Here is a 72,089-nt window from a genome sequence, read left to right as displayed (position 1 = left end):
TAGAGTTCCCACTTCTCCACATCCTCGCCAGCATCTGTTGTTGTTTGTGTTTTGAATGATGGCCATTCTAGTTGGAGTTAGGTGAAATCTCAGGTAGTTTTGGTTTGCATCTCTTTGATTGTCAATGATGTTAAACATTTTTTAATACATTTATTGGCCATTTGAATTTCTTCTTTCATGAAGTGTCTATTTAATTCACTTGCCCATTTTTTGATTGGGTTATATGTTTTCTTAGTGCTGAGTTTCTTGAGTTCTCTGTAAATTCTAGATATGAGTCCTCTATTAGAGGAATAGGTGGCAAAAAGCTTCTCCCATTCTGTTGGCTCTCGATCGAGGTTCTTGACAGTTTCCTTTGCTGAACAGAAGTTTTCTTAAAGTCAGACATTAAGAAAAATAGGAACCTTCTGGAAGTATTTTGAAAAAGTAGAACAAGCAAAGTGAATAGAGGCAAAAATGTGCTTCACACAATAAAGACAGGGGAAGAGAAGACTACAAGGAGGTCCACACCACTGGCAACCAGGACTTCCTGGTGGGGAAGAGAAGACTACAAGGAGGTCCACACCACTGGCAACCAGGACTTCCTGGTGGGGAAGAGAAGACTACAAGGGAGGTCCACACCACTGGCAACCAGGACTTCCTGGTGGGGAAGAGAAGACTACAAGGAGGTCCACACCACTGGCAACCAGGACTTGGGGAAGAGAAGACTACAAGGGAGGTCCACACCACTGGCAACCAGGACTTCCTGGTGGGGAAGAGAAGACTACAAGGGAGGTCCACACCACTGGCAACCAGGACTTCCTGGTGTGGTGCGCACCTCAGAGTCCCCGGCTTGCCTGGTGGCTGGTGCCCAAGGCCCCAAGTGCCCGTCGTGTGAGGGCTATCTGTGGAAAGTTGCCCTGCTCACACTCACTCACACCCCCCCACGAAAGTCCTGAACAGACCGAAGTAGCGCTGCGGCAGAGGAGAGATGCAGTGAGAATCCATGTGTGAGCTGTCAAATTTTGGTCAACATACAAAATTAACTTCTGGCTAAGTACTTATACAATGAGGGCAACGATATCAGCTATATGCTGGGAATTTTAGCATATGCAGGAAATGAAGAGTCCAGCGCGGTGGGGAGCTGGCACCCAGGAAGGATGATCTCAAGGCTCATAGAGCACCGGTGGCCACTGTCGGGGGCAGCAGGGAGAAAGGCCAGCCACCAGAGCTGAGCTGCATAGCCAGTCCTGTGCTCCAGGGATGGCTTCAGCTGGGCTCCTTGAGTCTCCTTAACATCTCAAGTGCTCCGCTAAGAATTCTAGTCCTTCGATATGCGGCAGACATCCAGGAGTTGGAAATCACTGAGGAAGAAAGGCACTGCAGCCTGGCAGATGTGGGTTTTTCACAAGGTTTCTTCTGTCTATTGTGTAAACGTGAGCGTTCTGGGCACTTTATTTGATCTTTCCTTATCTGCAACATCCAGATAATAATACCTGCTTCCAGAGCTGTTATGAGATCTAAATGAAATATCAAATGCAGGAATAAATATTGACTTGATTGTAAATACCTGATAAGCAAGAGGCACTGCTGGACGAGTGAGGTCACCACGCGGCACCCGGAGAGATGCATAAAAATCCTCAATTTTGTATTCCTGCCCAGGGGACTCTGAGTAAGGAAAGGGTAAAGCTCTAGCAAGTATCTATTTACTTATTTATTGTGGAAGTGGGGATTAAACCCAGGGACTTTCTACCTCTGAACTACATCTCCAGCCCTGTTTTATTTTTTGTTTCGTAACAAGGTCTGGCTAATTGCTAAGGCCTCAAGCCTGTGATCCTCTGGTGTGACCCTCCCAAGTATTGGGATTACAGGTGTGCGCCACCACACCCAGCTAACACTAACTTACTACAATTTCCCAAGTTATTCCCATGCTCACTCATAGTTAGAAACCACCAAGATAGAGACAGCGTTCTAAATTTAAAACTAAATTTTTAGGTCATGTTTTATATTATTTAATTTTTTGTGGTACTAGGGGTGGAACCCAAGGGCTTTTCTACCTCCAGGCTATACTCCCAGACCAATTTTATATTTTATTTGGAAATAGGGTCTCACTAAGTTGCTGAGAGCCTCACTAAGTAGCTGAGGCTGGCTTCGAACCTATACAATCCTCCTGTCTCAGTTTTCCAAGTGTTGGGATTACAAGCATGCGCCACCATGCCTGGCTCTCGTGTTTTATTTTTTTTAAAATATCCTTAAGTAAGCTGGGCTTGGTGGTGCACGTTAAAGTCCCAGCATTCTGGAAGCTGAGACAGGAGGATCACAGTTCGTGGACAGCTTCAGCTACTTAGTGAGGGCCTTTGCAACTCAGTGAGACCCTGTTTCAAAATAAAGAATAAAAAACAGGGCTGAAGGTGTAGCTTGGAGGTAGAATGCCCCTGGTTCCATCCCCAGTACTGAAAAAAATTCCATAAGTAGAGCTTTTTATTAAAACCATATCTTAATTTTTATTTACTGATTTCCACACCTTTATTGGTGCACTGTTGTGTCACATCATAATGGAGGTCACGGTGCCGGGGACACGCACTTGTGTATATAACATATTATAATTCCGTGAAGTTTATATTAGCATTCTTACATCAGAGGTTTAAACGGAGAGAGCGGTTGCTAAACTTCTCACAGGTGAAAATATCAGAAGCAGAACTCTTCCGAACCTAGTCCCTTGCTTCTTCTACCCACAATGCCTCACACGCTTCCTTTTGGGTATGTGTGCACTCCCTGTTGAGATACCGATACCTGGGCTTTGTTGTCTTTAAGGGAAGGCACATAGTAAGCCTGTCAATAATCTATAAATGATATATTTTGTACTAAAAACATCCGTGTATGTGCATATACATGCATGTGTGTAGGCAGGTGTGTAAACTGGTTACTTAGGATGTAATGTGAAAATCAGCTTCTGGTTAATAGCTGTTAGAATTCACCCCAGAACTCTGAGAGATGTGATCTTAGAAGCCTTCCCTCCTCGACGCTGCAAAAGTCTCTATGCCTCTCATTCAGAGACTTTTCACCTTGTCTTTTCTTAATTAATGACAATAATCACATTACTACTAGAGTAGGCTCTCTGGTTTTAATTAACTAGAGAAATATTGGCAATGGATTTAATGAAAGGGCTCATAAGATTTAAGCAAAGTTAATTAAGATGTGATTATAATGTCACAGTTCATTTTCATGAAATTAAGTGTATCAGCAAAGGCTGTATAAGCCAGCAGCTTATGTCTTCACCCTTTGTAAGGCAGACCTGGAGTCAGGCCTCAGAGACGCGGAAGTAGGGATCTGGGGCAGGTTCAGACCCTACAACTGCTTCCATAACTAGGGATCCCCCAGGCTTGGCAGAAGTCTGTGCCTCCAAAGAAACGTACCAAGACGTGTCGCCGAGAACAAGGCAGCCCCAGGCCTTCCCACATCTTTGGCTCCTCAGCAGCATCTGTGTTCATGGGGACCTTCAGGCTTTGGACTGATGAGCTGACTCCAAGTGGAGGCCCACCCGCCCAACCCAGCCACGCTCCGCCAGTCCCCAATCCCACAGCTGGCTTCAGTGCTTTCAGCTTTCAACTTGTTAATACCGACTGCATTTCTGGGGCTTTATTAGGGGCACATTTGGATACACAGTTCCCCAAATAAGTAAACTAGGTATTTTTAGTTTGTTTTGAGATCCTTCATTTTGGAGGATCTTCCCTTAAACCTTGCTAGGGTTTAGGCAGGCTCGCCCAGGCCCGCTGCGTAGTCAAGCCCCAACCCACGGCTCCAGGTTCACTGTTACTCTCCTGGGAATCAACTGTGCAGTGCGTGGTCAGCCAAACAGCACGTGATGTAGGAAAGCAGGAGCGGGTGACAGATGGACAGGAGAGGTGACAGATGGACAGGAGAGGTGGTGAGGCAGTGCTGGAAGGGCCTCTGCCCTCACGCTGCCCCGAGCTTCCAGTCTCGTGGACAGGACCACAGCCTCCTCCTCCAGCCACGCTTATACGTCCTCCTCCCTGCTGGGTTTCAATGCATCCTCTCTCCCCAAACACCACAGCATCTCCCACCCCCCACCCCACCTGAGCTGACTCCACAAGGAGATATGGTCCATCCCCCTGCTCAAAACCTCTTTATTAGCTGGTCGTGGTGGCGCACGCTTGTAATCCCCGCGCTTGGGAGGCAGAGACAGGAGGATCGCGCAGGTTCGAAGCCAGCCTTGCTGGCTTAAGAGACCCTGTTTCCAAATTTAAAAGTATAAAATGGGTCTGGGAGTGTAGCCCGGAGGTAGAAGGGCTTCCAGTAACCCCAGTACCACACACACAAAAAAAATAATATAAAATAAAAAACAAAACCTCTTTATTGTTTAGGGAACCACACCCAAACTCTTCCTTTTCCTTCTTGCCTTCTTTCTTTCTTTCTTTCTTTCTTTCTTTCTTTCTTTCTTTCTTTCTTTTCCTTCTTTCTTTCTTTCTTTTTCTTCCTTTCTTTCTTCCTTTCTTTCCTTCTTTCTTTCTTTCTTTTTCTTCCTTTCTTTCTTCCTTTCTTTCCTTCTTTCTTTCTCCTTTTTTTTTGGTACTGGGATGAAACCCAGGGTCATTCTATCTCAGATAATTTTTTAAAATTTTAAATGTAAATTCTCTAATTTAAGTTTTTTAATTTGAAATAGGATCTCACTAATTTACAAGGCTGGCTTCAAACCTGATCCTCCTGTCTCAGTCTCCCAAGTCCTGGGATTACAGGAGCATCTCACCACACCCTGCTATGTTCAAACGCCTTCAGATTTTGCACACAAAGTTTTTGGAAGTTGAAAATGAAATTAATTTTACTACCTTAATGTTAAGTGGTCTTTCTAGAAAGGTGGTGCCAGGACTTGAACTTGGTTCGGAGACACATTAGACAGCCCCGTGTTAGTTCTTGGAAAGCTCCCTGGACCAGCCCTCTCCTTCCCACTGCTCACAGAGTGGACAGAGAGGGAGCCCGTCCATTTTGTCTTATTGTCTTCACAGTGTGAGCCTCTCACTGGCACATGATCCTCTCCAGCCACGGTCCTTCCATTCCAACACACCCCAGAGTGCCCCAGGGAGCCAGTGAGCACAGATGGCTGTGCTTCACCACAGCGAAGGGACACGGCAGGTCCAGCAAGATCCCAGATGTGCATGTCTAACGTTCCAAAGAGATGCAGCCCACACTGCTGTGACCGGCGCCCACACTTTGAGAACCACCACTGTGCCACTGTTTTGGCCCTGTGGCCACAGACAACAGCGCCTTCATCTGACCTGTCCATGGGAGGTGAATTCAGCCAGGGAGGTTGAATTCCTCTCTCCCACTTGGGAGCAATTGTGTAAGCAAAAAGACAATAGATGCCAGGCCCTCCTGTTCCCCTGGAAGAGCCAGGGCAACACCCTCTTTAGACCAGGCAAAAACCTAGAGAGGAATTTTTCTGCAATCACTGCCAGTTCTGTCTGAGGCTAGCCTGGCCCACCTGCCAATGAATGGCCCCAACCCCCCCCCCCGACCAGCATCTGTGTCCACTGTACACACCACGGAGCCCACACAAGTGGAAACTCATGATAAATACTTAGGCCTGAGCAACTGAGCCCCAGCGCTAGCAGGGTTCAGCACAAACAGAGGGCACGTTCCAGGTGAGTTCCTCGCCATAGGCCTGTCAGGGATCTGATGGCGTCTGCTTCACAGAAACAACGACAGCATGTATATTATATAGATTTTTGCACCAGATAATTCTTTGTATGAAGTCCTCCAGAGATCAGAAAGGCTTAGTTCCCTTTCATCTCAAGAAGTAGGACAGATGTGTTGAGTTCTCTGCCCTCGGGCTCCACTGAGTCACCGGGTGTGGAGAGAGTCCTAGAGCCCTCGAGACTTGCGTCTTGTGCCTGAAACATGTTTTCCAACCAGGATGCTTTTGTGTAGCTTAAAAAAAATTACTAAAAGGAACGAAGAGCTTGAAAATGAACTTTCTGATACATGACTGGAATTGTTCTCTGTGAAAACAGAAAAGTCAAGTGCTTCTCCCAGCTCTGAGTGCAATACTGAACATAAAAGTCAAAGTCATTGTGGAGCAAAGTAAGTTACATCGCGATAATGGTTTTACAAAATAGTTGCTGGTCCCCCGCATCTAAAATCGCCAATTATTTCATTTCATTGTATTTTATTATTATTATTGGTGGTGGTACTGGGAATGAAACCCAGAGGCATTCTATCTCCAAGCTACATGCCCAGCACTATTTATTTATTTATTTATTTATTTATTTATTTACTTATTTATTTATTTACTTACTTACTTACTGTACTAGGGGATGAATTCAGGGTCATCATACCTCAGAGCTACACCTTCCATCCTATTTATTTTTAATTTTGAAATAGGATATCACTAAATTGCTGAGACTGTCCTCAAATCTATGATCCTCCTGTGTCAGAGTCCCAAATACTTGGATTACAGGCATGTGCCAGCATGCCAAAATATTTTATTTTATTAATTTTGAAGCAGGATCTCACTAAGTTGCCGAGAGCCTTGCCAAGTTGCAGAAGATGTTCTTAAACCTGTGACCCTCCTGTCTGTCTTCCAAGTAGTGTGATTACAGTCATCGCCACTACACTTAGCTCTAGATGACAGAGGAGACGAGAATTCAACTAGTGCTAAATTCTCCATCTTAATCTACTCTCTAGAATACCATGCCCTTATGACTTCACTATGTCAATTCTAACACCATCAGGAATGGGGATATTTCTGATTTGACTCCTATTCTATTTTTTTCCCTTCTGGAGATTGTACCAAGGGACACTTTATCTCCAAGCTACAAACTCATTCCTTTTTATTTTTAAAACCGGGTCTCACCATGTTGCTAAGGATCTTACTATGTGGCTGAGGCTGGCCTCAAACCTGTGACCCTGCTGTTTCTGCCTCCTGAGTACTGGGATTGCAGGTGTATGGCACCACACCTGGCCTGATTCCACTTTTTCAAAGCGTGGGGTGTTTCACCACCTGAGCAGTACTGTATTTTCAGTCATTCTCTTCTGAAAGGAGCTTTAGAAGTTTGCCATCCTTAGCAACTAAGGAGCCTTTCCTATGTGTGGCCACAATCTGTAGTCATTTGGCAATTCAATGGTCATGATCAGTTTTAGACAATTACAGTCTATTTTAGCCAAAGTAGATGGCTCCTTTGTCGGCACCACTCTCTTAGAGACTTAGTTTCTGATTTATTTGGCTACCATCTCTCACAGGTATCAGCAAATATAGCTGCCCTAAATCCCCCATCTTTCCTTGCTGTTTTACACCGTCCTCCTCTCCAACACACACGTGTGCACACACATGCACACCAGTGCTCCCACCTCTTCTGTTCCTCTCGTCTCTCTTGCCTGGGCTGGCCCAGAGTTCACGCAGGTTCTTTGACTCTCGCAGATGTCACGGGAAAACAATACCATGACTTTGGGGCTCAACAGAAAAGAGTTCCCATGCACCAGAATCTTGCCTGGCTCTTGCTACCCTAGGCCACTGAGTATTTAACAATTTAATTCTCTTAATCCTTTCCCACCAATAAATTTTAATCAAACTTTGTCATTCAAACTTTTTCCCAGCTTTATATTTTGCTTATATAATTAACAAGTTGCTGCCTCTTCCAATCCCACAAGCCCTAAACTATTTGTACTTTCTCTACTTGCCCTCACCAACTGCCAACTCTTTAGTCTGTATCTACTTCTTTCTTGCAGTACTGACCAACTAGCTGCAACAAGCAGGCACTCCTGACACTGCTACCATTGGCACTACCTAGGGTCGAGAGCAAGAGTCAGCAAACTTTTTTTTTTTTTTTTTCAGTACTAGGGATGGAACCCAGAGGCATTCTAGCCTGATTTTTTATTCTTTATTTTGAAACAGGGTCTCACTGAGTTACAGAGGGCCTCACTAAACTAAGTAGCTGAGGCTGGCCACAAACCCATGATCCTTCTATTTCAGCCTCCCAAATTCTGGGATTACAAGCGTGCGCCACCACGTCCAGCTAGGAGTCAGCAAACTTCTGAAGCTCAGGTCTAGACTGTAAATAGAGTAACTTCATCCACTTTAGGGCTCTGCCAGTGCAGCATGAACGCAGTCACAGACTATTTAAAAAGTAAAAACCCAATAAAAATTCAAAAAAATGTTATTGGGTTTTTACTTATTTGGTTCCAGTAACACTTTCTTTATGAGCATTGAAGTTTGAATTTTATATAATTTGTTTATGTCATGAACTGGTATTTTAAATTTTTTATTAACTATTTAAAAGTGTGAAAACTATTCTCTACTTGTAGGCTATTGGAACACAGACAGGAGGCAGATTTAGCCTTTGGCCACTGTCTGCTGAACCTACTCTAGAGTAAAAACTGGCTAACTCATTTGCCATCCAAGTTATCACAGTGACAGTTCTATCAAAAGGCCCAGCTCTGCACAACCTGGGTAATCACATTTCACTGGGTTTTGGCCATGATAATTGTCCACTTCAAGTACCGGTGTTTCTATCATTCAGGACAGAGTAGGTTTTGCTGCAGTTACAGATATCCCTAAAATCTCATTGTCTTTAGAGCAGTTATGCTTCTACACATGGCAGTCATCAGTCAATGAGGGACACAGGCCTTTGGAAGTGCCATCTCTGCCCATGCTTCCAAGGTTACCGAGTGTTACGGTTGGATACAGAGAGTTCCTGGAAGCTCATGTGTCAGTGTCGATGTGATCAGTCTGGAGGGTGGTGATCTCATGGTGGATGGATTCGCTGGGCAGGAGCCTAAGCAGGCGGGGTGTGGCTGCACAGGGTGGGCTCCTGGGGCTGCGGCCACAGGGGCAGTGCTCTCGTCTTTGTATCCCCTCGCTTGTTTGTGCTCTCTTGCTTCCAGGTAAAATATTTACCTGGCATCTTAAAATAAGCGATCACTGACCCCTAGGTCAGACAATAAAGGATAGTAAGATATACAATAAAAACAAGACTAGGCACCCCAGACCCCTGGAGAAGTCGAGCACAGTACCCTGGGTCCCGGGTGGGGGTCACGCGGGGCACGCAAGCCGGGGCCTGGGTCGTGGGACTCTGGGCCCCGGGCTGGAACGTGCGTAGCACCCCAGACCCCTGGAGAAGCTGGCCACAGTAAGACGCTTGGTCCCAGGCGGGGGTTGCATGGGACACGCCAGACGGGGCCCGGGTCGCGGGACTCTGGGCCCCAGGCCAAACTGTGTGTAGCACGCCAGACCCCTGGAGAAACCGGGCCCAGTACCCTGGGTCCCGGGAGGGGGGGGGGTCGTGCGGGGCACGCAAGCCGGGGCCCAGGTCGTGGGACTCTGGGCCCCAGGCTGAAACGCACATAGCACCCCAGATCCCTGGAGAAGCCGGGCACAGTACCCAGGGTCCCGGGTGGGGGTTGTGCGGGGCATGCAAGCTGGGGCCCGGGTCACGGGACTCTGGGACCCGGGCCGGAACGTGCGTAGCACCCCAGACCCCTGGAGAAGCCGGGCACAGTAAGACGCTGAGTCCCGGGTGGGGGTCGCGCAGGGCATGCAAGCTGGGGCCTGGGTCGCGGGACTCTGGACCCTGGGCCAAACCGCGTGTAGCACGCCAGACCCCTGGAGAAACCGGGCCCAGGACCCTGAGTCCCAGGCGGGAGTCGCGCAGGGCACACCAGCCGGGGCCTGGGTCACGGGACTCTGGGCCCCAGGCAGAGTAGTACGGAGCACTCTGGACCCATGGGGAAACCGACCGGGTCACAGTGCTACTGAGTGCCTGATCCCACTACCTGCTCGAACCACATACACTGTCTTCTCTTATTAAAAAAAAAAAAGGAAAAGAAAAAGAAAAAGAAAAATATCAGAGAGGAGTTAAGAAAGCCATGGCGGATGCCAGGACACTGGAGATGCAGACAAACTTATCTAAATGCAATGGAACTTATGGAAAAATTCCCCGTGAAGGAGGACTGCTGTTTCTCTGTATTGTTAAGAACCTTGGACATCACTGGTAAGGAGAGAGTTTAGCAGAGACCAAGGAGAAAGGCTGTGTTGAAAGCGGCCTCCGCGACGGCGGTAGAGACATGTATTCAGGAGAAGCAGAAACCAGATCCTACCAACCTTATTTTTTTGGAGAAATTACACCAAATGTCGAATGCTACTGTCACACATGATTAGGAACACTGGACAACATTCAGAGTGGAAAAAGAGCCTGGGAAGGATTTGAAATGGCGGAGGCAGTGGTAATGGCAGTGGCCAGTACTGAGGGGAGGCAGAGATCTGATACATTACACCTAGAACCTTTGAAATAACCCCAGAGACAGTGATCGGAGCCTGCTGAGGGGTTAGGCCGGTGCTGGGGCCAATGGCCGACATTGGAGCCTGCCGTGAGGCAAGGCCACTACTGGGGCCTCCGAGGCCGAGATCGGAGTCTGCCAAGGGGTTAGGCCAATGCTAGGGCCAGTGAGGCCAGGATCGGAGCCTGCCATGAGGCAAGGCCAGTGCTGGGGCCTTCAAGGCTGGGATCAGAGCCTGCTGAGGGGTTAGGCCGGTGCCAGGGCCAGCAAGGCCAGGATCGGAGCTCACCATGAGGAAAGGCCAGTGCTGGGGCCTCCGAGGCATGGATTGGAGACTGCTGAGGAGTTAGGTCATTACCAGGACCAGCGGCCAGCATCGGAGCCTTCCGTGAGGCAAGGCCGCTACTGAGGCCTCCGAGGCCAGGATCGGAGCCTGCTGAGGGGTTAGGCTGGTGCTGGGGCCAGTTAATCCGGCATCAGAGTTTTCCATGAGGCAAGGCCGGTGCTGGGGCCTCTGAGGCCAGGATAAGAGCCTGCTGAGGGGTTAGGCCGGTGCCGGGGCCAATGGCCGGCATCGGAGCCTGCTGTGAGGCAATGCCGCTACTGGGGCCTCCAAGGCTGGGATCAGAGTCTGCCAAGGTGTTAGGCTGATGCCGGGGCCAGCGGTCAGCAGCGGAGCCCACCATGAGGCAAGGCCGGTTCTGGGGCCTCCAAGGCCAGGATAAGAGCCTGCCAAGGAGTTAGGCCGGTACCAGGGCCAATGGCCGGCATCAGAGCCTTCTGTGAGGCAAGGCCACTACTGAGGCCTCCGAGGCCAGGAATGGAGCCTACTGAAGGGTTAGACCAGTGCTGGGGCCAGCGAGGCCGGCATCGGAGCCTGCCATGAGGCAAGGTCGGTGCTGGGGCCTCTGAGGCCAGGATCGGAACCTGCCGAAGGATTAGGCCGATGCTGGGGCCAACGGCCAGCATCGGAGCTTGACAGGAGGCAAGGCCACTACTGGGGCCTCCAAGGCCAGGATAAGAGCCTGCTGAGGGGTAAAGCCGGTGCCCGGGCCAGCGGCCAGCATCGGAGCATTCCGTGAGGCAAGGCCGCTACTGAGGCCTCCGAGGCCGGGATTGGAACCTGCTGAGGGGTCAGGCCGGTGCTGAGGCCAGCGAGGCCGGCATTGGAGCCTGCCTTGAGGCAAGGCCAGTGCTGGGGCCTCCGAGGCTGGGATCAGAGCCTGCTGAGGGGTTAGGCCAGTGCCAGGGCCAATGGCCGGTATCGGAGCCTGCTGTGAGGCAAGGCCGCTACTGGGGCCTCCGAGCCTGGGATCTGAGCCTGCCAAGGTGTTAGGCCGATGCCGGGGCCAGTGGCCAGCATCGGAGCCTGCTGTGAGGCAAGGCCAGTGCTGAGGCCTCTGAGGCTGGATCAGAGCCTGCTGAGGGGTTAGCCCAGGGCTGGGGCCAGCGAGGCCGTCATCGGAGCCTGCTGTGAGGCAAGGCCGGGGCTGGGGCCTCCGAGGCCGGGATCGGAGACTGTCGAGGGGTTAGGCTGGTGCAGGTGCCAGCAAGGCCAGCATTGGAGCGTGCCATGAGGCAAGGCCAATGCTGGGGGCCTCCAAGGCCAGGATAAGAGCCCGCCGAGGGGTTATGCTGGTGCCGGGGCCAGCGGCCAGCATCGGAGCCTGCCATGAGGCAAGACCGGTTCTGGGGCCTCCGAGGCCAAGATAAGACCCAGCTGAGGGGTTAAGCTGGTGCCAGGGCCAATGGCTGGCATCGGAGCCTGCCATGAGGCAAGGCCGGTGCTGGGGCCTCCAAGGCAAGGATCGGAGACCGCCGAGGGGTTAGGCCTGTACTGGGGCCAGCAAGGCCGGGATCGGAGCTCACCGTGAGGCAAGGCAGGTGCTGGGGCCTCTGAGGCTAGGATCGGAGCTTGCCAAGGGTTTAGGCCAATGCTGGGGCCAACGGCTGGCATCGGAGCCTGACAGGAGGCAAGGCCGCTACTGGGGCCTCCGAGGCTGGGATCGGAGCCTTCCGAGGGGTTAGGCTGGTGCTGGGGCCAGAGAGGCCGGGATTGGAGCCTGCTGTGAGGCTAGGCCGGTTCTGGGGCCTCCAAGGCTGAGATCGGAGCCTGCCGAGGGGTTAGGCTGGTGCCAGGGCCAATGGCTGGCATTGGAGCCTGCCTTGAGGCTAGGCCAGTGCTGGGGTCACCGAGGCTGGGATCGGAGCCAGATGAGGGGTTAGGCTGGTATCGGGGCCAGCAAGACCAGAATGGGGCCTCCCATAAGGCAAGGCCGCTGCTTGAGCCAGCGAGGTCTGGATCAGTCCACCGGGTAGCCAGGCCACTACTGGGGCCATCAAGAGTGGGATCGGTACTTGCAACACGGCATGCACAGAGAAATATCGCAGAAAATATAAATCAGGTGCTTCCCCTAATCAACAGGAAGAGGTTGAGCTATAGAAAGGGCCCTATAGTGAAGCAACTAATGTGACCAATCAGAGGGTATGGAATAGTGGAGGATGGAGCCTCTTTAAAATGCAGGAGGTACATAAACAAATGTATCAAAGTTAATCACCAAACAAGCATGGGATTGAGGGAGGGGGAGGGAATGGGATGGAGGCTGGATGAGGGCTAATTGGATGATGTGTGCTTGTATATCCTCTCAAGTCTTGTACTCCAATGTGATTGATATATGACTACAATGCACCAATTAAAAAATAAAAATAAATAAAATAAATAAAAAACAAGACTAAACCAATGGCAGTATTATTATTAATAAACAGGATAAAATGTTAACCTTCATTAAGTGCTTAGAAAATGCAGAGCGCTAAGAAGAGGAATATGATCTTAGAACAACTCACCACTCTCAATTTCATTTGAAGCTCCACTATAAAATCTTATTTGATTTCCCAAACCTAATTATTTCTTTACAATCAATAAAGGTTAAATATTATTCTTTCAGCCGGGTATGGTGGTGCATGCTTGTAACCCTAGTACTTGGAAGGCTGAGACAGAAGGATTTCAGATGCAAGGCCAGCCTTGGCAATTTAGCAAGGCTCTCAGAAATGTAGTGAAAACTTGTTTCAACAGAAAAGTAAATAAATAAAAAGGTCTGGAGGTGTATCTCAGAGGTTTAATCCATAGCACCAAAAAATAAAAGTAAATTAGTCTTTCTAGCCAAACCAGTTTTTCAATTTATAATTTACCATTTTGCGGGGAGCAGTGTTTGCATGAACCCAACACAATTGAGGGCACAATGTTTACCACGAGGAGATGACTTTCAAACATGTGAAAACTTTAGGAGGTTACGTGTAGCATAGACACAAACGTAGAATTAGCTGGGAACTCCCAACTGCCCACTAAACCAATAGGCTTTCAATTCAGTATGTTTTTACGTTTATTTTATTTATTTTGATATAAAAATATGAAAGTTTAAGTCAAGGAAACATAGAAGAAAAAACAGTCCCCCCTGAAATGGGAGAGGAGTCCCCAAAATAGAGTAACCCAAAATGTGTTTTAAATTAGGTACATGCATTGTGCCTTTCCTAGATGTACCTTGATTCTCACTTGGGTTAAGCTTTTTAAGCTGTCTTTGGTATATCGCAGCTCGCCTCTTTGCAGCTTGTGCTCTCTCTGCCTGGTCTAAAGGTTCTCCCCTCTCTGAAGTCCTCCACCCTAGCTGAGTGAGGGTGGGGGTACATGCAGAAGCCAGGCGGCTCCTGCTCTAGAAGAAACCCACTCCTTCCACACTTCTGAGTCACCAAAATAAACACCTCACACACAGAAACTCAAAGAACTGGCTCACGCGATTATGAGGCTGGCAAGCCTGTATCTGCAGGGCAGAGAGGTCGGCAGGCACGGACCCAGGGGAGGAGCTTTGCCATCTCAGTTCTGAAAACCTTCCGAGCAGAAGTTCCATTCTCCTTAGCTATGTGCAACTGTTTCTCCTTGGCCTCTGACTGATAGAATGAGGCTCACTCACAAGATGGAGTGATAACTATTTTTATTCAAAAGCTTCTGGCGAAAATGTTAATTACGTTTTTAAAAATAGCTGTGCAGTGACATCTAGACTAGTGCTTGGCCATGGACGCTATCGCCTAATCAAGTTCACAGAGAAAATGGACCTGCCTTGTGTCTGGCACACACAGGACTCAGTGGGGAGCAAAGTGGACAGAATCCGGATCTTCATCCCCACACAGAGCACAGTGACTTCACACCTACTACACAGGCAGAGAGAGCAAGGACCGCGCCGACAGTGAGCGTGCAGAGCGCACGGGGACGGGGCAGGCTGAGTACGACAAGCCGGCCGTGGTCACTGATGGAGACTGGCACAGGGTCCCCAGGCTCACTGTGCCACTTCCTCCGGTGACTGTATCACTGCAAGTCTCTGTGGCATCCCTCTGGGCCACCTGCATACCATGGAGTGCTCACTGGGGTGCAAAGGGCTGCCCCCGCCAGCACACAGCGGATTGCACAGACTCGGAGGCACTCACGTTAGCTGTTGTGTTCTCTCTGCTTCTCCTCAACCTCCTTTGCTTTGCTTCTATTCCTATGGTTCTGCAGAACTGGCCGGGAACACAGGCCAAAAATATACCCCAAAGTGTCATTCAACTAAGCTGCCAAGACTTGGCCAGTACTTCCTGGGGACAGGGCAGCTGAGCTCCAACCCTGACCCCACGTCATTACCTTTGTTTCCCTGGAGTCAAATGTGAGCCTGTGTTGCTTCCTGTCCTTGGTGAAGCGCATCAGTCTGGAATGACTGCAAGGTGTTCTAAGGACGTAATCTCCTGAGCCCTTCCCGGCTGCACCGCAGCACCTCCAGGATCCAGAAGAAACGCAGTGTTAGCTGCTTTTGGACACTCAGGTGGCCACTGAGGGATTACTCAAGAATCAAGAGTGACTCGCTGCTGGGAGCTTTCAGAGGGACGCTGTCTGAGCAGCCTGGCCCTGTCAAAACCTTCTGAGGTCCACTGCGGCCGAGGGCTGGTAAACGTGGCAACACCACTCAACTGTGGTAAATCTTTAGCACTCTCTCCCATCTAAGGATGCTTTCTGCCCGCCACTGTTTCTCCCATGGCCGCCTATCCCCTCCTCCTGATGTTGGGCATCTGTCTTCAAACTTATTTCACATGGACTTCATCTGCCATCCCTCAACTCCAGTTCCTGCTCGCCGACCCTGACACGGCAACCTCTCTCGGGTTCACACTAGCTTCCTTTCCTTCAGTATGAAATCTTGTTTTGGGGGGACTGTATCCAACTCCCCTGAACATTCACCCAACACGAAGAGCTCCTGCTTCTGCTCTGGTCGAATACTTTTCAAAGACAAAGGCCACCCTTTGCGCATAGAAAGGAAGGAATAGGTGCAGCTTAGGTCGGTTTTATGTCCGATTTACTTCTGATTCTGTCCCACAGAATAATGCTTATTATTACATGGAACTGTCTTTGGTGTTTAATTATGAAATATTTCTCCCTAGGTTGTCAGCATCTTAGTCAGTAGGATGCTTTGGCATGTTTGTAAATTTGAGCATAGAACATTGTTATCCAACTACTAAAAAAGTTGAGGGAAAAGTCAACAGAAAAAAAAAATAGCTCCGGAGTCCCTGAAGAGGTGCAGGTCAATCTATGAAGCAGGGGTACACGGCTTGCAGCAGGTGCAGTAGTAGCTCTGGCCAAGGCCATGCTAGGGGAAGACCTCATTGGCGAATAGCTCTAGTGTGTTTTTTTCTTGACAAGATAAACAGCATATATCGGTACCTTTAAATTAAGGGAATCAAAATCAGAAGAAAAATTACTGGACCAGAAATGCTGGGAGCGCAGAAATCTGAGTATTTTTTCCATTATGCCAATTCTTCAAACATGGGGTTCTAGCTTCTGCTTGTATTTTCTCTCTTTCTTGCGCTTTTCTTTTGCTCATTTGTGTCCTTCTCGGTCCCCGGTGGGCAGCCGCTCACCAGACGGAGCTCATTACACTCTGAGTGTGCGGATTCTACAGATGGGTGAGGCGGGCATCAGTGCGCACAGGCTGCCACAGAGGGAGCAGACCTTTCCAGCGTGGCCGTGGCGCTGCCCACGGAGGAGCGGCTATGACGTTGTCCTGGCTTCCACGTTCGTCAGCAGGATTCCCGAGGCGTATTCTCCAGCACATCGCCCACGTAATTAAACGATGCGGGAGCGTTTCCAGTGAGTGAGAACCAGAGAGGAACTTAGCCAGCCCCTACGCTGATGTCCATTGACATGATGTCATTGGATTTGTAAAAATCACACTCTCTTTCTTTTGACCTTATGAAAACGCTTCGGAAGATTATCAGCACACCTGTCAAGGAGTTTCCTCGGGGAGCTTTACGGTTGCGCTTGTTTCTGCCAAGATGTGAGCCAAGGCTGAGGAATCCTATCTGCAGCCCCTTTTTACCCCAGGCAGCTCAGAGGAACACACAAATCATGGAGACCGTAATTGTTGTTATTGTGCTTTATATAGAATCTTTATCCAGAAGTACTTAATTAGATGATTACACTTAACACACAAGTTTGGTGTAAGTTACCATAGATTTGGCTATCAATTTAGCACGTGGCCTTAACTAAGTTCTCAGTAGGGGAAGTAGGTCGAGGAGCCAGGGGCACACACACCCCCTCTGTGAGCTGTCTCTTCCCACAGCACTCTCACCCAGAGTGCGCTGCAGACTTAACCGCCAGGCTGATTGGCTGCTGACCGCCCTGGCTAAGCTCCACCGGGAAGACACCGAGACTTTATCCAATGACTGCTCCAGGTGGCACCACTAATGTCCACCCTTCACACGTGCAATCAGCTTCATATAACAATTCTGCAATTAAAGAACTTTCATATTGATATTTTTCCATAATATATGAGCGCTGCCATCTGTAGTTATAAGCCACGAGGTGCCAGCTTTCTGTAAAGACCAGGCAATAAATACATATTTTAGAATTTGCAAGCTTTCGAGTCTCTTGCACAAATATCCAACTCTGCTATTGTGGTGCAAAATCAGCCATGGGTTCTAGGTTAAATACGGACCTGGGTCTTCAATAGCTGTTGAATGACTTTCAAGTGACGCAAAATATCCATCCCCAGCTGTTTAGAAGGTAAAAGCCATCCTTAGCTTGTGTGCTAGATTTGTGCCATGGGCCATATTTCGACAACCTCTGTTTTAAGCCCCCTTTCACAAATTAAATCAAGTTGTGGAAGAAAAGGGGAAGCTATTGGTGGACTTCAGGAGGGCTTGATGAAGTTGGGCTGCCCACGGTGCGCACACCAGTGTCCCTCCATGATGGCCAGAGAGGATAGCAGCCTTGGCAGACCCGGGAGCCCATCATCATTCTTTCCTTTTTCCTCTTGGTGGACAGATAAAGTATTCACTCAGAGTGGCAGACAGGCCTTGGCTCTTACTTTCTTGTTAACTTGTCCTGCGCTATTAATTTGATGTCAATTAAGGATTTCTGGGCAATAATCTTTGTAAAGCCACATGGTCTTTTTGTGAAGGTCTGTTTTATGGAGCTGAAATGATAACATCTGTAAATCCATGTAATCCAACCCAGGTAAAGTGATGCAAGCCATGGTACACAGAAAGCAGAGGACCCGGGGGTGACGTGGCCAAGCCCTCTTTGTCTCTTGGGGTCACCACAGGTGGACTGTGCCATGGAATTATTGTCATAGGACCTAAGTCAAAATCGACCCATAGGGGCCGGGCGTGGTGGTGCACGCTTGTAATCCCCGTGCTTTGGAGGCAGAGACAGGAGGATCGCACAGGTTCGAAGCCAGCTGCACTGGCTTAAGAGACCCTGTTTCCAAATAAAAAAGTATACAAAATGGGTCTGGGAGTGTAGCCCCGAGGTAGAAGGGCTTCCAGGAACCCCAGTACCACCAAAAAAAAAAAAAAAAAAATCGACCCGTAGATTAAATTCAATAAAGCCTAACACATTTCCTTTGCTTAGAATACCCTATGAGAGAAGTGTGATACTTTTTTCTTGCTCCCAGAGAATGGTGTCAGTCCCTGAGCCTTCTTTGAGATCTGGCATGTGATTAGCTAATGAAACAGATAATTCCACACCTCAAACTACCCTGATTATTTAGCATATGCTAGAAACACTTTCGGGCTTTGCTTCTTTTCCTCTTCTCTGGTCAGCAGTGCTCCTTGAGGCCAGGACCTGCAGATGCGTCCCGTCCCGGGTCCCCAGTCGATCCTGGTTCTGATGACTAAGCCCCACTGCCAGCCTTGGTTGGAGTCTGGGACTCAGAGCTTGCACACGTGGATGGCGCCAGACGCTCGTCCTCTGCACAGGGTCCCAGTCCTCGTCACACCCATGTGCTACATAAGGTCGGTTAAACCACACAGCTCATACCTTAGATCCTGCTCTTTTACCATCCTCTTGGCAAAGTTTTTACTCAAGACTCAGCCCATCTCCAGGTCGACCTCCTGAGTACTCCTGGTGTGAACCATACCTCTGGATACTGTGAAATTCCAGGTCCCATCCTTGCTTCTGCTTGGAAGTCTATGCATTTGCTTAACAAATAGGTGCACATTCCCGGCCCTTTCTGCTTCCAGGGAACATATCAGCAACCAAAGCAGCCATGGAGCATTCATTCAAGTGGTAGGAGACCAACTTTAAATCAAATAAGGAAAATTGTTACATAAAATGTGGTAAATGATATACAAAAAGCAGTGAGCTAAGGGGATCATAGAAGACGAGGCTGGCCAGGTGGACAGGTCAGGATGGCCTCACTGGGAAGGCCGCTGCCCCTTGCCAGCTCCCCCACAGTGCTCTCCGTGACCGCCCATCTCTTTCCTCAGATCTCAGGGGAGCTGGTTCCTCGGCACCCTCGGAACACAGCCCCGCCCCTACATCACTAAGAAAAGTAAAAAGGTCATTGAACACGACCCAAAGTCCTGCTGCCTGGACCCTGGCCACCTGTCCCTCCTGTCTGGGAGAGAATGCAGGGCCAAGGTGGCACCCTCCCCTCTCCTCTGACCTCCCGCCAGGCAGGTCTCCTTGGTTCAACTCGGTTCCCTCCCTCAAGGAACCACCAGGCTGTGAGTGACATCAAGGTTCCTGAAACCGCTTGCTCGTCACCCTGCAAAACTTCGGGCTATAACGTCTGCTCGTGCTTCCTCTTTAAACTTTCTTCTTCATCGCCAGGTCCCCCGTATCACCATCCTTTCCACACTCACAGCCACAGAGTCCTGGCCTCCTGGCCTCCCAGCCTCCCAGCCTCCCCAGCCTTCCTGGCCTGCTCTTTCTTTGGACCTCCTAGTCCCAAGCATCACAAACAAAACAATTTGCCTCCCTCAGGTGCAGGACTGGCTAAATAATTTGTGAGGCCCTGTGGAAAACAAAAAGACAAGGAATTTTATTTAAAATTATTAACTATTTAAAGACATTAAAACAAGCCCAGGGACCTTCCGAGTACAGAGTCCTGTGTAACACAGCACAAGTCACACACCAGAAGGCTGACCTGGCCAGGCCCTCCTCACTGGACCTTCTGCTACCACTGGTCCTGCACAAGGAACCATCCCCTCTTCTGACTCACAGATGATGCAGAGCAGCGCAGGAGAAAGAGCACAAACTCAGGAGCCGTCCACCTGAGACTGGCTGCCCACTCTGCCACCTGCTAGCTGTGAGAGGTTGGTTCTGCAGGGCCCTGTGCCCTGATCACCATGGTTATCAATTTTGGCATGCTCCAGGAGTCTGGTATCTATTCTTCTGAGTTCACAATTGCCTGAGAGGACTTCATCTCATCCAGAGTCATTTTATCACTTGCCCCCTGATTTTTGAATCTTACTATCTAGAACTACCAACTCCTATGCCCAGCTCACTGGGTAAAACACAGAAAATGAGAAAGACATTTATTGTTAAATGTATTTTGCCTCTTCTGACTAAGTATTTAATTTGTATCTGAAAGCAATAGTGAGGTAAACTCTTCACAGATTCCATAAAAATTTAGTTTAATATTTAGATTCGCCTTTACTGATTTAACAAACTGTATGCTAGCAGACATAACTGGCCAATGTAGAGGTTCTTGTTTTGTTTTGTTTTGTTTTGTTTGGTGGTACTGGGGTTCCTTGAAGCCCTTCTATCTCCAGGCTACACTCCCAGACCTATTTTATACTTTTTTTATTTTTGGAAACAGGGTCTCTTAAGCCAGCGGGGCTGGCTTCGAACCTGCATGATCCTCCTGTCTCTGCCTCCCAAGCACATGGATTACAAGCTTGCGCCACCACGCCCAGTAAAGTTCTTGGTTTTTGAAAGAGCTCTCTGTGAACTTAATTTCTGACGGCATTCATACTTTTTATTTATTTTTTATTTTTTTATTGGTGCATTGTACTCATACATCTTAACTGGATATAAGATGGTAGAGGCACACATACACACATCACTCATTTAGCCTCAAAAGCCCATTTGTACAAATATTTATGTTAACACAAAATAAGTTGTTACTGTATGCTTCTATTCAAGGTATGGCCAATTTACCCAGGATAGATTTCTGTTGTATTTTGTATCTTAACAATCATCAATTTCCCAAGTTACTTTCCTAAAGCTATAATTTATCATTAGTCATATAAAATTTATTCATTATGAAGAGCAATAAAATTATAAGAATAAATTCTTATGAGGATGTGGAGAAGTAGAGACTCTATATACCATTGATAGCAATGCAAATTAATACAACTACTATGAAGATCAGTGAGGAGGTTCCTCAGAAAACTGGGAATGGATTCATCTGTGATCCAGGTATGCCACCCCTGAGTATCTTTCCAAAGGGAATGAAATCATAATATTATAGTAATACATGCATTTACATGTTTATAGCCACACAATAGCTAAATTATGGAACTAATTGCAGGTGTACACTCACAGATGAGTGGATTATAAAATTATGAGATATAAACACAATGAAATACTACTTGGCAATAAATAACAAAATTGTGTCATTTGCAGGAAAATGGAGAGACGTGGAGAACATTGTGTTAGGTGAGATTAGCCAGACACAGAGTGTGAAGGGTCGGATGTTTTCCCTCAGATGTGGAAGATAGGGAGATAACACAGAAACATTAGATAATAAAAGAGAAACCCCAGTGGAGCCAAGAAGGCGGTCTGGGGGGGAGAGGCGAAGGAGAAATAATAAAGGAAACACTTCCATTCACGTCATGCACACGTGTGACTCTACCAGTGCCAATCTCAATGTTCTGTGTGGGGAAGGGGAGGGAGTAGGGAAAGGAGCTCGGGGGAAGCTCGCCAAGTGCTCTGAGCGTGTTTGTCCCTATCCTCTGAACTACGTTATGATGTGAGACCACAATGTACCAATAAAGGTACCAATAAAAATCTAAAGCCAACCCTGACCAACCGAGTGTTAGATTTAACGGCTCTCACAGAAGCATCTCTCTTAACGGAGGCTGTTCTGGAAGAAAGAATGCAAGCGTGCATCCACGGTCCTGCACCACCTTGCCTGTTGAATGAATACTATACATGGTCACATCTCACGAAGAAGCTTAAGAAACCTCTTGAGCAGGTGAAGAGGAAAATGGTTGCGAGAGGGAAGGGATTTCAAAGTATGAGACACAAGAAACCACCCTATAGAGGAATACCTCGCCCAAAGAGAAAACTTGGTGTTGGCTGATTCATACATTGAGAATAGCTGTATAGAGAAGATGTACGTACTCCATGTAATCTCAGAAGGCAACACTAGGATGGAAGGGTAGATGCTCTAGAGAAATAGACTTCAGTTCCAAGTGAAGAAGAGCATTCTGCTACTCAGATATGCTTGAGACCAAAAGGCTAACTTGGAAAGTTACACCGGCCCTGTCTCCCAGGAGCTTTGAGAACGGGCGGCCCTCAATAGGGACACAATGCCGGATGGCCACACGTGGGATGGGAGCTGATTGGTTACACTTCTAGACCTGAAGGTCTGCAGTTCTCTAACAGATAGAGATTTCAGAGATGCACAAGAGATAGCGCATTTCCCCCAGTGAATTTTCTGTGATCACTAGAACTTGCTCTGTTCTCACACGTACCAGTCAAGGAGCAGTTGAGCCTTGATCAGCATCTGGAAACAAAGGCGACTCCTGCAGTGAGTCATCTTCCGTGCACACTGTGTTCTTGCAGATGACTATGTAATAAGCCAGGTGTGGGTACATCCCTGACAACCTGGTAGTTTGGGCTTACATGAACAACTATTCACCTCTGCCCACTAAAAACAAAAAACAAAATAATATATAAGGTAATCTCAAAGTTAAGAGTTGGAAATCCCTGGGTTAAGAAATGAAGAGGAAACTTACAGCCAGAGAGTAAGCTCATGATCTCATGTCCGAGTGACTAAAGGGACAGTGGGCTAAAGAGTCCCAGAGGCAACTTCTTAGAGTCGGAAAATGACTACACATGTGAGCCACGCAACAGGGAGATTGCAAAGTGTGACCCCTGCAAAGAGGCAGGAGCTGCACTATTAGTGAAATGGGGTCTAAAAGAACTTCCTTTAAAGAGGAGCATCGAGAAAATTTCAGTTGTTTGAATTTATGGGTTGGGAAAATAGGATCTTAGAGCAAGAGAAACTTCAGCAAGTAAGATACATGAGTATGGAATCCAAATTTACACTGATTGCCTGTGTTTAAACTCCCAAGTCAAGCCGGGCGTGGTGGCACACTTGTAATCCCCGCGCTTGGGAGGCTGAGACAGGAGGATCTTGCAGGTTCGAAGCCAGCCTCAGCTGGCTTAAGAGACCCTGTTTCCAAATAAAATATAAAATAGGTCTGGGAGTGTAGCCCGGAGGTAGAAGTCCCCTGTGTTCCATCCCCAGTACCACACACACAAAAAAAAGTAAATTTCCAAGTCAAAAAATTAGCCTATCACTATAAAGCTAAAGTACATGGCAAAAGTAAATGTAGGATGTTTTTATATATACTTTTAGGGGCATGAGCCCCCCAAAAACTTTCATTGAATGTGAGGTAAAAGTTTGAAGTCACATAAATAAAAATTATCCAAGAAAAATTTTATCTGCTACAAATACAAACAAAAATAATCAAATATTTACCATAGCAAACCAATCCCAAATGCAAAACAATGGAACCATTTCAGCACAATGAAACAATATTTTGGAAAGACAAAACTTATTTAAAATTATTCAAGAGACAAAAGAATGAACACGAGTCATAAGAATAGGCCTATGAAAAATAGAATTTCTAGAAAGAATGTAATCATAGAAATTATAGTAGACCTAGCTAGAGAAAGGGTCGTAGATTAGATTGGAAGGATTGTATAGCTTGCAATGTGAGAAAGGAAAAGAAACATTAAAGAAAAAGTAAAGACACGTTGGGGCTGGGATGTGAAAGCTGAATATATGATTGACAGAAAAATCCAGAAAAAAGAGACCAAGAGCCTAGTGGAGAACCAGGCATCAAAGAGGGAGTGGCTACGGAATCCCCAGAATCCTCTGTTAACATGACTCCTCAGGTGCATGAATCGTTCCCACAGGACACATTTTAAAATAAATTCCAACTGAAACTTATTCCAATATAAATTCATATTGCTAAGAACAAAGGAAAAAACTCAAAATTCAGAGAGGAAGCAAAACCCACTCTCAGCAAAATCACAAAAAATTTTATTGATATATTGAAAAGAAGAAAAAAATGTCTTTACTAGGAGAAAAGCCGCTCTAAAGTTAATTCTCTACTCAGCCGAACAAGGAAGCACCTTGCTGTGTGCACATGTCCCAGCACAGAGGGCCATGGTGGAGAAGCCAGAGTGAGACCTGGGGGAGTTCCAGATAGGACCACCCTGGAACGCCCAAGCCCTGGATGCAAAGCTCTGCTGCTCCAGCGCCTCTCTGACCACACCTGAACTGTGGCCATCTCCCTCCGGAGATGCCACACAAGGCTCGTGCTCATGACGATGCCGGAAGGCTGCGGAGCCCACAGACTAGCTGATCTTGAGACCCTGAGTACCGGGCCATCCTTGCCAGACATCAGGAGCCATTGTGTATCATCACGGTTTGCAATCCCGGTCTTCTATGATCATTTTGTCCTCTGTCTTGAGAACACCAATATGAATCTAAGGATTCAGAGAAGAGATGGTTATGTGAAGACGTGTGTGTGTGTGTGTGTGTGTGTGTGTGTGTGTGTGTGTGTGTGAAATACACATCCCATACGTACATATATTGCCTACAAAATACAGGGAATACATCTATTCCCCAAGTAGAGCAACGGCCCCCAGCAGAGTCTGAGCAGGAGAGCTCAGAGACTTCCTGAGCGGAGGAGGCTCCAAGGCACTGGTGGTGCCCTGGTGGTGCCCTGCTGGTGCCCTGCTGGTGCCCTGCTGGTGCCCTGCTGGTGCCCTGCTGGTGCCCTGGGGCCGAGAGGAGAGGGCAGAGGAGCTCAGCAGGTGACAGTTCTCGGAAAAGTCTGCTCTCCCACATCATCATCTCTTCCCGTTCCTTCAGTGAGATTAAACCCTTAGCTCAAAGATGGCTTTTATTCAGTACATGCCGTACGTTCCGCTCATTTCTGCCCTGCCAATTCACCCGTGGTGCTGGGTTTAGAAACATGGACAGCACGTTCACTCCTGCAACATCGGACCTATGAAAGCAATACTGAGGAAAAGATTAAACAGAGCATCCTCTCTGCGTGTCACCTGTCAGCGAAGGATAAATGTAATCCAGGCGAGAACACAGTAGACAGCGCATTAGCTCATCAGATTCGGGCATGTGGCGATGCATCTCTCTGCCTTAACACGCACTTTAGAGTAAAAGTTAACTTTACTGAAAATTAGTTGGTTACATTTTATATTTCAGAAACAATTATTTTATAAATGCTTTAGAAAAGAATGTTTAGTGGTTTTAACTGTATGGCTGGCGCGCGCTCGCTCTCTCTCTCTCTCTCCCCCCCCCCTCCCTTCTCTCTCTCTCTCTCTCTCTCTCTCTCTCTCTCTCTCTCTCTCCCCTCCCTTTCTTTCTCTCTCTTTCCTTGTACCTAGATCCAAAGGAGTAGTGTTAAACGTAAAGATGACACAAGCAGCTGGGAGCAGTGATGTTTGCTTTGACTAGGATGGGAGGGAGAGGAGCCCACAGGATGAGAAAGGTTAGACCTCTACGTGGTTTCTAAATTAGGCTTGGGTGTGGTCCAACAGAGATGTGGTCAAGATGTGCTTGACCCATGGACCTTTTCAGAAGAGAGAAAACAAAACTGCAAACACAAGAAACTAGAAGATATTTCAGAGGAACAAGAAACTTTTGTTTGACGTTTTCAGTGAATCACATAGATCTATCTGTGACTCCTCCTCCTTCCGTGTCTTAATCACAGAACAGAAACAGGCTAAGAGGAAGTGGTAAGAAAGGTGAGCACCGCCATGTAATGATGAGCCTTACATTATCTGGCCAAGTTAAAATATAATGTGCTTGGGATCCAAATCCTGGGCCTTTGGGCCTGTCTCTGCTTTCTTTTACATTTCTTATTTTATCAAAGAGTCATGTTGAGATTTTCCCATTGCCAGATTTTCACTGTGCTGTTGGATACCACAAAAGTGTGGACTGATAAAAGGATGTCCCATTATCTGATACCATTATAAAATTCCTATCAGATAGTCAGTGGAGATTAGAGGGAAGAAGAGAAGAAAACTGTGAAGGGAGAGTTCTAAGTTGACCAAGACCCATGCCTCTGTAGGATCTCCTTCCCTGAGAGTGGGCAGAATCTCTGCATGTCACGGGGTCTTTTTAAGGCCAGTTCAACAAATACTTAATTAGCACCAAATACAAGCACTGCATCATTCAGTCTATTGAGAACAGTCGTTTCTTTTTGTAGTTTATTATTTAATAGGTCCTCTTGTAATTTTAATATATTTTTATTTTCTTATTATAAGCATTAACTGAACATTATTTTCATTGTCTACAAGTTTTCTTAATATAAAACCATATGAACTGGCAAAAGTGTGTGTGTGTGTACTCATGAGTAGTGAAGTAACACAACTGCTTATTTCCCCAAATCTTTATCGTGTTTTCCCAAGCCCATGAAAACGATGATCTTTACAACGTGCTGCTCCGTGCTGAAACACATTATAGAATTGTGCATTATTCATTATACAACTGTGAGCTGTAAATACTGCCAATTAGACATGGTCCCTTCCCTCAAAGGCTCATGGCAACTTTTTAATCCAAATTGGAAGAGTCATGGGAAGGGATTATACATTAAGTAATTCAGCAAACTATAAAAATCCTCAAATCACTGTGAATGGCTTTATTTTCAAGAAGACAGAGGGAGTGAAATATCTACCTTTATTGAAAAGCTGAAACTAACTCAAATTGCCTTCTCTCCAAAGGTTGGTTTCTTTTCTTTTTCTTATGATATGTATTGTTTTGTATAGGCAAATCTTTGGATAGTCATTGGTATGTCTAACCTAATTATAATTGTATGGTATAATATATACTAACTATGGTAGAAAAATTTTAAAAATAGAGAGTTTAGAAATTAATTTACTTATTCACTTAAATCTACAGATATATGGCTCAAGTATGAGTCTCAAACCTACTAGGATTTTCTTATTTATACAAAATAAGACAGTCTGATCACTAAGAAGAGAATATAGGCAACCATGGAGATCCTGACAAGCCATAGTGGCCACCATGAAGGAGGAAGGGATGGGCTTCACTGTGCCTGAGAAGTTCAGGGAGGTTTACAGGGCAGACAGCTCTGAGCAAAGGAAGGACCCCTGTGGCCCTTAAGGTGGGTGTGCAGAGGGGCATCAGGCGCCTCAGCAGGAGGGAGGCAGGGGTGTGCTCATTTCTTGTCTGTGGCTCTCACCACATGGGGTCTCCACTTCACTAGCCCCACTTCCCTGTCGACTGAGCCCCGGAGGTCCAGGACCACCAGATCCTCCCATGAGGCCTCAGCAATAAGATCGTTTCTGGTTCACAGTCAGGAATCAGTGTGTGTTTGTTGTGCAGAGAAGCAAAGGGGTCAATAAATGAGTACATGCACAGTCTAAGGCTCAGAGCTACTAAGTATTGAAATTTCACAATCATTCTGAGACTAATGCTTTTAAAACCCCCCAATTATTCCAAGTACCTTTCATTCTGTCATTGAAGAAGACAGAAAAATATCGACACATGGTGTTAATTCTGCCTCATGCATGGATGGAGTAGTGCTAACAGTTACCAGGCTGATGTGTGAGTGCCTCGTTTTTTTCTAAAACCACCATAGGAGCCGGGCGTGGTGGCTCACGCTTGCAGTCCCAGCATTCGGGGGCTGAGACTGGAGGATCACAGTACACAGACAGCTTCAGCTACTTAGTTAGACCCTCCACAACTTAGTGAGAGCCTATTGCCTATTTCTTTATTCAAAATAAAGAATAAAAAATAGGGCAGGGGGTGTAGCTCGAAGGTCAAATGCCCCTGGGTTCCATCCCCAGACATGAAAAAGAAAAAAACAAGCACCGTGCGTAGGATGGTTTCAACCCTAACACATCACCTGCACTTCTCTGTTAAAGACCAGCAGTGAGCACACCTTGGTCCATAATGGACTCAGTTCTTATCTTACCAACCCTATGACTAGACAGCTTCTGACTCCCACATCCTCTCTGCATCTTCTCTCATCTGTCGCTATTTGAATTGTCTTCCTGTCTGGAACGTCTCCCCTGCACCCCAATGCCGTCCTTCCCGGCATCACCCCTATCCAATTCCTATCCATTCACCCTTCAGATTTGCCTGTGTACCACCTGCCCCAGCAGCCAGGTGTCCCATCCCTGTGCTAACCGCCTCATGGCATTAGAGCATTTACCACACCCAGAATATCCTGGAATTACATGGCTATATTTCTCTGCCTGGCTGTAAGGGGCATTTGGGACTGGGGAATAGATCTGTATACATTTTCATATTGCTTATATCCTATATCCCTAATGGCAATTGACATATCAGTATTCTAAATGTTAAGAATACTAAGACAACAAACAGCAGGTCCTGTGACAAAGTGATTTTTATTTAAATGGACTAGAGACAGAGCTCTCAATATTCCCCGGTGAGCCGAGGCACCATGGCCAAGAAGCGAGTCGCTGTGATCGGAGCTGGAATCAGCGGCCTGGGGGCCATCAAGTGCTGCTTGGATGAAGGCCTGGAGCCCACCTGCTTTGAAAGGAATGACGATATCGGGGGACTGTGGAAATTCCAAGTAAGTTTGGATTTTGTTCAACTTTCAGCATGTATCTTCTTAAGTGCAACCATTTGGGTGATGTCTTTCATAAACAGAGCACATAACACACCGCATTTTAGGAATTATTTAATGAGGCTAATCTTTCTTATGCTATGATTGAAGAAATACGTACACGGATGTCATTTCCGGATGAGCACGAAGCATGTGGGGTTCTGTTCAAGATGCCTAAAATTCCATGATCTCGTAAAATGAGAAAGGGACAGTGGCGAAGATGATCTCAGCTGAGCAGATGGTGTGTGCGAGGTTAAGGCCTCATGGATTTTGGTGTGGCGCAGGATGATACATTGCTGGGTTCCGTGATATCATCTGACGTTCTCTGTGCTCACTCCTGCCTGGTCTCCTCTCTCGTCCATCACAGGGAAGTGACTTTTTGCCCTCTTGACTGTTTAGAGTAAGATGTCTCGCCTTGGGATTGGAGCATGGTGCCCGGCGTTGACTAGGCTCATGCTGCTGGGTGGCCCCACCTTCTCTTGGCTCTCTGACTCATTAGAAAATGCCCTTGGAGTGCAGGATTTCTGACCAATATTCTCAGTTCTGATCAGCGCAGAGCCATGCTGCTCCCAGGCAAGGCCGCCACTGGCAGTTAATTTCCACCTGTTGCTCCTGGCACTTGGCTCCCTGTGGACCGTGGTCGACAGCTAGGCCACGCGGCCTCTTCTTCCCTGTGCAGAGTGGACTCGCTGGCCACGTCACCCACATCGCTGTCCCCCGCAGCAAGCCATTTCCACACGGCCTTCCCGCTGCCCTCAGATGGATCTTCTGTGTGGTGCTGGCGTGATTCCAATTCCATCTGCAGCCTTGGCCTTTCTTGTGTATTGACATTCACTTATAAACTATTGCTTCTGTTTCTTTAGGATTCAACGGTTTATTTATCATTATTGACCCTTATCATGTGCCAGGCAGTTTATAGGCTCCAGGAAGTATAGTCATTAATTTTTTATATTATTCTGTGTCCAGGAGTCTTGTCAACTCACTAATGCTTTGTGTATAGATTTTTCTTTTGGTTTTGCTGTGTATACAGTCATGACTCCTGTGCCTAATGACAGATTTCCTTTACCCTTTCTAAAAGCTATGATGACGTTTACTTTTGTTCTGTATTTCATTAGCTAGGGCCTTTAAACAATGTTGATAAAAGTAATCATAAGAGGCATTCTTCTTTTTTCCTCCAAGTCTCAGAGAGAAATTTCACAATATTTTAGTAATACGCATAATGTCGGCAAAGGGTTTGTAAATTGTAAGGTTTTGTAAAAGTGTAAGAACACTTTCTTCTATACATAACTTGTGCAGAATTTCTTTTAAATAATGAGCACATGTTGATTTTTATCAAATTATTTTTCTGCATCATCTGATACAGCACATGTTTTTTCTACATTTTTTTTTTTTTTTTTTTTTGGTGGTACTGGGGTTCCTGGAAGCCCTTCTACCTCGGGACTACACTCCCAGACCTATTTTTACATTTTCATTTTGGAAACAGGGTCTCCTAAGCCAGCGCGCGGCTGGCTTCGAACCTGCGCGATCCTCCTGTCTCCGCCTCCCAAGCGCGGGGATTACAAGCGTGCGCCACCACGCCCGGCCTGTTTTTTCTACATTTTCTATATTTTACTGTTTTGTTGTTACTGCGGTGCATTTCACTGCTTATTAAAATAACAAAGCAAATTTTCATTCCTAGAGAAATGCTTACTTTGACATTTTAAAACATTTTTATTTCTTGTTACATTAGATACATATTTTTCTGGTATTTCTATCTTGCTAATACATACAATTTTGCTAATATTTCCATCTGTGTTTATGACATAAACTATACTATAATTTTTCTTTCTTATAAAGTCTGTGTCAGGCTAAATAACAAGGTTTCCAACTCAAGATTGTGAAATGAGTTGAGAAATGTTCCTGGTCTTCTATGTTCTTGAAGAACTCATGTAAAATTATATTCTTTTATTTTCTTTAAATGTTCAGATGAATTGAACCATGAAGCTAGCCTAGAGTTTTCTTTGCAAGAAGATTTTTTAATGACAGATTAAACAGATATAAAGCTTTCCAACTTTAGCTTCCACAGATACAAGGCTTTCAAAGTTTCCTTTTCTTTTCATGGCAGATTGGCTAACGGCTGGCTTTCCCCACTGACAGCTTTGGGGACGCCATGTCCTCACATGATCTTCCTTATTAATCAAAGATGCACAATGATGCTCCACTCTTCTCTCTGACACTGGCATTTTGTTTTTTTCTCCTTTGCCTTCCTTTTGGTCAACCTTGCTGGATGTTTAAGATTGTGTCCCTTCTTTAACTGTATGTTTAATTTGTATTTCATTGATTTCTGATAATAGCTATTGTTACATTTTTTTACATTTTTGCATTTATTTTGTTTTTTATCTGTGTTCTTGATTTGGGGTTTATACAGTTGGGTTTCAACTTTTTCTTCTTCTCCAACATATGCTGTGTATTGGTGGAGGGTGGTACTGGGGATTGAACCCAGGGCATTCTACCTCTGAGCCACACCACCAGACCTTTTTATATTTTGTTCTGAAACGGGGTCTGTGTCTCTGAGACAGAGTCTCACTGTGTTGCTGAGGCTATCCTTAAACCTGTGATTCTCCTGACTCTGGGTCTCAAGCACTGGGATTACAAGTGTGCAACCACATTTGGCTAACATGTGTTAAGTTAGAGGTTTTCTTCTAATCAGTTTTATATCATCCATAGGCTTGGTATGTTATATTTTCGTATCAAAGTGTTTTCTAGTATTTCTGCAATAGATTCCTCCAGAGGTTATTTGTATGTGGTGTGTCATTCCCATACGACTGGTGTTTATCTCACTGATTCGCCATTTAATTCCACTGTTCTTGGAGAACATGCTCTGGCTTTGATCCTTTAACTTCTGTTTAGACTTTTTGATGGCCGACCACAGGGCATGCATTGGGAATGCATCTGCGCCACTAAAGAATTGTGGAGTTATAGTTTATTGTCTACACGTTAATTAAGCTCAGTTGTTTAATTGTGTTCTTCAGCCTTCTACACCCTTAGTAACTTTTGTTCTCTTGTTCTATCAGTTACTTAGTGAAATGAGCTAAATCCTACAGCTATGTCTATGGCTTTGTCAATTCTGCCTTTTAATTCTGTTAGTTTTTACTTTCTCTATTTTGAAAACCTGCTACTAGGCGCATTTCAGTCAATAATTTTATACTGTCCTGTAGAACTGGCCTTCCTGCCATCCCTGCTCCCTGCTATCTCTAATTCTGTCGTGATGTCAACTTGCTTGCTGTTAATAAAGCCCCTCCAGTTGTCTCCTGGTGGTTTTCATGTGGTAGCTACCTCTCAGTCTCATTTTGTCTCCTGTAAGCGTAAAGAAGGTATTTGCTTGCTATTTGGTTTTGTTGTTGTTGTTGTTGTTGTTGTTGTTGTTATTTTTTATAATTGTAGTGCTTACATATAATAAGATATAAATATATACCTTTAGTATGTAGCTTTAATTTACTGTCTTGCATTTTTTCGTGTTTGCATTACTTTTTTCTCATGTGCTTTCTTTGGCTTTACTTTAGCACAGATTTTACATTTTGGCTTTTCATGTACATCAATTATTTAGATATCCAGTCTTACGCTATTATTAGTTCTGGCTATCCTAGAAGTTTCAAATGGATCTTTGACATTACTTTCTGCCTTATATCTATACTTTTCTGAAAAAATTAAGAGTCTTACAGCAATTTGGTTCCATTTTCCCTTTCACGTGTGTTATCATGTATTTAACTTTGGGGTCATCATTGTTTATTTAGACACTCAGTATTTTCAGGATGGTTCTCATATTCAATATTCCAAGGGTTTTCACTCCTTCTTGTATTTGCACTCTGCCATCTTGATTCATTACCAGTCAGCCTGAAGAACTTCTCTTCATATTTTTCTGAGTATTGGATAGTTGGCAACACGTTCTCTCGGATTTCACTTTCATTTTTTAAGGATATTTTTGCTGCGCTTAGAAGTATAAGTAAACTTTTCATGGACAGCCTCAGCTACTTAGTGAGGCCCTCTGCAACTCAGTGAGACCCAGTTTCAAAATAAAGAATAAAAAATAGGGCAGGGGATATAGCTCGGAGGTCGAATGCCCCTGGGTTCTATCCCCAGACCCCCCCCCCAAAAAAAAGTATAAGTAAACTTTTCTTTAGCATGTTAGAGATGTCATGCTCTTGTGCCTGACTTCATCATTCCAGCTGAGAAGTCACACTTAACCGGGCATGATGGTACACACTTGTAATCCCAGTCCTTGGGAGGCTGAGGCAGGAGGATCGCAGGTTCACGGCCAGCCTCAGCTATTTAGTGAGGCCCTCCACAACTTAGTGAGACCCTGTTTCAAAATAAGAGAATAAAATAGGACTGAGCATGTAGCTGGGAGGTAGAATGTACCTGGGTTTAATCCCCAGTACTGAGAGCTGAGAGAGAGAGAGAGAGAGAGAGAGAGAGAGAGAGAGTGAGTCACACTTAAGTCTTATCATTAATTCAGTGTAACTTTTACCTCTAACAAATATTGGAGTTGGGGAGAATATATTCATAAAGAAATAAAAGGAAATGTACCACTTTACTATGCCATATATGTATTTCATCTTTAAAATATTTTGCTTGGGTTCTAATTATGAAGTTTATTGCACTAAGAGAGGCTTTCTCCTGTAGAAAAATTCTTCTGAGAAAATGCCCAGCATCTACAAGTCTGTCACCATCAACACCTCCAAGGAGATGATGTGCTTCAGCGACTTCCCCATCCCCGACCACTTTCCCAACTACATGCACAACTGCATGCTCATGGACTACTTCAGGATGTACGCCAAGCACTTTGGCCTCCTCAACTACATTCGTTTTAAGGTAAAATACGAAATGTAAACATGAATTATTACATAATAAGCATGTGTGTGTGTGTGTACACACATGTGCACACACATTTCCTCGTGCATATTCAAGAGTTATGCATGGTCTCTTCCAGTAGGTCAGAGGAAAGGTCATTAGTGAGCTTCTGGTCTAGAAAATTATTACTTAAATAATGTTTTTATTGTTTTTGATTATTTGATTTTGATATGATTAAATACTTTTTTATTTTTTATTGGTGCATTGCAGTCCTACGTCTTGATGGGGCAGAAGATGTAGAGACACACTTGCACACATCACTCATTTAGCCCTTCCCCAGTTCCCTCCCCTTTGGCTTAGTGAGTGACTCTGGCATGCTTGTGAAAGTACACCAGGTACATTATGGAATCTCCCTCTCCCCCGTCCCCTCAGTTAGGTGCCTTATTTGCTCATCTGTGGTTTCTCCTTCATCTAGAGTTTCTCCGATGACCCATTTTCTTCCTAGCTTCCACATATTAGGGGAGCATTTGCTTTCTTAGTTCTTGTGACTAATCTCACTTAGCATAATGTCCTCCAGTTCCATCCATTTCCCTGTAAATGACATAATTTTGTTCTTCTTTATGGCTGAGCAAAATTCCATTGCGTACTTATCTCATAGTTTTGATGATTCCACTTGAATGCAAAGTTGGAAAATTCTGCTCATCAGAACTTCTTCCACTCATACTTTCGTGTGGCACGCCAAGGGCTTCTCTCTAAGCCTTAAATTCAAAATGTTAGGAACTCGAAGTAATTGAGCCACGTAATTGAGCAACACGGGAAGACATATTTGATTCATGTAATTCCCACAGTCTATCTACTGCTCCTGGCCATGACTCATACACACAAAATCATCTCTATGTTCTTGTTGGAACATTAATTCCCCTCTGAAACCCAAAAGCCACATCTGGAGAAATGGACGGGCCTGGGCTGAACTATGAAAATCACGAGGCACAGTATTTGTTTACACTCCACAATCTTCCTGGAAGGACAGTGCTGTTGCTGTGGCTTCAGACACCTCTGTCATTCCATGGATAGGTTTCAATCATTTCTATTTCTGCGGGAAACTAGGTTTTTAATGAAACACCATAATATCTGGAAAATGCATCCAGAAACATCTCTAGGGGGTACCAGGAGTGGGAACCGCATGGGGTACGAAGGCTTGGATGCACGGTCATGTTGAGATTTATGGGGTTCTCCTCGGGGAGGAGTTGAGCTGGGGCACTGTGGGCATGTCGCATCTACATTTGTGCCCCTGTTCTCAGACCAAGGTGCGCAGTGTGCGGAAGTGCCTGGACTTCCCGGTCAGCGGACAGTGGGATGTTGTTGTGGAGGCCGACAGGAAGCAGGAGACCTTGGTTTTTGATGGGGTCCTGGTCTGCAGTGGACACCACACAGACCCCTACCTTCCACTTCAGTCCTTCCCAGGTGTGTCACGACAATTTTTTTATATAAAAGTATTTATTTTCCAAATAGCTTACAGAGCAAAATGACTGAGCACAAATTTTACGAAACTTCAATGAAACATCTCTGGTAACAATAACAATGATTGTTCAACATTAATCCTAACAGGACAATATCATTTGCTGAAATAAAAAATATACAAAGACCAAAACTTCCTACATTTTACTTATTATAGTTTCACACAACTTCTTTTTTTGTATGGTGATGGGGACAGAACCCAGAGGCCGTCTACCTCCAGGCTATACCCTCAGACCTATTATATATTTTATTTGGAAACAGGGTCTCACTAAGTTGCTGAGAGCCTCACTAAGTAGCTGAGCCTGGCTCCGAACCTGTGCCATCCTCCTGCCTCAGCCTCCCAAGTACTGGGATTACAAGCATGCACCACCACACCTGGCTCACACAACTTCTAATAACAAAAAATAGCCCACATTTAAATGGCTTTAGTTTATGTGTAGTTATTTGATTTTATTCTGTTTCATAGAAAACAAAACTAATTAATAACAAGGGACAGATGACAAACAAAATAAGCAAACAGCTGGTAAATCCACATGTTTAGAAATCCTAAGAGTATAGAAAAGGATGGTTACTAACTTCACTCATCATAGAGTTCATTGGTTTTTAAAAACAAAACTGCTCCCATGACTCGCTTTGAGCTCTGTGTGGTAAGATGGCACCATCCCTGCACATGGGCCACTCACTAAAGCCTCGACCTCCCTCCCGCACCCTCACCATCTCCACCAACTGCTCCCAGGAGGTCAGTAGGAAGTATCTGGTATCTCAGTGTCTTTCCAAGATGCCTAACAAGACATCGCGAGACATTCTTTGGGGACTAAAACAAAGAGAGGAATTCCAGATGGGAATTGGGGGGTTTTAGCTTAGATATTGGTTGTCCAGCTGACATCCACCTAACCTTTCCATGCCTACACACCAACACAGACATTTATAAATGTCTTCACCTTCTGAATGGTAAAATGCAGAATATTCTGGAAACCATTTATAATTATGATATGCTTATAGATTATACAGTGAACTGCTATATTTATCAGCTCTTTTTAGGCATGTTTCTTGTCTGAGAGACACTCCCTATAAAAGATGCATAAGATATTTGGGTAGGTTTCAGGGGAGAGTGACATAAACGTGCCTAGAGTGGGTCAGTGCCTAGGGCTGCCAGGCACGGGGTGGGGCTGCTGTGGAGCCCTGGACAAGCCAGGCCAGCACGGGAGCATCAGCACTGGGACAGATGCAGTGTCGATATAGACAGGACCGCTCTCCAAGGGGACATTCTCAGAGAACGGTGAGATGATGTGAAGACCAGTCCTTGCTGGTCGTTTGGCTTTAGACCACATGGGATAATTGTACCCATATTGGAAAGAGGTGCCAAAATGTATTAATGTGCCATTGGGAAATTGCTTTGATATTAATTTCCAAAATGTAAAATCTAGTCAGAGCTTAGGTGCTATGCAAGCACTCAGGCAGGGAGGGGGCGGCAGCTGTTACAATGCAGAGCTCCTCTCTGTCTTTGCCCTTCGTTCTAATGATTAACCTATAGTAAAAGCCTTAAGAATCAACTGAAGCCATTAGCCCTAAAATTACAATAGAGGCAACTGGTGCCTCTGTTTCCCTCCTCTCCTCTGGGATCCGGCTTGGGCATAGGGAAGGTAAACTTTGTGTGCGGCTTCAAAGCACCCTAGCTGATGAGCAACTAATACTGCCCAATACAATAGAGACAAGGGCCAGGTAGATTCTTAACCCTTGCACTTAGGAAGTGCACTGTCCGGAGACACAGAGGCACCACCTGGCCAAGGAATAAGTAACTAGCCCATTGCCCTGGTAACGCTGATGAGAAAGATACCAACATAAAATCTATTTAAAGGTTCCATTTTGGGCTCTCCAGCATGCGGGTCAGCATGTTGCCTTTTCTTTCTCTTCTCTATTTCTTACTGCTCTATTTCCTAATTTTGTAATAAAGGTTTATTAAAAAATCTTCAGCAATAGTCCGGGCTATTGCATATCTATCCTTAGCTCAGGACAAGAACCTGTGGTTTTGTGGGAATAGTCTTGGGGGACCTAACAAAGGTACCCAGGGACAATTTTCTGAAACTATAACAGTCTAGAACCGTAACAATAATGTAATTGCAAACAATTCCATCACAGTGCAATTGTTGTAAAGCTTTCATTTTGGATAGACTCAAGAGAGAGGTACTATTTAAGCCATTTTTCATAAGGTCACTAGTTTGTATTTAGAATCTGCATGTTCTACTTATAAATTTACTCCCTTCTCCCCTGAGCTTTGTGAAATATGTTTATTATATAATGTTTTATACAATATTTTATACATTTATTTAATTATTTATTTATTTATTTTTGTGGTACTGGGATTCCTGGAAACCCTTCTACCTCTGGGCTACACTTACAGACCTATTTTTTTTAATATTTATTTTTTGAAACGGGGTCTCTTAAGCCAGCACGGCTGGCTTTGAACCTGCGCGATCCTCCTGTCTCCGCCTCCCAAGCGCAGGGATTACAAGTGTGCGCCACCATGCCCAGCTCCATTTTATACTTATATTTATACAAAACACTTTTAGGACCAAGTTCAGTCCTACTCCACTGACTGACCCAGACATCGTTGTCTGAACAACTTCAGATCGTTCATAATATACCTTTCTTCTGTGTGCTGAGTAGCGTATGGGATTGCTTTCCACACTGAGAAATTCTCTTCTTCCACCACAGGAATTGAGAAGTTTGCAGGCAGTTACTTCCACAGTCGGGAATACAAAAGTCCTGAGGACTTTGTGGGAAAGAGAATCCTCGTGGTTGGCATCGGGAACTCTGGGGTAGACATCGCCGTGGAACTTGGTCGTGTAGCAAAACAGGTGCGTCCGCTTTTGGTCACTTTACCAACAGAAGCCAAGGCATTTGGAGGTGGTACCCGGAAAGCGGGTTTGGTTGTGAAGGGTCAAAGCAGACAGGGACATCCGTGGGTCCTGAGCCCAGTGTGTTGAAGTCCATGCTGATGGAGGATGGGGACTCACCGTGGGAGAATCCATGCAAACACGCTACTGTTGACTGAAGTGAGTTAGCTGTTAGCCTAAACAAAGCAAGTCATTAGGCAGTAATCTGAGCACGTGGGCCCTGCACGTGGGTACTGAAATACTCTGAAGAGCAGGAAAGACAAGAAATTTGGAGTCTGTCTGAGATCAGTGGACTTTGAAGGCAGAGTTAAAAGAGAATTAATGATGATGGTAAAGGTATGATCCTCTCAACTACAAATATTGATGAGGAAGATAGAATAAAACCTCAACTTCTGCTATTTCATTTACTATAAAAGCAAGTTACGCAAAATCTTCAATCATGTTTGATTATTTAGCACTTTTCTGTTAAAAAATTAATGATATTTTAATGAGTTTAGAGGAAAGAGATAATATTTATATTGAGGATTGCCGAGTACTTTTAATAAAGCCTTAGTTAACGGAATACCCATTAACTTACTAGAATATTCAGATTCTTTCATTTTACTCTGTTTGGTACTGGCAATGGAATCCAGCAGCACTCTACCCCAGCCTTTCCATTTTTGTTTTGAAAAAGTGTCTGAGAGTCTCGTTGCATTACTGAGGCTGTCCTTGAACCTGTGATCCTCCTGTCTCAGCTTCCCAAATACTGGGATTACAAGTGTGTGCCACTGTGCCCAAAGTTTAGTTTTTTAAAAATATTTTATTAGACATTTAAAGGTCACTACCATCTAATTATCTTATGCTTTACAAGTTTGATCAATAAGAATTGAAATTCACCATAATGACCTCAAGATTACAGAAGCACCAATAATCAAACAAGCAAGTAAATATATTTTCTAATTACAATATGTTTTAAATTTCTAAATATATTTTCAGAATGTAGAAAAGCACACACGTGTAGTATAGAAAGGCTTGGAAGTGACTCTGGTTACCTTCAGTTCAGCAGGACACAGTTCTGAACAATTTGAATCATTAAATTTTTTTGTGTGTGTGGTACTGGGGATGGAACCCAGGGGCATTCTACCTCCAAACCACACCCCCAGCCCTATTTTTTGTTCTCTATTTTGAAACATGGCCTTACTAAGTTCCAAAGGGCCTCATTAAGTAGCTGAAGCTGTCTGCAAGCCTCGATCCTCCTGTTTCAGCCTCCCAAACGCTGGGATTACAAGTGTGCGCCACCACGCCCAGCTAAGTCATTAAATTTTTTAATGTGCATTTTTATTTTGAGAGTTATATGGTAGTTAATAAGATAGTTCATTTCTAAATTCAAACCCGTATTTATAGCTATGTCAATATCCAGAATGTTTTTTAAATAGTGCTTCAGAGACATATGGATTAGTGAACAAAATTTTCCGTTTTCATTCATGAATTTGAATCATAGAAGCACCTCTTTCTGAAAATCAGTAGTCAGCCCTGGCAAAGCACAGTACAGCCATCACTGTCTAGTGTGTTACCTCCATGTCCTCCCTTTTAAAAACGAATAGTGGGTGACATATTGATGAGATAATGTTAGGTGGGACGTCTCCCCTCTGCTGATCTGCGCAGTCCCCCTCCCTCAGGTATTCCTCAGCACCAGACGTGGATCGTGGATTTTGCATCGTGTGTGGGAGAACGGGTACCCCATGGACAGCTCGTTCTTCACTCGGTTCAATAGCTTTCTCCAGAAAATATTCACTACGGCACCAATAAATAGCTACCTGGAGAAGACACTGAACTCAAGATTCAACCATGCACACTACGGCCTGCAGCCAAAGCACAGGTACTTACCACGGGCCCGACACACGCAGCTGCGCACCAGGGCAAAAGGGGGGCCCTTAAAGACGGCGGAGCTCCCGGCAATAATATGCATTTGGTCAGCTGATCTCACGCATTCGTTAACACGAAACACTTAGGACACAGGCTGGAGCGCCTAAGGGTGAGTTTGCTTCCTGACAGTACTTACACACTCGCTCATTCATTCAGCAACCATTGAAAATGTGATTGTTGCTGTCAGTCACACACACACACACACACACACACACACACACACACACACACACCTACCCTATCCCTCCTGCAGCCAGGAGTCAAGTTTAGGAAAGACAGAGGAAAGACACGGAAACAGGTTGGACCAAGGCGCTATGACAGATGTCCGGGGCGGGTGCTCCAAGGCCCAAAGGCGACGGAGCCAGTTTGGCTGAGGGTGGACAGCTCAGGAAAGTGCAGCCAGGCTCTCCACCTGGAGGCCGGGCTGTCTGTGGCCCCTCAGGAGCGAGCGTACCCCAGGGCTCCAGCTCGCGCCCAGTCTCCTGCTTTAGGGTCATCTACGACTTCTGGTGACAAGGTGGACGGTAGAGGTGGGGTCACTGCTCAGCTGAGTTAAGAAAAGAGAAAAGAACCAACTCAAGAAATTAGATTTAAAAGCGTAAAGTGCCCCAGAATTCCTGGGTAAGCCTGGGGACCAGGGGTGGGAAAGGAGTAGCCCAGGAGAGGGAAGAAACTGTCAAATTAGTCTGACAGCAGGGGAGAAAAGTAAAGGGAATTGACTGAGGATACGCCTTGAGGGCAAAACTTAGGGCTCCCACAGAGGCACCGAGTGTGGATGGAGAGGAAAGGGGAAGCCGGCTTGCCGACATAGACGACAGATCGTAAGGAGACTCAAGGACCACGCAAACACTCTCAGGAACCTAAAGACGTCATTTCTGACTACAGACAACAGCAGATAGATCGGAGGAAAAATGGTTACTAGAAAGATGAAGAGAAATTGGAGACACCGTTTGTAAAAAAGTAATAGCAGAAAAATTTTTAAGATTAGAAAGGACCATGGGGCTCCTGGGTGAGCCATCAAACACTTGCAAATACGTAAACTCGTGCACAGACGCCCTTACGCAGAAACAGATGCCCTCAGTTTCCTCCACGCTGTTTCTGTCCTGAGAAACAGGTATTGACTAGCTGGATTAAACCTGACTCTGGGGCCTTGAACATTCCCAGGCACTTAGAAAAATGTTTAGTTGTCACCCCGACACTGCTGAAAACACGTCCTGTGTCTAAGCCCAATTCCTGAAACCTGTCGATGAACTCCATGACTGAGCCCTCACTTGGGACACACTTGGGTAGAACAGGCCTTATCTTGGCGCCTGCCTTCAGGTACACTGCAGACTGCCGCAGGCATTCCAAATGAGTGCTTTGAACACCTCACCCCGGGTTTAGTGTACCTCCCTTTGGAATTCCAGCCAGTCACGTCTGTGACAGTTTGACACGTCCCTAACCCCTTCCTGGGCTCAGCCAGGAAAAAAGAAACACAAATATGCTCCCAGTGAGAAAAACCAAAGGACACAAAAGAGGCTTTCCTCTCACTCCTGTTTGCACTGCCGGGACACAGAGTACAGGCAACAGAACGTACAGATTTTGAGAGAGAAATGTCTTCAGTCTGAGAATCCTAAGTCCTGACAGGATAGTTCATCAGAAACAGGGACAAAAAATCATTTGAAGGTTTATCTCAACAAGTAAGTCGGAAGAGGTATTTCAGCATGGAAGAAGAAAATAATGGGAAAAGTGGTGAGATTGTCTATGATCAGATCCACACGAAGGGAGGGAGGGAGATTCCACCTGGAATCATGCAACTGTGGTGCCGAGTACAACCTCTTGACACAAGGGAAGTGGCGGGAAATGTGCCGCACACTTAGACTCCTGGAGTGATGAGGGAGGAAACGAGAGCGGACAAGCCAGCTGACTGCAGCTGCACTTCAGGAAGTCAGTGCACCTGGCGCGACAAAAAACAAGGGCCAGGTCCCACTTATTAACTAAAGGCTCCGTGTCTGCTAGAGTTCTTTGTATGTTATGAAAGCCAGTTCACTTTTTAACCGTGTGCATTGCATTTTTTTCTGACCATATTTTCCCACTGATTTAGCTTGTGACACCATTTAGTATGCAAAAGCCTTAAATTTTAATATTCACCTATGGCCATCTTTTATAATTCCTGAGTTCCAAGGCTAGATTATGAAGTTCTCCCCTCTCCCAAGAATGCAAACTTAGTCTAGCAGATTTACTTGGAAGATTTACACTTAAAAAAATTTTTTTTTTGCTGCTGAAGTTCTCAATTAAGAACTTAGGCGAACATGGTGACCCCATGACAAGAAAATAACTTCATACACTGGTCATAATCCCTTCACCCTCAGATGAAGTCCAAACCCGGTGGCCTTTATGTTTACTCTTCACACTTTCCTTTAAAGTTGCACAAGCCACACGTGGCCCCACACACTTTTTAACATACATATATAAGTGGGTTGCCTAATGATTCCTTCTGAGAAAGTCATTACCAAGGAATTTTGTTATGGGTACATCAGAGAATATGCTTCTGAAAAGCTAGGTGGCATAGATCCATGGCTCGAGGTGACCCACTAATGCAACCACAGGACCAGGCGTCTAGTCAGCCTTCTCATTGCTGTACCCTGAGATGCCTGGCGACCACAGCTTAGAGGAAGGGAGACTGATTTGCTCACAGTTCTGGAGGCTGCAGAAGTCTGAGTCCATGGGAGGCCAGGGGAGGTCTGCAGCACTCCGGTCATGGTGGCGGGGGTCGGACGAGAGCGAGGTGTGTCCATGGGTAGATATCTATGTCATCCCCAGGACCACAGCCCAATGACCTATATCCCAGCCACACGCTACCCACCCGAGTCACCACCTACAAATCCACTGGTGAGATTAGAAAACCATGATTCAATTGTGTCACCTCCGAATGTCAATACAGGAACGAGTGCAGGTGACATTCCATGTCCAGAACACAACACAAGGTTTGTGTGTCTGTGGAGGCATACTGTGACATGCTGTTTAGAGTAAGCTTTTTTATTATAAGTATGAATATATTCCAAAATAGTGATAAAAGCATAGTATAAAATACAAAAGCACCGTCGTTTATTATCAGCCTGGAGCAGCACGCACTGCACTTATAGCTGTGCTGTGCCCTTATCAGCCCTGCTGCCCAGCACACTTGTCTACACCAGAATCACGACAGGCACAGGAGAGAGCTGCCTTCTGAGGACTAGCAGGTCCCTGGAGGCAGAGCTTCCCACTCCGCTGTGACCTCATAGGACGACTTCATGTACACAGCCAGCTGTGGACCGAAACGGAGGGCTGTTGGGCACAATGGTGCTCTTGGCTCCTCAGGTCTGATCTCTGCTCTCCTCTCTCTCTGTGCCTGGTTTTCAGTTGGAATCTTACCTCTCTATAACAGACTACCCTGGTTGTTTACCAGTAGTTCCTTCTTATTTAGAGAGAAGATTGTCTGGACAGGTGGCGATGGTCTGGACAGTTTTCTTCTATATGGAAAAATGGAGGCCCATGGCGTGGGAGGGCGGAGAAGGCTGACACTTGCCTAAAAGAAGGGTCACTCTGAGCAAAATCACATGTTAGCCCTTTCCATTTCCCACTCTTCCTCTCCAGAATATAAACCCAATGCCAGAGGCAGAGTTTTTAAAGGAACGATTTAGCCACTTAACAAACATTTGAACAGATACTGTGTCAGGAGGCTTTATGGATAATCCCACTACAAATGTTTCCTACATCTAACTTGGAGATTGATTTTGCCCACCAATGGTAATAATTTGGTAGAGAGCGAGGTGGAGAGAAGGCTAATAATTGTCCATGACTTGTATTCAACTGGAGTCATAAGGAAACATTTCCCCTGAATTCTAAGAAGTACAAATACTTTAATACAAAACAAATAAGAATTATATGGCCACAGAATGGAAGATACACATGGGTTTTTTCAAATAAAATATGGCCGGGCGTGGTGGCGCACGCTTGTAACCCCCGCGCTTGGGAGGCAGAGACAGGAGGATCGCGCAGGTTCGAAGCCAGCCGCGCGCGCTGGTTTAGGAGACCCTGTTTCCAAAATGAAAATGTAAAAAATAGGTCTGGGAGTGTAGCCCGGAGGTAGAAGGGCTTCCAGGAACCCCAGTACCACCAAAAAAATAAAAAATAAATAAAATAAAATATGATACTTGAAATATGTAGAACTAGGGAAAGCCTCTCAGCTTTCAGGGTAGAAAATACTCTACTCCTCCACTAGAGGCCCACAATGGGACCAGCACAGATTTAGGGGAAATGGAATCGCTGGCTTCAATTCCCTATTTGCTTACTTAGGGTTTTTATTTTATATATAGACCTTTAAGTCAACATCCAACTGTCAGTGATGACCTGCCAAACCACATCATTTCTGGAAGAGTCCAAGTTAAGCCCAATGTGAAGGAGTTCACGGAAACAGAGGCCATTTTTGAAGACGGCACCGTAGAGGAGAATATCGACGTCGTCATCTTTGCTACAGGCTACAGTTTTTCTTTCCCTTTCCTTGATGGTCTGATCAGAGTCACTAATAATGAAGTGTCCCTGTACAAGCTCATGTTCCCCCCTGACTTGGAGAAGCCAACGCTGGCCATCATTGGGCTGGTCCAGCCCCTGGGCATCGTCCTGCCCATCTCAGAGCTTCAGTCTCGCTGGGCCGTGCGAGTGTTCAAAGGTACGTGAGCAAAGGCTGGAGAAGGGCTTAAGAGATCTCCTAATGTTGGCCTCAGTTCTCCCGAAGATGTCTCCTTTCAAACAGAGTTGCCCCAGTTATTCTCAGAAATCCTGCCCGACTCTGATTTTCTCTTCTAGGGCTGAGCAGACTACCTTCGGTGAAGAATATGATGGCAGATATTGCCCAGAGAAAGAAGGGGATGGAGAAACGGTGAGTGGAGACCCATGACCTGGGGAAACGTTCTGATGTCTCTCCAAGGTCCTTATACTCTTTCACACGCCGTGTGAAACTGTTTTTCTCCTCTGTTCCCTCCAAAGGCATGCACCCCATTTCCTTCAAGAGCTAGGATGGGAGGTGTCTTGCATATAAGGTATTTCTTCAGTTATGTAGCAAAAACTGTGTGAGACAAAACTCTGGCCACTTTTGCTGACTGTGGAAAGCACATAGATGAAAAACATACAAATTAATAACTTAATAAATCACCTTGCCACATGTTCACAGTATCCTAAAGATGTGTGTATTTGCCGGGCGTGGTGGCGCACGCTTGTAATCCCCGCACTTGGGAGGCGGAGACAGGAGGATCACACGCAGGTTAGAAGCCAGCTGCGCGCACTGGCTTAAGAGACCCTGTTTCCAAATAAAAAAAAGTATAAAAATAGGTCTGGGAGTGTAGCCCGGAGGTAGAAGGGTTTCCAGGAACCCCAGTACCATAAAAAAAGATGTGTGTATTTGTCTAAAGAAAAAATGAAATTATCTAAAGCAGCACCCACCACACACACCCACACATATACTTTCTAGTTTTACAAACTTTGCAACACAGAGAAAAGCATTCCCTGAAAAGGTATTTGGTTCCATTCTTATTAATATTCTGAAGAAGAGGTAGACTGTGTCTATCCATCCACTAAAACTTTATCTTGTGCCTACTGTAGTAGGCACATAGCCAAACAGTCCCAATTTGCTCCTGCAAAAGGCCAATGGAGAGCAATATAAGACAGCAGCACCGCTAGTTCTTAAGCGACAGCAAACTGCCTCTGTGTGGAGGGTGAGGGCTGCAGCTGTAGGCCATGGGGAACAGATGCTCAGTTCACAAGCAGAGGTGCCAACGCCCACATGTCTTCAAGGTGAGACTTCACGAATTCCCGTATTAAAAGGATGTGCTCCCCTTACCCTGTGTGCACAGCTGGTGCGTACGAGGCCGCTGCCCTTCTAGAACAAGTCCTTGCTGCACTTGACCTCAAATGCTGGACACAACAAATATCAAGTCTGCAATGGCCATAGTGTGAGCGGGGTCTCCAGGCTTGCAGCACCTGGGCATGTGCTGTGCTGTGCACACTGGACCAAGGGAGGGCCACCCAGCCTGCTGCCTGTCCCAGAGAAGCTCATAGGAGGCTGCAGCACTGCACCTCACGCCTTTGCAGTCCCCGAGCTCCCTTGGCCTCGTCACCAATGGCGTCTGTCTCTCTAGACGTGGAGAGGCCATTTAGGAACATTTAGGAGTGCTCCATTAGCCAGTGCACAGGGATGGTGGACACGGAGACATGGATGCAGTGTCTACACTGTATTTCATATTGATGTGGTGTCTACACTGTATTCCATAGCCAGAGTGCCGGATTTGTCAGAACAGCTTCCCAGCTCTGTTTCTTCACCTGTGTATGATTTTGGGACAGTGGATTCCCTGTCCCCCATCAGTCCTCCACACTCCTCTTGTGTCCCAGGTATGTGAAGACAGCTCGCCACACCATCCAAGTGGACCACGTCGAGTATATGGATGAGATCGCCGCCCTGGCTGGGGTGAAGCCCAATCTGCTCTTCCTCTTCCTCTCGGATCCGAGGCTAGCCCTGGAGGTTTTCTTTGGCCCCTGCACCCCATACCAATACCGCCTTTGGGGGCCAGGGAAATGGCACGGAGCCCGAAGGGCCATCCTGACCCAGCGAGAGCGGATCCTCAAGCCCCTGAAGACGCGCGTCCCTAGTGAGAACAGTCGCGTGTCCTCAGGGCTCACCTGCATGAAGATGGCGCCCTTTGGCCTGGCATTTCTGGCTGCTGGCTTAGCATACTTCAGGTCTATTCAACATAGAAAACGAGTGCCTAATTGAGCACTGAGAGGGGGAAGGCATGCATTTCTACCCGCCCTGGATCCGCCTTCATGCCCTCAACAGCACGGTCACTATTACTTAGCACCTCAATCACTGCTCTAGAAAATGCTTAGATGCGCTTTACAAACAGCTGTAGCCCTTTAAAGTGGGTATACATCAACTTCTCTGATATTATGAATGCATGAAAGATGCTTATCATTAAAAGGAACTCTGTTTAAGCTTTTAGGAATATTCTTGACCATACAACATACCCAAATTGGTCCTACCAAACCAGATATTCTTAATAGAAATTTATAAGTAAAATTTTACTGCCAAGCATGGTGGCACACACCTGTAATCGCAATACTTGGGAGCCGAGACTGTAGGATTGCAGGTTTAAAGCCAGCCCTAGTGACGTAGGGAGGCCCTCTGCAATTTAGCAAGACTTTCTTGTACCCCATTAAGATGTATGACTACAATGTACCAATAAAAAAAGAGAAACCCCTAAGAAAATCTTAATAACCAAAAAATAAAATAGTATCGGGATTGTATCTTGGAGGTGGAATGCCTCTGGGTTCCATCCCCAGTACTATTAATAAGCATTAAAGAAATCAATAACAAAAAACAAGTGAAATTTGTTTCTATCGTCTATTTTCTTTCTATTGCATTTTCCACATTATGTTTCCTTGTGTCCAAGTAATTCTATCTAATTCTCATTTGTGCATGAAACCTGAGTTTACAGCACAGAACTTAAAAGATACAATTTAAAATATTCCATGTTTCAATTCATTAGAAATAATGAAAATTCTGTTCAGTTATTTGTGAATGGTATTGAATATTGAGGGATGTTTAGAGAGGAATAATTAAGAAAAAATGCAATATATTTCTGAGCTCTTGATGAATTATTCTAAATTTTTAATATATAGAAATAAACATGATGGTATATTAAGGCTAAGGCCATGCAGATGCTTATATCATGAACACAGCTGGTCATGCTGCCTGGCTCTGAGATCAGCCCTCTCCTGCGTGGGTGGGACAGTGACTGCCTCGCCTTGGTTTGGGGAGCACCAGAGGTGCTCTGCCCCACATGCCTTCTGCCTCCTCTGATCATGTGAAATTATCCCAGGACTCAGCCTCTGCTATTTTGCTACAGACATTGCTCCCTGTTACCTTGGTAAAAGCAAAGCCAATGTGGAATGGGAGTATAAGGATCAGACGCTGAGCCACCGTGTAGCTGCCCCATTAACGCAACCCAAAGAGAAGAAAGGCTGGATCACCTGATCCAGTAGACCAGGAAACAGGCTAACTCAAAGCCAGCTCCCAGGAAAACAGAGGAGACCTCTTTTTGTGGTCTCAGCTCTTCATCTGTAGGGATTCAAGCAAGAGAAAAACTTTTACAAAAGAAGTCAAAGTGGGCTGGGTATGGTGGTAAAGCCTGTAATCCAGTCCTTGGGAGGCTGAGACCGGAGGATCACGGTTCTTGAACAGCCTCAGCTACTTAGTGAGGCTTCTGCAACTTAGTGAGACCCTGTTTCAAAATAAAGAATAAAAAATAGGGCTGGGGAAGTAGGTTGGATGTAGAATGCCCCTAGGTTCAATCCCCAGTGCTGAAAAAAAAGAAAGAAATTTAAATATTTACTAAAGCCTCCTGAAGATAAACTGGAAATTCACTTTTATATCCAGCTTCTATGGCATGGTGACTGCTCTAGCCACCAGACCCATGAGCCCACCGAGCATGGCAAGCCCACCCACCCCATGAGCCCATCGAGCGTGGCAAGCCCTCCAGCCCATGAGCCCACCGAGCGTGGCAAGCCCTCCAGCCCGCACCTGGCCTTATCATCCTCACAGCTGCTCACGTAGCTGATGCTCAGGACCTGCACACGTGCTGTCTCCCATGGAGAAAAGGGACTTAGCAGACGTGGTGAAGACAAGGATCTAGAGAAGGAGAGATTGCCTGGTTTCCTAGGTGGGTGAGCACAGTCACCAAGGACCTTACAGGAAAAGGGGCGGCAGGCAAGCCGGCGGAGGAGAGGGCCATGATGGAGGAGGAGAGGGCCAGAGGGGCCATGGCTGGTTTTCAGGAAGGATGGTATGGTGGGCAGGGACACAGCAGCCTGTGGACGCTGGGAAAATGAGGAATGGGCTTTCAGTCCTCAGAAGGAAAGTGGCCATGTGGACACCTGTGAGACTCCAGGCTTCCAGCACTGCAAGATAGTAAATTTGTTGTGTCTAAGCCATTAAACGCGGGACAATTTGTTATAAGATCCAGAGGAAACAACGTCACGCTGGCGCCATACTTGGTCATCTTTGTGGCTGAGGATTGCTGTTTGAAAACATTTTATGACAACTTCATCATCTTTAAAATCTTCTCGTAGCCTCAATTCTGAATACTCCCGTTGTGATGCCCCGCTCTTCCCCAGTAAACACCATCATTCTGTGGAGAGTTGCTGATTGGTATTTAGGTTGAGCAGTTTAGTGTCCAGGAGTAGGACCTTCAGAAAGAAACCACAGCTGCTGGGCTGGCTGGCCCTTCCGTCCCTTTCACTCATCAAAAAACACAAACAATAAATGCTGGGGAGGCTGTGGGGAAATAGGAACTCTGTTACATGCTTGATGGGATTGCAAATCAGTGCAGCAACTTTAAGATCAACGTGAGGTTCCTCAGAAGACTGGGAATAGAGCCACCATATGACCCAGCTCCACCACTCCTGGGCATCTTCCCAAGGGGACTGGAAACAGAACGTTACAGTCATGTTTGCATATTCATGTTGATAGAGCACAATGCACAAGAGCCAAATTATGGAATCATCCCAGACGTCCATCAACAGACAAACGGATTGTAATATTGTGGCACAGACGCACAATGGAATCCCACACGGCCATTAAGATCAATGGCGTATTTTTCTGCCCTGGTGAATCTTCTTTCAGGCACAGCTCCTCTCTCCCCATTTCCCTTTTTGGTGGAGGCTCCCCACTGACTTGACTTGGGATTTGGTCAGCTGCAGGCTGCCTTCAGTACAGCACTTGGTACGTTTGAGGTGCACAAAGACTTTGCTCTTTTTGGTCAGGTCTTTCTGGTATAGGTACACGGACCTGATGACTGTTCAGATCTCAACAGAAATCGTGCCATTGGAAGAATTCATATCAGTTTGGGTAAATTATCTTTCGGTTCTGCATATCTAGTTTACTACTTTGATCTGTATACCTAATTTAAAACTTTTTTATTTTGGTTTACATCTGCAAACACATGTTTCCAAAATCTTCTGAAGAGACAAAAAATTGTAAAATTGTAGGTGTGGATCACCAATTAAAAGAAATTGGGGTGGCTGCTGCATTCCATGAGAGATTGTGATCTCTGCAGATAAAGTCTCAAGCTTGGTGAGATTAGCACCAGGGTGACCATCACTCACAATTTCTGTGCCACTAGGAAACCTTTGGTCTTGGATTGGATTCACTAAGGGAGAGGCCATCTATCATTGGACCAAGCTTTGCTGCTCACCCCAGGACAGGCCACTTAAGGTGAGAGACAAGATGTTACAACACAGAGGCGATTTCATTTAAAAATCAGCTGGATGAGAAGGATATGGGACGTTGCCATCCAGACCACACACAGTGGAGAAGAGCCAGCCATACAGTTCCCAAATGCCTGTATTACCAAAAGCAACATGCAGAGTCAGTGCAATCCCTATCAGGATGCCAATGACATTCTAGCAAAAACAGTCCTAAAATTCATAGTGAAGAATAAAAGACCTAAAAAGCCACAGCAATTCTGAACATAAGGGCAATGGTTGATGAATTGCAATTTCCAACCTCAAATTCTACTACAGAGCTGTAGTAACAAAACCTGCATAGTTCTGGCATAAAAACAGGCATGTAGATCTACAACACAGAGGTGAGGAAACAGAGATAAGGCCATATAGATACTGTTATTTTATCCTCGACAAAGTCACCAAAAACCCAAGTTGGAGAAAAGATTAGCTTTTAACAATTGGTGCTGGTAAAACTAGATATTCTTATGTAGAATAAAGAACCCAGATCCCTGTCTCACCGTGCACAAAAATCAACTCAACTGAATCACAGACCTAGAAATTAGAAGAGAAACTTTGCAACTCCTAGAAGAAATGTACAGTCAACACTCCAACAGAGAGGAGAAAAAAAAAACTTCCTCAATAAGACCCCTAAAACTTCAGGAATAAAGTCAAGTCAATAAAGGGGATGACATCAAGTAGAAAGAGCAGTTAATAACATAAAGGGAGCCTAAAGAATGACAGAGAGTCTTTGCCAGTCACTCCCATGATGGAAGATTAGCATCCAGAATATGTAGACCCCATAAACTTAACCCATAAATACAAATAATTTGACCAATAAGTGGGCAAACAAGCTCAACAGAAATTTCTCAAAGCAATTAAGATTGTCAACAAATATTTTTTAAAGTTCAACATCTTTAGCAATCAGGGAAATGCAAGTCAAAGCTATACTGAGGTATCATCTTATCCCAGTAAAAATGGCAATCATTAAAACAATACAAAAGTAATAAATGCTGGAGAAGATGCAGGGGAAAGGAAAATGTATATACACTGTTGATGGGACTGTAATTAGTATAACCACTATGGAGATCGGTCAGAGATTCCTCAAAAAATTAGGAGTGGGACCACCATATGACCTAGCTATATCATTTCTCAATATTTATCCCAAAGAACTAAAGTTGGTATACTATAATGAGACATGTATGACCATGTTCATAGCAGCACAATCAACAATAACCAAGTTATGGAACCATCCTAGGTATTCATCAACAGGTGAATGGAGAAGAATGTGATATAAACACACAATGGTATTTTACTCCGCCATTAAAAAGAACAAAATTAAGGCATTTGCAGGAAAATGGATGGAACTAGAAACATCATGCTAAGTGAGATGTCAGCCTCTAAAGTCAAGGGTTTTATGTTTTCTCCTATATACAGAAGCTATAGGGGGAAAAAATAAGAAAGGAAAAGGGACCTAATGGAAATAGACATCACTAGAATAGAAGAAGGAGCCCAGGGGAGTGAGAGGGCAAGGAGCAGGGCGAGGCAGGGATGGCAATGGACCAATTACTCTATATGCATGTAAAACCGTGCCACAGTGAAAACTGCTGTCATCGCAGACGGCCTGCCGTGGGTCTTCTCTGCCTCCACGCCAGGTGAGCTCATTTCCCTCCTCAGCCATCTCTCAGAGATCTGTGTCTACGTGCAGACTGATGTCCCACTGACTCTGTCTCTCTGGAGAACCCAACTAAAGCATGAGGTGGGGCCGCCTTGCTCTAGAATGGAGGTGGTCCTCTGTCATTGAGATTTCTGAAGACTCGTGAGAAGGCCTTCAGCAGGTCGCCTGGTCTCAGGCCCCACACGTGGAGTGGGTAAAGGCAGGACACTGACCAGGACCCTGCCCGGCCGCAGGTCCTTCTTCTTGCTGATGGATATTCCCAGCCTAGCAGCCCCATTCTCCTGTCTCTGGAGCCTCTGGGGAAATACCAGGGTGGGTGAGGAGCAGAGTTTCTGCACGTAGGGCCTTACCACCTCAGTGCGAATATTTATGTATTTGTTGGTTGGTACTTGGCACTGAGCCCAGGGGCATTCTACCTCTGGGATATACTCACATTCCTTTAATAAAACTGAAATGGAATCTCACTAAGTTGTTGAAGGCCTTGCCAAGTTACCAAGGCCAGCCTTCAAGCTGTGATCCTCCTGTCTCAGCTTCCTAAGTACTGGGATTACACATGACCCATTGCATGTGGCATAAATTTTATTTTTAAATACTCAGTAAATTTTTATTTCTAGCAAAAAAAATATTATAATAGAAGATGGCAATAACAAATACCAGCTGTGGGCATGTGCCTCACAATAGAAACAAGTACTGGATTTGTCATAAATATTTCCTTTTTATTTTGTCATGAATGTTTTATATATCTTTGTGTATGTATACTTATATGTTATATGCATATTACATTCTTCCACATTACTTCTCATGTAATATAATAATTATTCACTTTATATCAATATTCAGGTATTATTAAATGTGTTTCCAGAGGAGACTGGCCTATACTCAGGGGGCAGGGTGGGGAAGATCCACCCTCAATTGTAAGCTCCTTCCAATGGGCTGGGAGATAAAAACAGAACATAAAGGTAGAGAAAAAGGGTTTTCTCTGTGTCCAAGAGCAGGGGCACTCTCCTGTCCTTAGACCTCAGAACTCAGGCTGTTCAGCCTTCAGACTCAGGACCTGCACCAAAAATTCCCTGTGTTCTCAGGCCTTTGGCCCCAGACAGACCACCAGCATCCTTGGTGCTGAAGCCTCCGCCACTGGACAGAGCCACAGAGCCACACAGCCAAGGTGCCAGGGTCTTGGGCTTGCACACAGCCTGCGGTGGTCTTTCTGCTTCCATAGTCAGGTAAGCCAACTTTCCTAATGAACTCTCCTCTCAAAAATGTGTGTCTATGTCTGTGTGCATATTGATATCTTATGCATGTGTCTCTCTGGAGAACCCCAGAGGGAAGGGAACAGGGCATCTACTTTGGAAATGAGAGCATTGCTTCGCTGAGATTCCTGAAAAAGTCTGTGGAAAGGATTTAACTTGTACTTGAGGTGAAAATTGGAGACAGACCTCCCTCAGAAGAGATTGGTATCAGTTATGTGGAAACAGTCTACCTCTATCTACAGTGATCACATGTTCTAAGAAAAAAAGGGTGGGTGTTTCCAGGAGCAGGGATGAAAATCCTACCTCCCGTACACAAAGGCACCAGGAGAGTATAAATGAGGAATAAGAATAGGAATACACCAGCAGTGCCAGGGTTCTTCCAGAGGCAGAGAGCAGAGAAGGGGCCAGCATCGTAGCGGCAGTCTCTTGGTCCATAAGGCACCGGCTGAGGCACCAAGACAGAGCTACGTCACAGCTGCACACAGTGTGAATCCAGGAAGAGGACCAGCCCCTCCTCAAAGGCTGTGAGTTGGACAACCCTCCTCTGGAACACCAGAAGGTTGTGGTTAGCAGGATGGGCTCCTCGATACAATAGCAATAATCTACCCTGGAATTGCTGGCATTTCTTGAGTTTCAATGGTTTTAGATTAAGATGTGAATTGAATGAATGAAGAATTTGTTTTGAGGAAATGTGGCCATATATTCTTAAGAGTTACACTTTGCCATGTGTTATAGATATTGCTGGTATTTACTTCTCTGGAGCACCCTAAATACTTCTATGGTAGAATCAAATCTCAGTCCTTATGATATATGATCTTTGTGTCTAGAAATTTCTTTACCTTAAGATTGTTTAGTAAAAATCTGCTGAATCAAACTCTCCTATAGATGTGAAATAGACACAGTTAAGAACTGAGAAGAATCAGAAAACTAGAGACAAGTGAAAATACCACCTAAAACCAGGTAGGAAGCCCTTTAGAAACTGGACAGGGATTTGACACTGCGTTGATACCCCTCCATCCCAGGTGTAAGGCTTTCCCTGGATCTTTTGTGCAAAGTGGAACTCTTCAACTGCTTATTCAAATACCAGCTACCATTTACTGAGCAGGTACTTGTCCCCGATTCCATTCCAAAACAAAGGCTGGCATTGTTCTAACCTGGGGATGATGGAAACAATCAATGAAGATTCAACTGAATAAAATGGAATGAAGAAGTGGTACTTTTGTAGCCAGGAAAAGCTTTTGAAAGTAGAAAAACTGTTGTTTCTTTACAATAAGGGAAATGTGAAAAGTATAAAATATGCAACTGGTAATTATAAAATAAAAATCCTAAAACCATTAAATTCTTTAATTCATTTAAAATTATTTCTTGAGAGCTTGCATGTATATGGAAATGCACTATAAACATTTTTGCATAAACACATAAACTCAACATTGCCATGATCCAAAATGACTGACCACACAACACAGAACAAGGAAGGTTTACTTGCTCACAGGTTCTGGAGATTCTGGGTTCAGTCCACGTGAGGCGGGTCTGCAGACGTCAGGGCACAGAGACAGAAAGACGAGAGAGGAGAGGAAAGGAGAGGAAAGAGGGAGAGAGGGAGAGAGAGAGAGAGAGAGAGAGAGAGAGAGAGAGAGAGAGAGAGAGAGAGAGAGAGAGAGAGAAAGTAAGTAAGTACAAGAGCTCTTCTCACATCATGGAGGCCAGAAGCAGAGAGAGCAGGGAGAAGAGGGACCTTAAGAGTCCCCAGTGCATTGCCCTCTTTATCAACCAAGCCCTGCTCCTTTGTTTCTGTGAGAATGGGCTCGGGGGCATTCTAAATCCAAACCATTATAGAAGGTATAAAGGTAGATAGATGGAAAGAGAGTAAAAGAAAGTATAAAATGACACACACTAAAGCATCTCTATTGTTGGAATGTGTGTCTTTAAACCTTTTTTTTAGTTTTCCATTTAATGATTTCTAAAATCATGAGCATGAAGTAACTGTGGGTAATAAAAAAGAATAAAGTGATTCCAAGCCCATGGAAAAGTTCACAGCGATAATAACTGTATATGATTAGATGATATTCTACCTATTAAATGAATATGATATTTAAGAGAATGATTTTTTTATTGCAAGATTAAATGACTTATGAGATCTATTCTAAAATGAACATATAATTTGTATATTTAAGAAAAAAATGAAATATTACATTTATAACTGATATGGATGTCAAGATACTAGCAATATATATATATATATATATATATATATATATATTCTCATTTACTGGGTTCTAACCAAGTGATATTTAGACATTAAAAATAGGAATTGGCTAGGTGTGGTGGCACATGCTTGTAATCCCTGCGCTTGGGAGGCTGATATAGGAGGATCGCACAGGTTCAAAGCCAGCCTCAGCTACTTAGTGAGGCTCTCAGCAACTTAGTGAGATCTTGTTTCCAAATAAAATAGGTCTTGGAGCATAGCCCAGAGATAGAAAACCTCTGGGTCCTACCCCCAGTACCACCAAAAAAATAAATAAATAAAAATAAAAAAGTAAAACATGGGCATTGGTTTTACTGCCCAAAGTACAGGGCTTCCTACTGAAGCTAGGTCAGAAAACATAACTTACCCTACAGCTTACAGAGACTTCCTGTCTCTTCTCCCTCAGGTCTAGAGCTCTGGACCATGGGGATGAGTCCTACAGAGAGCCCATTGTGGCAGATGCATGAATGACCACCAAGTTACCCTTTGGTGTTTCTGGGTTGGTTTGTTTGTTGGGGTTTTTTTTTTTTTTTTTTGACTAGTAATAAAGTATAGTTCTTTGACCTATTTGAGTAGAAATTAGAAAATATAATTAGAATAGTGTTAAAATAAAAGAGTAAACTTTCAATTTAAACCAAATACAACATTCTTGGTGATGTTTGTGACAACCTTGAATGCTTCTTTAACTATCTGTAGGCAGATAACATTAGAGTCACTTTCATTATGGAGCTACTATTTTTAAATCAGATTTTAATAGAGTATGAAAAACCTGGAATATTTTTACAGCAATAGATTGTTGAATCACATGGAAATTCATGCAAATTTTGTTTTGATTAAATAAGGCAACTCTTTTATGGTGTGTGTGTGTGTGTGTGTGTGTGTGTGTGTGTGTGTGTTCCTAGGGATTGAACCCAGGGACATTCTACCTCTGAGTTATATCCCCAACCCTGTTTTATTTTTTATTTTGAAACAGGGTCTTACTAAGTTTCAGAGGGCTTCACTAAGTTGGTAAGGCTGGCCACAAACCTATGATCCTCCTGTCTCAGACTCCTAAGTACTGGATTACAGGTGTGTGCCACCACCACTTTTATGATTCTAATGAGAATCAGATCTCTGGTTGAAATATATGTAGTCATCTCTTGGAATCTGTGGGGATGTGTTCCCAGAGTCCTCTGCAGACACTAATCAGTTAATGTTCAAGGTCCCTGTATATGTAGTGTACCATCTACATATACCTACTCACATTCTTCAATATACTTAAAGTCAGATCTGGATTACTTATAACACATAGTAAATGCTACATGATAAGGAGTTTTTATATTGTACTGTTTAGGGAATATTGATAAGAAAAAGTCTCTACATATTCAGTAAAAACATAATTTCTTTTAATATTTTCAATCTGTAGTTGATTGACTATGTGAATACTCAATCTTCTGATGCAGACGGCTGGCTACACACACACACACACACACACACACACACACACACACACACAGAGCAAGTTTGGTTAATCTGAGCTATAATAAAAGGACATAAAGTTCCATCCAAAAATGGCGGAATGCTAAAAAGAAGGGGGGCACTGACGTGGTCATGAACCTGGACTTTGCTTCTTCTTTATTCAAGAAACCATGACTGTAAAAACAGTGGCCGTGATTGGTGCCGGGGTCAGCGGATTGGGGGCCATTAAGAGCTGCTTGGAGGAGGGACTGGAGCCCACGTGTTTTGAGAAAAGCAGTGACATTGGAGGGCTGTGGAGATACCAGGTAATTTCACAGGCATCCCAGAGCGCGTGATGTGATCAGTCTAGGAGAGTTTTGTTCTTTCCACTAGGAAATAGAACTCTGATGACATATAAGATATTTATCCCCCACTGTTCTTTTCAAAGAAGTAGCAACTTCAGATAAACATGGAACTTCTTCAAACACTTGTGCAATCCTAATCATTTTCCTGAAAACCCCACATGAAATACTTGGGGAATCAGTATGCAATTCTCCAGATGAGGTAGCTGAAACTCATAAATTTGAATTCTCTAGAGTTATTCCACTTCTAGCCACCTTGGTAAAAGAGGAAGCAGGATCTCCCGAGTCTTGGTCCTGGCCTCTCGCCCCGTGGCACAGAATCATCTACTGTGTTCTGCTTTGGGCATTAGCTGCTGAAAAACATTCCCCACCAAGAAAGGTGTAAGTAGTTGTGAATGGAGTCACATATAACCTAAATGGATGAGTGTGCACTGTGGACGGCTTCCCAGATGGACCAGGAGCTAAGTATCTTCTATCACATGCAGTCACCATTGCTCTTAGGTACTCACCATGCTGATCTACATTTTATTAGCTATCATTCCTTAAGATTTAAAAAAAATTACTAGTGCATTATAATCATACATCACATTGGAGTAAAAAACTTGTGTGTACATACATGTACACATCACTGATTTAGCCCCTACCCAATTCCCACCCCATTCCATCCCCTCCCTTGCTTGGCTTAGTGGTTGACTTCGATATATTTAAGTACATTGTGTGTTTTAGAGATTTTCCTCTTCCCCTCTCCTTTCTCCTCCTTTAGGTTGCCTTGTTTGCTCCTCTATAGGATTTCCTTTTATAACTAGAGTTTCTCCTACAACCCATTTCTCCCTCTCACATATTAGGGAAAGCATCTTATTTCTTATTTTTTGTGACTGACTAATCTCACTTAATGTCCTCCAGTTCCATCCATTTCCCTGAAAATGATGTAATTGAGCTTTTTTTTTTTTTTTGATGGCTGAGTAAAATTCCATTGTGTACATATCCCACAGTTTTGTACCATTTATCTGTTGATGGACATCTTGCCTGGTTCCATAGTTTGGCTATGGTGAATTGTGCAGCTATGAACATAGATACACATGCATTAGTTTGGTAGTTTGTCTTCCTGTCTTTTGGGTAGATACCCAGAAGTGGTATTGCTGGATCAAATGGTAGATTTGTTCACATTCTTCTGAGGATTCTCCATACTGTTTTCCAAAGTGCTTGCACTAATTTGCAATCGCACCAACAGTGTCTTAGAGTTCCCACTTCTCCACATCCTCGCCAGCATCTATTGTTGTTTGTGTTTTGAATGATTGCCATTCTAGTTGGAGTTAGATGAAATCTCAGGATAGTTTTGATTTGCATCTCTCTGATTGCCAGTGATGTTGAGCATTTTTTTCATGCATTTATTGGCCATTTGAATTTCTTCTTTTGTGAAGTGTCCATTTAGTTCACTTGCCCATTTTGTTATTGGATGCTTTGTTTTCTTAATGTTGAGTTTCTTGAGTTCTCTGTATATTCTAGATATTAGTCCTCTATCAGTGGGGTAGGTGGCAAAAAAACTTCTCCCATTCTGTTGGCTCTCGATTGAGGTTCTTGATAGTTTCCTTTGCTGAACAGAAGCTCTTCAGTTTCATGCAATCCCATGTATTGATTCGCCTTTTAATTTGTTGTGCCTTTAGGGTCTTGTTGAGAAAGTGTTTATCTGTGCCTATGTGTTGCAGTGTTGGACCTATGCCCTCTTCAAGGAGCTTCAAGGTCTCTGGTTTGATTTCCAAGTCTTTGATCCATCTTGAATTGACTTTTGTACAGGGTGAGAAAGTGGGATTAATTTCCAATTTTCTGCAGATGGCTAACCAATTTTGCCAAAACCATTTGTTTAATAGGCTATCTTTTCTCCAGTGTATGTTTTTGGCCCCTTTGTCAAAAATCAATTGGCTGCAAGTGTGTGGACTTGTTTCTGGGTCTTCTATTCTACTCCATTGGTCTATGTATCTGTTTTTGTGCCAGTACCATGCTGTTTTTATTACAATGGCTTTGTAGTGTAGTTTAAAGTCAGGTATTGTGATTCCTCCTGCATGGTTTTTGTTGCTGAGAACAAGCTTGGCTATTCTGGGCTTTCTGTTATTCCAGATAAATTTAAGGACTGATTTTTCTATGTCTGTGAGGAATTATCTTGGTAGTTTAATGGGCATTGCATTAAATCTGTAGATCACTTTTGGAAGGATGGCCATTTTAATGATATTTATTCTGCCAATCCATGAACATGGAAGATCCTTCCATCCTCTAAGATCTTCATTCCTTAAGATTTTAATATAATCCATATTTACAAGACATTTTTGTGCCAAATCAGGCAATGCTTTCTCACAGTGCCTTCTCTTAGGCCAGGTTCTTTTAGTTATGAGGTTGACTTTCCACTTTCATAGTTTAATTTTGTTCATTTGTGTTTATTTTACTGTGCTGTGTTTTAGTATGTATAATCTTTTTCCTGTTGTGATATAATTACTGGTAATCACAATGTGCCTGTCCCTAAAACTGGGACTGAAAACAAAATTCCCTTCATAAGGAACTGAGTCTTGTGCCACCATCTTCCTGAGTAATAGTACAGAAAACTGACAACCAAACATGATTTTTCAAGGAAAACTAAACCGGTACCACCACAGGTCAAATCATCCCAACACACTCTTCATTGTGCACCTGAGTCCTGGACCCCATGGTCTGTATGTTTCCTGCAGGAGACAGCTAAACATGGGAGTCCAGGGATCTACAAGTCCTTGACCTGCAACACCTCCAAGGAGATGACGGCCTTCAGCGACTACCCCATCCCCGACCACTACCCCAACTACATGCACAACTCCAAGATAATGGAATACCTCAGGATGTACGCCAGGCACTTTGGTCTCAGGAAGCACATCCAGTTCCTGGTAAGGAGGAGAGCCTGCTCCTCACCTCACACAGGAAAAGGCAAGGTGTTCACAAGTCAGTGGGGGCAGGGCACAGTCCCAACGTGCATTTCCACCAGAGTCCTCAAAGAAATGTCATGTCTCCTCATTCTTCACATTAACCAAGTATTTGTTTCTGTTTTATTTTTTTCCCTAAGAGGAAAGGCATTGTCTCATGATTTGTGCCTAAAATCTAGTTCTCACTTAGTTTTGTTAAATGTAGAAGATGGATTTTAGGAGAAAATTCAATGTACTATGTTCTCCAAAGTACCCTGATCCTTAGGAAGCAATGCTTTTAGGAAGTTATTATTCATAAAACACTAAAGAACCAGGAGCTATGAATGCAGAAGTCACCATAGCATCCTAGAGGAGAAAACAAGACCGAGAGCCCTGCGCTAGCTGAGGCTGACTCCGTCCCTTGTTTCCCAGTCAAAGGTGTGCAGTGTGAGGAGGCGCCCCGATTTTGCCTCCTCTGGCCAGTGGGATGTCGTGGTGGAGGCTGAAGGGAAGCAGAGCACCTACATCTTTGATGGAGTCATGGTCTGCAGTGGCCATTACACTGAGAAGCATCTGCCCTTGCAGGACTTTGCAGGTATTTAACTGAAGAGCGTGAAGGCACATCTCTGGGTTCTAAGAATTCCAATGTCTATGCTGATTGTGGGCTTTGTATAGAATGTTTACAGGGTACAGTGGGATACGAAGAGCATTGGTAGCATTCTGGAACAGTCAGGAAAGATCTAATGATAGAAATAACACTGGAACTGGGAACCAAGGGCTTCCCAGGTAAATGAGGCTGGGGAATGGACTTCAGGGAGAACCATCGGGGTGTGTTCAGCACAGCCGTGTGACTCAGCTGCGGGGCGTTCGGGGAAGGACGCGAGCTTGATCAGGCTGGGCCAGGTGAGTGGGCAGGGACGGGGGTGGGAAGGCCAAATAGGTGTGTGTGTGTGTGTGTGTGTGTGTGTGTGTGTGTGTAGCAGGTAATCAATTATATTTGTATTTTATCAAGACTAGTCTTGTGGTGACATGGAACATTCCTTGATAGAGAAAAGAACCAAAGCAGAGATGTCAGTAAGGGGGATTTGGGGATTTTTTAATGTTCCATTATAGAGACGATGATGGAGGCTTTGACTAGAGAATGGCAGAACTCAGAAAGGAGGAGGACATCCAGGAGGTCTCAGAGGTCACAGGACGACACTCCAGTGATATTGTGTGCCAAAGATAGTTTTAGGCTTTGGGTCAATATAAATACTGTTTTTAAAATGTAATAAAATTTTCTTTCAAAAGTCTGTAAAACCTCTAATTCTCATGGCTGGTATTGTTGAGTAGCCACTAGCCAAATCATCAGTACTGAGCATCTGAAATTTGATTAACACAAAGCAAAATTGATTTTCAGTGTAAAATATATACCAGCTGGTGAACACATATTGAAAATAGATAATATATATCTTAAATAAAATGTATCATTAAAATAATGTGAGTTTTTACATCTTATTAAAGTGGCTATTTTAAACTGTGAAGTTGCGTGTCTGGTTTCCATTCAATTACGTTGACAGCACTGCTGTACATTGCTAAGGATCTTTACATATTTCTGAATTCCCGCAGAGTCACAAAGAGTAAAGAGGAGCTCATCTTACATAAGTAGAGAGTAAGAAAGTCTTAGGTTAAGTCACCATGTTAAACAAATGTAAAATTAGATTTCTAAAAAGAAACGTTGGTTGCTTTGTTTGGTCTTAGCGATACTGTCACTGCCATCGAATGTTCTGTTCTTTGCATAATCTTATTCTGTAATATTGGCAGTGACGGGCTAACAACAACGAAATGGATTTAAGTCATGCATTCTTCAAATTTAGAAATAAATTCTTCCCAGTAGCGTCTCCATTTCTGTTTGTGAATTGGGGGTTTGGCCCTTTTATTGTAGGGATTGAGAAGTTCAGAGGCAGATACACCCACTGTTCAGAGTACAGGAGCCCAGAGAATTTTATGGGGAAGAGAGTGGTTGTGATTGGCATCGGGAATTCTGGAGCAGACGTGGCCGGTGAGATCAGCCGAGTTGCTAAACAGGTTTGGCATTTTAACTGATTCTGATTTTGGTCCTTTTATGTGTAAACTTGACACCTGCAGAGTGTGAGCCATGGGTGTCCTTTGCTATTGCTTTAGCGGTGGTATTCCAATTTTGACTACTAGCTCTACAAGGTAATGAGATTTATTTAATGAGAAAGAACTGAGAAAACCAAAATCGTAGTATCCTCCCACGTCATCATGCAGTGGGGTCATAAAAGGAAGCAGTCAAGTTAGAGCTGGGTCACTTAAAATTACCTAGATGAAGACACACTAAGGAGATGGGAGATTTCAAACTGAAATCAATTATACAGAAAACACCAGCATGTTCACACTGCAAGTTCAAATAAGAGAACAATATAAACAAGCATTAGTAAAAATGTACCGCTTCTCTGTGAATAAGTTGGAACAGAGCAAAGTCTGTGGCTCTCCCTGACTCTCCAGAGTGAACAGCAGGAAGGGGAAGCTGCCTTATGTCCGTAGAGGATGCTGGGGACTCGGAAGGGCATTGGCAATCACTTTCCACACTTTACAATTAGTGTTTTATTTTGATTGAGGACTTCTAGCAAGAAGCCATGAGGTTTTCAGTACTTGAGTTTTTTGTCTGGTTGATATATGATCAACAATTTTGAAAGCCACCTAACCATGTCAGGCTTCCTGAACTACCTTGAGTTGTGGTATTTGGGATTAATGACCTTGCAAGTAGTTATTACATTTTTATTAGAAAGCTACAATATTGTTCAAAGTCTCAAATTATTAAGAACAGAGAGTAAAAAGAATTCTCAAAATGTATACTCTGCTTTTCATGTATAGTTTTCACATAATATGTTTGACTTTAAACGTGAGAAAATTCCCAATGTGAATTTCCCCATTTCATTTTTGTTATCTCAGAATTTGTATCCTGACATTTCTCCATCATTCTGAACTATAGAATGATAGAGCTTAGAGGAAAATGGGTCCTAACTCCAAACTCCCTACATAACAATTTATTTCTCTTAACATTTTTTTCTACATTCTGAGACCTGAATCCAGACACCTAGCACAAAGGAAATGTTCCAGTGGGAGTAGGTCCATGACACACAGCAAGCTGACCAAAGCTACAGCTGTGCGTAGGGACCTGGAGGTGATAGAACGTGGACCCTTCCCTTGACAATCAAAGCAAAGCTCTGGGCACCTGAGGTCAGGGTGAGAAGAGGTAAGAAACCAAGTTGGCGCTGATGGGGCCCCGCTCCTCTCTTGCAGGTTTTCCTCAGCACAAGAAGAGGGGCCTGGATATGGAGCCGAGTTTGGGATAACGGAGCACCCATGGACGCCACACTCTTCACCCGTTATAATAGGATAGTCAAAAACTTCTCTCCCACCTTTCTCATCAACAGATGGGCAGAGAATAAATTAAATGCGAAATTTAACCATGTCAATTATGGGCTACAACCTGAACACAGGTAAGGCCTAGGATTTAAAGAAAGCAAATCATATTTTAAGCTATTGGACTAGTCAGCAGCATTAATAAGCTATCTGTAAGGAATGCAAATTAGAGAAAAGCATTGTAACTCTTGATAGAATTATTTTGAGTGGTAATATCCAAGTTATTTCCTTTCTATTGGGAGTTCTCGCCCATTCTTCTGAGGTATAAGAATAAAGTATGTGGGGTGAGAAGTGAGGGATATTGGCTTAAATATTGTCTTGTTGAGACTCTGACCATCTCCCTATTATACCTTCTACTTTCTTTCTGCCGTCACCTGTCAATTACTTCCTGTACACTCTCTAATTTCAAAACTATCTTTCATCTGCATATGGTAGAACACACCTATAATCTCATCTCTGGAGGCTGAAGCAGGAGTATTTTAAGTTTCAGGCCAGCCTAGGCAATTTAGTAAGACCTTGTCCCAAAACAAAAGATCAAAAGGGCTGGGGATGTAGTTTAGTGGAAGAGCTCTTGATAACGGAAGCTCTGAGTCTGGTTCTCAGCCCAGAAAAATAAAAAGAAATACAGTTGCACTATGTTGGTCCTTAAAAAATATTAATGACCAATTAATGTCAAGTTTTATATGATATTAAGAGCATATAAATGAATTCAAATCACACTATTTCTAGTAAAGTATTGTCTAAAATATTTAATATATCTCGATACCTGATTTGGTTGTTGAATCATTATTGTAGTTTTATAAACTAGAAAAATAAAGCTGAAGTGTTTCATAATTTATCCAAGACCTCACAGTAGATAAAAAGTAGAACCAGTATTGAGTCTGACTTAGGATTCCGAAAAATGGAGTTCTTAGCTAATAAATAATACCACCTTTCTAATGGTGACAATAGATAATGTTAGAATTATTAAAATGCTATGATGGTTTTCCTAAGCATTTATCTACCACAAATTCCTTATGAAGAAAATTTATACTTACTTCTTCCTATTGCTTTCCTTATCATGCAGAATTTTTAGCTACAAAACAATTATCAGTGATGATCTGCCAAATCACATCATTTCTGGAAGAGTGCTGGTGAAGCCCAATGTGAAGGAGTTCACCGAGACGGCCGCCATCTTTGAGGATGGGTCTGAGGAGAACATTGATGCTGTGGTCTTTGCCACAGGCTACTATACCTTCTCTTTCCCCTTCTTGGATGATGACTCCGCCATCCTGGACAGCCAGAACTCCATGTTTAAATGTGTCTTCCCTCCTCGCCTGCAGAAGCCAACGCTAGCTTTCATTGGCATCCTCCAGCCAATGGGGGCCATCATTCCAATCTCAGAACTCCAGAGCCGGTGGGCAGTACGTGTATTCAAGGGTATGTACTGGTCTCCGTGAGAAACATGGTTTCCTAAGTCTGGATTAAGACAATAGGCCATCCAGTATCTTCTGCTCAATTTATCTAATATTGGAACACCTAAAATTCCACCATAAAAATTATTTACTCTTAGAGCCTCTAAAAGTTTGATTTTTTAACTTTAAAGAGAATTATATTAAAAATGCAAGCACCCTAGAAGTAAAAGTTTAAAAACCTGAAACTATAAAGGGTTCCATATGTGGCACATATTCTGACTCATTTACCAAGTCTTTACCCACATGGGTGCATTTGAACAAAACAAAATAGGTACTAGAAAGATGTCAAGATCAAGTTGGCAGAGTTGAGTTATGATTTCTGAGAACCAGAAGAAATGGCTTCCCTTTCTCTCACAGTCCCAAATGACTTTGATCAAACTCTCCATGCTCTAATCAACGAGCAGTCAGGGTAACACCTTCTCAGGACAAGTGCTTCACGCTGTGTCATAATGGGACACAGGCAGCAGCTGCCATCACCAAATCCTCTACATCCTGACACATAGAATCACCCACCAGGAAGCATAAGGTGCTCTGCTTTCCTCTCAATGAGACTTGAATATGTATCCAGTGACCTTTGCTCTTCTTCTGTCCTCTGTTGTCTGAAGACGCTGGGCCATTCTCTCCATGAGGACATTTCAGGCAATAATTCATTGGATTCTCAGTTTTAAATCTCTGCAACTTAGCTTTACTTCAGTGTGTTGGTCTTCTATTATATCTCCCTCCTCTTCCTCCTAATAAGTATATATTTTCTGACTTCCACATAGACCATGTCTAGAAATGTGCACCAACAAATGTCACCAATCACATGTGCAGCAGTGACAAGACAATGACCTGTAGGCAGCCACCCATGAGCGTAGCGGAACAGCTCTTCATCATGCCTAATCGCCTTTCTGTATGGTAAAATTTTCTAAATATTTATGTTAGTGTAATATGTAATATGTATACATATGTATCATCACTTTTCACAAGTTGACCATACACACCCATGCAACCATCGTAAAGATTTAGAAAAAAAATAGATTCCGCACTCAGGAACACCCCTTGAGCCCATTCCCAGCCACAGTGCCCCCACGCAACTCGGGGCAGCAGGGCCTATTTCTAACAGCAACAGTTAGTTTTGCTGTTTTTTATTTATCTAAACAAAATTTATACTCCATTCTTTTTGGTAGCTTTTCTCAAGACAAAATTGCAAAATGCATTTTTAATTTGTAGTCAGTTATTTTCACTAATATGCAGAAACCCATATATTAATTCATAATACCTGGTTTTGAATACATGTCTGTCTGTCTGTCTGTCTGTCTGTCTGTCTCTCTCTCTCTCTCTCTCTCTCTCTCAATATATATATATATATATATATATATATATATATATATACACACACACACACACACACACACATACATATCCCAAACTGATTCATTATGTGCTGACAGACTCTTAGAACTACTCTAAATGATGATGCCAAGGGCAGCCTAACACACTGCTCTTGCTGAACATGTATGAACATCTCTGATGGGGGGATACCTAGGATAACTGATACTTTTCAAGACAAGTATGTGTAAAATAATATCTTAATGTGCTAGATGGCCTTTCTATTTTGCAATTCTGTTCTTTTCCTGTCTTGCACACACATTTTCTAAATTATGTTTGAAAGACACTTGGCAGCACTCATGTGTTGATCACACTTCTATTTATAGCACTTCCTACGCAGCCCTGAGGAAGCAACAGAGGGGATAACTGGGAAGACATCTGTGAGCCTACTTTTTGTTCTGTCCCTCATCTCATCATGTCTTCTCCACTGTAACTTCACCTGTCACGGACTCTGTGCCCTGGCACATTCAAATCGATGCCACCTTCCTTCTTAGTTGCTCACTCTTCTTACCGGGCGCATTTATTATGTCCTGGACCCTTCTCCTCACTGCATGCTTCATGGCTGCACCATGAGAACTAAGGTTCTTCCAATCCTGAAGACTGAGAAAAGTGTATTTAAGATGTGAGCTCAATACCAGAGAATGTCCAGAAAAGAGAGAGGTGTTTGAGTCAGGCCACGGTATATTTTAAGGACCTGTGGAAATTCGAAAATTCTGTTAAGGGGAATTCTTAGTATTCAACAATTGTGATTGTCCATTTAAACTTAGAAATGATTCCAAGGCCTCTTTCTCCCAAGATAAAGCTCTCTAGCCGGGCGTGGTGGCGCATGCTTGTAATCCCCATGCTTGGGAGGCGGAGACAGGAAGCCAGCCATGCTGGCTTAAGAGACCCTGTTTCCAAAAATAAAAACATTTAAAATAGGTCTGGGAGTATAGCCCGGAGATAGAAGGATAGAAGGGTTTCCAGAAACCCCAGTACCACCAAAAAAAAAAAAAAAAAAAAAAAAAAGATAAAGTTCTCTCCCTCCTGAGAAGCTGAGGATGATAGGAAGGAAATTCTCTTCTCTGAGATTTCTGGACAGGGCTTCGAGTACAAGATCCATAAAATCTTGCTTATTATAACTGTTTGTCTCCCCAGCCTTCTTGATATCCTTAAATTTCTATCTCTTTTCCTCAGGAATAAAACAGTTACCTTCAGAGAGTAACATGATGGCTGCCATCATCAGAAGGAAACAGAAAATAGCAACAGAGTAAGAAACTAACTGTTGGCTCCATATACGAAACATTTTAGAAGGCTCTATTTGATTTTTCTCTTTATATACTTTGCACTTAAATGAGATCTCCTAAGATAACATTAGCTCAGTGACACTGTGAGGAGCAAGGTGCATGGGTTATCTGTGTAGAAGATGCCTGGCTGTGGAACAGGGGTCTCACTTACAGGAGAAGCAGAATGCCAGGTCCAGGCAGTGAGAGGACCCCAGAAACCCAGAAGCCTTCCCGCACTCATCATCAGAGCTGAGGTCAGAAAGCAGCATGAGAACTTGGCTAAATTTAGAATCTAAGGAAAAGAAAAACACTTTTCAAAGGTAAAATCCAATGAGGATGTTAAGATGCGCAATTTGTTGAAACATCTCATCTGTGCTCTCTGCAACAAATTCACATTCCAGAGCATCCTCAGAGGAACTTTGGAAGCAATGGCCAGATCGCCTTAACTGTAGTTTCTTAAGTAAGCCAGCAGTACAGGCTGGGGAACCACCATATGTGCACAGATCACTTATGCTGCCCATGTCCCACCTCAAGACTTCACCCATCCATTCTAGATGTACCTAGATGTACCTAGATGTACCTGTCACTCCACTGGGCTCACTGGGACCTCCAAAGGACTGAGGGAATCACATCCTGTGCTGAGAGACTGGAAGTATTCTATTTTTTTCATATTTTACCATATTTTTATTTTTTAGTCTAAAAAATAAGAATATTTAAAACTTTATAAAAATGATAAATAGAAATATTAATGAAATTGAGTCTTAATGTTTCAGACAAACTAAGGACTTAATGAACCATTCAGTACACTAGAATAAAAGGTAGAGCTGTGGATTCAAACACATTTAAATTCAAACTGTTTTTGACTAAATTGTTTATCTTAGATTTACTTACTTCATATGTAAAGCTGGATAAAAATTGTATCTTGCAGTCATATTTTTGGATATTTTTTTATTGGTGCACTGTATTCATACATCATAGTGGGATACAAACTTTTGTAGACATACATGCACACATCGCCCAGTCAGCCCCCACCCGATCCCCACCCCATTCTCTCCCCATCCCTCCTTCCATGCTTGGCTTAGTGGTTGACATCTAGTATTATAGCAATTTATCCAAAATTAAAAATGATAATCTCACATAACAGTTTCATTTGTCTGATACCAAGATTTTGATGACTTAAAGATAACATTTCAATATTTCTTTTTGCTTTCTTTCTTACCAGAGAATATTTGTTTTCTATTTTTTTTAGGTGAAACTATCATATATTTATATATTTATTTTTCAGAAAAAAATCTATCCTAATATGGAATATGGACTCTAGATACCCAAAATGATCTTGAAAAAGAACAAAGCTAGAAGATATATATTTTCTGATTTCAAACCATATAAAGCTATAATAATTGAAACAGTGTAGTACTATTCTAAAGGTAGATATATAAACCATTGGAGTTAAATAAAAGCCTAGAGATAAATTCTTCCCTATATTGTCAAGTTATTTTTGACAAGGTTTCCACGAACATTTGGTGGTAGAAATAATATTTTAACTAAATATTGTTGAAACATAATAATTACATGGAAAAGAATAAAGTTGGACCCATACCTAATCCCATATACAAATATTAACTCAAAATAGATAAAAGACCTAAATATAAATCTTAAGACTATAAACTTTTAGGAGAAAATCTGGGTCATAAAACCTCACAACACTGAAATTGGCAGTGATTTCTTGGATATGATTTCAATGGCACAGGCAACAGAAGAGTATACAAACTCCCTAAAAAATAAAAAAAAAATATTGTATATCCAAAGACAATGTAAACAGAGTTAACAGTTACTAATAGAATGGGATAAAATATTTCCAAATGCTATATCTGAAGGTATATTAATATTCCAACTAGAAATCCTAAAAATTAACAACAATAAAGGCAAACAATACCATTTAGAGATAGGTAAAAGACTAACATAAATAATGAATCTCCACAGATAACCAATCTTAGTTGTCTGTTGGGTGGAAAATCTTGTTTCTCTGGTTCTGGTGTGTGTTACCTATTTCTTCTTTGTAGTTAATCTCTTTGAGTATTTTCTCTAGTGCTGGTTTTGAAGACAAAAATTCCTTCAGTTTCTGTTTGTCATGGAAGCTTCTTATTTCTCCATCTAATTTGATAGAAAGTTTTTCTGGGTAGGAAATTTTTGGCTGGAAGTTGTTTTCTTTCATAGTTTGGAATATGTTACTCCAAGCTCTTCTGGCTCTCATGACTTGGTTTGGGAAGTCTGGAGTGATTCTAATTGGCTTGCCTCTGAATGTCACTTGGCCCTTTGTTTTTGTTGCCTTTAAGATTCTCTGCTTGGCTTCCACATTGGTCATTTTGACAATTATGTGGCGTGGGGACCCTCTTCTCTGATCCTGTCTAAAGGGGATTCTATAAGTTTCCTGGACCTGTGTATCAACCTCTTGCTCTATGTTTGGAAAATTTTCTGCTATTACTTCCTTGAAGAGATTGTTGATCCCTTTGGTTTCACTTTCTTTTCCCTCCTCTATTCCAATTATTCTTAGGTTAGCTCTCTTAAAATGGGCCCATATTTCTTCAATATCAGATTCCTGCTGTCGGATATTTTTTCCTAGATTAGAAACTATGCATTCATTTTTGGAATGATCATCTTCTAAGAACGAGATTCTGTTCTCCATGTGGTCTAATCGGTTGTTTGTGCTTTGAATTGAAGCCTTTACTTCATTAATTGCATCCTTTATCTCTTTTTTGCTCTCTCTGAGTTCTTTTCGAAGCACCTCTATTATTTCTACAGTTATTTTCCTGATTTGATCTTCTAGAAATCTCTGATTTTCTGTTTTATCAGGTTCTGATGTTGTGGGGTTGTGGGCATTCATTGCTCCTGTATTATTCCTCTTTCCCATGATTTCGGAAGTTTGTGCCTTCTCTGGGTTCTTCCCTTGGGTCACTATGACTTCACTTAAGGTGCTCTGGATCTTGAGTCTGTAGTATCTCAGACCCCACTACTCCTTTACTGGGTTATATCACAGAGTCTCCGACCCAGAGAGTCGACAGAGGCTGCTTTGGACTGTGGGGGGTGCCAGGTTGCATGTTCTCCTATGGTGTGATATCTCTGCCACCGCCACTCCCCCACTGGGTCAAGTCCCAGGGAATACAGTACTGTGATTTCTCCTCTGTGGCCCGCAATTTGACTCACTGTTCTTGAGTAGGCAGATGTAGCTGTACTGGATTCGGTGAATTATCTGCTGCTGCCGCCGGTGGCAATATGGCGCCACTGCCACGCCCTCGGCCGTGAGGCTGGCATATTTCTTCTTGGTTTTGATTTCCACTCTGAATCCCTGCGGTGTGTGCTGAGCTCAGCCACGGGGAGCTTTAGATTTTACCTGCGGCGAGAAATCCCGCCTGGCTGTTCCGCAGCAGCTTACTTTGGCTTGTGTAGCCGTCCGGTGAATTTGCCGCTGCCGCCGGCAGTATGGCGCTGCTGCCGCGTCCTCGGGCGTGAGGCCAGTTATGTCCTCTGTGGCTCTGAGCTCTGTTCTCAGTCCGCTTTCTCTCTGGAGCCTGGTGATTTTTTTGTTTCTCTGGTGATGGTTTTTTCTGGCTATGAAAGGCGCTGATTTTGTGGTAATGGAGATTGGTTGTTAGCGGGGCTCTTAAGACCCGCTTTTCTCGGTCGCCATCTTCTGGAAGTATTCTAAAGAAGTTAAAGAAACTATGACACTAAGATGAACTGATAAGTAGAGCTTAAGGTAGTCAGGATGCAAAATAGGCACCAAGCCCATCGGAAATTTAAAGAACAAAAAAATGACTGAAATCTGACCCAACTCTTCTAATGTGTTCCTTCTAATTACAGGTTTGTGAAAAGCCTAAGAGGTGCTTCCCCCGTGCACTTCATCGACTACATGGACGAAATCGCCTCTGAGCTGGGCGTCAAACCCAACCTGCTCTCTCTCCTCCTCTGGGACACAAAGCTGGCCAAGGAGATCTTCTATGGGCCCTGTACCCCGTACCAGTTCCGCCTGCAGGGGCCAGGGAAGTGGGCCGGGGCGCGGGCAGCCATCCTCACTCAGAGGGCCCGGATCCTCAAGCCCCTGAGGACGCGCGTGCTCAAGCCCTCTGGGTCTCCTGCCTCTGCTCCGCTCGGGGTCAAAGGCGCCTGTGCCACCCTTTTCCTCTTGGTTCTTGTGTTAGTCGTCATGCAAACGCTGTGACACTGAGCTCACGGCCACATAGATGTTCTCAAAACTGTCCACAAACAAGTCATTGTAATCTGAATTGTACCAAAATGAAGACAACTAATCATACAGGAGAAGGCATTTATTAGATTGACCTGCTCATCTATGAATATTGAAATGATAATAGAATCACTTTGCTAATAATTTTTCAAGTGCTTTATGTGAGGTTTAAAATTATTCTCTATACGGATTTATATATGTGCTACAGGCAGTTTAGTGGAAAAATTTAATATACATTTTGTATTAGATGACCTTATAAATTAATGATAATATTGTCTGGCATAATAACAGGAATATTGCTAGGTAGTAAAATAATATTTTAGAAGATGTATGAAATAGGAATAAATTATCATGCTATACATAAGTATAATTTATTTTCAAAAAATACTAGAATAACTGTGTATTGTATGTATGTGTGTGCCTGCGTTTGTGAGGGTAAAATGAGAGGAACAAATACTAACGACTTGTAATTATAGGTAAATGTTATGTATACACTCCTTGTACTATTCTTTCAGCTCTTTTGTAAATTTGATAATTTCCAAATAAAAGTTTTGAGG

General features: G+C 44.0%; 2 protein-coding genes across 2 annotated transcripts; both read left to right on the top strand.

Moving 5' to 3' along the window:
- Positions 1-28,266: 28,266 nt before the first annotated feature.
- Positions 28,267-55,517, top strand: LOC308265216 (flavin-containing monooxygenase 5-like; the record flags this gene model as incomplete). Its single annotated transcript, XM_080698806.1, has 14 exons — positions 28,267-28,401; positions 33,097-33,285; positions 34,566-34,728; positions 37,498-37,640; positions 39,338-39,537; positions 43,922-44,274; positions 44,412-44,484; positions 45,990-46,337; positions 48,060-48,206; positions 48,317-48,439; positions 49,434-49,503; positions 49,778-49,869; positions 52,638-52,778; positions 55,457-55,517. The coding sequence occupies 14 exons, from the start codon at positions 28,267-28,269 to the stop codon at positions 55,515-55,517; spliced, it is 2,238 nt and encodes a 745-aa protein (XP_080554932.1).
- A 1,161-nt stretch (positions 55,518-56,678) lies between these two features.
- LOC308265215 (flavin-containing monooxygenase 5-like) lies at positions 56,679-71,508 on the top strand (the record flags this gene model as incomplete). Its single annotated transcript, XM_080698805.1, has 8 exons — positions 56,679-56,813; positions 59,567-59,755; positions 60,203-60,365; positions 61,695-61,837; positions 63,077-63,276; positions 64,266-64,618; positions 67,201-67,273; positions 71,151-71,508. 8 exons carry the CDS (start codon positions 56,679-56,681, stop codon positions 71,506-71,508), a joined length of 1,614 nt encoding a protein of 537 aa, XP_080554931.1.
- Positions 71,509-72,089: the final 581 nt, after the last annotated feature.

This window comes from Muscardinus avellanarius (genome assembly GCF_963383645.1).
Source record: "Muscardinus avellanarius genome assembly, chromosome: 7".
Taxonomy (NCBI): Eukaryota; Metazoa; Chordata; class Mammalia; order Rodentia; family Gliridae; genus Muscardinus; species Muscardinus avellanarius.
This window is presented reverse-complemented; position numbering and strand designations above follow the sequence as displayed.